This window comes from Notamacropus eugenii, chromosome 3 (genome assembly GCF_028372415.1).
Source record: "Notamacropus eugenii isolate mMacEug1 chromosome 3, mMacEug1.pri_v2, whole genome shotgun sequence".
Classification (NCBI taxonomy): Eukaryota; Metazoa; Chordata; class Mammalia; order Diprotodontia; family Macropodidae; genus Notamacropus; species Notamacropus eugenii.
Genome location: NC_092874.1, coordinates 261,057,926 through 261,130,014, shown reverse-complemented (window position 1 = coordinate 261,130,014; position 72,089 = coordinate 261,057,926). Strand labels below are relative to the sequence as shown.

General features: G+C 37.7%; 2 pseudogenes; one reads left to right on the top strand and one right to left on the bottom strand.

Moving 5' to 3' along the window:
• Positions 1 to 46,905: 46,905 nt before the first annotated feature.
• On the bottom strand, positions 46,906 to 48,647 carry LOC140531517 (kxDL motif-containing protein 1-like; annotated as a pseudogene).
• A 15,223-nt stretch (positions 48,648 to 63,870) lies between these two features.
• On the top strand, positions 63,871 to 71,489 carry LOC140532035 (large ribosomal subunit protein eL6-like; annotated as a pseudogene).
• Positions 71,490 to 72,089: the final 600 nt, after the last annotated feature.

Here is a 72,089-nt window from a genome sequence, read left to right as displayed (position 1 = left end):
GGATACAGATACATCTCCCCGCTCCCCCCAGCATTAAAATGTAAGCTCCTAACTGGAGGGGTCGTTTTTCTTTTTCATTGTATCCATAGTACTTGGAGCAATAGTATATAAGGTAAGTATATAATAAACACTGGACTGATTGATTTCTACTTGTTAATATCCTTTTCTTCTTTCAATCATCCTATCAGATAGTTTCCCATCCTGAAGTCATTCCTGATCACAGCAATTTAGGCACTCTATTCAGGTATGAGGGCTTTTTTTAAAGCTTTTTGTCTCTACCTTTCCACTTCCCACAATGAAACTTGTTTTTGCACTAAATCATAAAATCAGGAGTATAAAGAAAAGGAGCTTGACAAGGATGTATAGTGTCACCTTATTTATTTAATTTATATGCAGACTACATCATATGAAATGCTAGGCAGGATGAATCAAAAGCTGAAATTAAGTTTGCCAGGAGAAATATCAAGAATCTCAGATATGCAGATGCTACCACTCTGCTGACAGAAATTGAAGAATTAAGAAGTCTCTTGATGAGGATGAAAGGAGAGAGTGTAAAATCTGACTTGAAGCTTAAAAAGAAAAAAAAAAAAGAAAACTAAGCATGGCAACTGGTCTCATCACTTCCTTGCAAATGGGGTGAGAAGTGGAAGCAGAGACAGATTTTATATTCTTGGGCTCAAAGATACTGCAGATGGTGATTGCAGTCATGAAATTGATCCTTGATCCTTGCTATGGCAAAGCTGGACAGCATACTAAAAAGCAGAGGCATCACCTTATCAAACAAAGGTCTACATAGTCAAAGCTATGGTTTTGCTGGTAGCACTATATGGCTGTGAGAGCCAAACTCTCCCAGCTGAGCACTGTGAAAAAAAAAGCTGAGTGCTGAAAAATTGATGCTTTGGAATTGTGGTGCTGAAGACTTCTGAGAGTCCTTTGGACAGCAAGGAGATCAAACCAGTCAATACTTAAAGAAATTAATTCAGACAATTCATTGGAAGGTGAAATACTGAATCTGAAGTTTAACTACTTTGACCACATAATGAGAAGATAGAACTCAGTGGAAAAGGCCCGGATGTTGGGAAAGACTGGAGAAAGGAAAAGGAAAGAGCAGCATATGAGATGGATAGAAAGTGTTATGGAAGCAATGATCATGAACTTAAGACAGCCTTTGGGAGATAGTGGAAGATGTGCTATGATTTGTTATGGTCCAGGGAGGCACAAAGAGTTAAATATGACTGAACAACAGCATGCAACATCATTAGGCATAGAATGTGAATTTCAATCAGTTCAGCATATCCCATGCAACTCAGTAGCACAGTGGATAGAGAGCTAGACCTGAAGTCAGAAAGACCTGAATTCAAATTCTGCCTTAGACTCTTACTAGCTACATGATGCTGGACTATGCATTTAATATCTCTCAGCCTCAGTGTTCTCATCTGTAAACAGCTGAACTCAATGGTCTCTAAAATCCCTTCCAATTCTTCACCCTCTGATCTCTATTTTACCTTCTATTGGCTTTCAGGGATCATGTGTCCATGGCTAGACTATATCACCACAAGGTGGCAAGCTTGCATCTTCTCATTAGCTAAGACACATAGTCTAAAACTTGGAGAACTGAGTGAACAAATGTTATTTTTAAAAGAAAATTACTTTTAAAAAATTACCTAGATATAAATGCATAAGTTGTACAAATAATTCTAACTGATAAAAGAAACAGATGAATCTCCTGGAAGAAGGATTTAAAATACATTTGAGTCTAAACAGGAGTAACTCACCTTCTGCAGATTTCATCATATCCTCTTAGAATTTGGGAAAACCTGGCAGTGACTAAAGGTAAAGAGTGGGAGTGAGAAGACTTGCATTTGAATTCTGCCTCAGAAATGTCCTAGCCATGGGACCAGAGGCAAGTAACTCAGTCACTAAGTGAGTTTCTTCATCTGTGAAAGGGAGCTATTAATAGAACCCTAAGATTTTACATTGCAGAACAAAAAGCATTTCCTTATTAGAAATTTCTAATACCAGTGATATCAAAGGGTAAATGCTACTGATAGGTCCCCATCTCCCAGGGCTGTTGTAAGGAAGGTGCTTTGCAACCCTTAAAGTACATATAGAAATGAATTACTATAATCATCATTCTGCTCAGAAACATTAGATGTCATCCTGGTATCTCTCCTGGTGCCTGGTGCCATAGATGCAGTAGAGACAAAGCTTTCACCAAAGTTGGCTGCATCACCAATCACAGTCCTGCTTTCAAAGAACTAAACTACATTTTTGGTACATAAATGGCCTGCCCTTCCAGCCAAAGACAGGGGAAGCAATTTAGAAGATTTCATTCCTATACCTTTCTCACCCTGCCATTCTAAATGAAGTGAAAAGATATTTTAAATAAAGAGATGGCAAGATAGCAGATTGCTCTTCTCTCTCCCTCTCATCCCCTTCTTCCTTTCTCTCCCTGTCTCCCTCCTTCCCTCCCCCAGGCCCGGATCTCCTATGACTCCATTTTTTTAGGGAAAGGAAATTTGGTCAGGAGATGGAAATCTGTCCCTTCCCTTTTAAACTCGTGATTCCTCCTTTCATTTAGTCATTAATTTCACTTGTGTAGTCTGTCTGGTAGAATAGGTGCCCCAAAAGGTAGCCTAATTCCTACATAAAGAGCATGGTAAGTCACCCCATCTTGCATGAGATACCATACTGTAGGTGGTTTAGAAAATTGTCCTAACTGTAACAAGTACATTACCTCTTGCCCTACCTCCAACTTTGTGTACATTCATCTAGACTGGTTGAATTATTCTTTCCCCCCTACTTCAACTCAATTCAGCAAACATTTAAGTGCCCACTACATACAATGAAAAGAATACTGGATTTGAAATCAGAGGACTTTGATTCCAGTACCAGCTATGTTATTATCTGTGTAACTTTGGGATCACATCAAAACAGGAATAGGGAGTCTGCTTTGAAGCCTGGAAAACGTGAGTTCAAATCCTCTGACACTCTGCATAGTCATTCAGCCTTTCATTGAAGCAGATATCTCAAAGACCCTTAAGTTGCAGTGAATGCATAGATCTTTATTGACAGAGGGAATTTCTTTATCCAAGAGATCCTTATACTAATGAAATCATAGGATGAGTCACTACCATTTTATTATTTATTTTTGTACTTTGATGGATTTAGAATTTAATCAGTGTGTTTGAACCCTTTGTCAAAGCAAATCACAACCCTTCCATGCCTTTTTAATCTACAGAAATCTTATTCATGTCTTTCAAAAAAAAGTCTCCAAAGAGGATCCAATCAATGTTGAGCCCTGTCTGTGTGTTTTTGTTTTTGTTTTTTGCATATTCCACTGTTACCAATGATGTTCTAGCATTGCTGCCAATCTGGTGTCTCTCTTGTAACTTAGGATCATAGACTTAGATCTACAATCAATAAGCTCTTATTACATTTCTGTGAGGCACTGTGAAAGTGCATTCACTTCCTTTTCTCGACATACATACCCTGTATAGTGCAATACTTCATAAGCTGTTTCCTTTTTTATGCCATCCTTCACATGCAAATCATCATTGATAAGATGTTGAGCATACCCAGTGTGCTCCCCCCAACCCTCCCCATTTCATTCTCCTCTGGGTTGCTTTATAATTATGAGTCTTCCATAATCCTTACCTTGATTCATGGCCATGTGGCATCATCAGGATAAGATTGGTATAAAAGATATGGGGTTTTTATGGTAGCAATAAGCTTAGGACCTTTCAAAGTGATTTGCAAATGTCATCTAGACTGATTTCAGTGTTCTAAATTCTGGACCCAGCTCAATATTTTTTTTTGTAGTGACTTTAAGCCAAGTAAGATCATCCCAAGATCACATATATATGAAGCTAAAAGGAAGCCACCAAGTAGGCAGGAAATGAAATTTACAAATACTGCATATTTACTGACAAAATAACCTAATGGGATGTCCATTAGCCCATGTTCATCTAGAATGGTTTAATTATTCTTTTCCCCCTACTTCAATTCTCTTCTTTGGTGCTCTCTACAATACTTTTCTAGTACAGTAATCATGATATATAGATGATAAAAATTAATGAGGAAAATGTGACACTCTCTCTCTTTTTACAATGAAAGCACATACCAGGTATCTGTGAAGCCCTGTCTTATGATGCTATATAGAGACTGCGGGAAACGAAGGAAGGAGTTCTTTTTCCACAGGGTTAAAATTCCTCCCAGCTTTAAGTGACAGCAGTTAATCAGAGTTGTGACCTAGCATGGTCAGGTAAAAGGTCAGAAACTTGTGTGCAGGCTTGAGTTGCTGTTTGAGGGGAAGCTTATCAGAGAGGAGAACATGAAGTGAGGTGTTCAGGAGGTTCCTTCTAGCCAATAGATGGTGAGGTGGGAAATTTGAATTTTGGAATAATATAAAAGAACTCGCATTAATCTGAACAAACTGTAGTCTCCCTGTGGCCTTACTTGGGAGCTAACGAACGTAGAAATTAATAAAAGCTTTTTCACAACAAGTATTGTCCTGTGTTTAAGGTGAGCATTTCTCTCATAGTAGGGAATGTGCCCTCCTCTTGTAAGCACCATAATTAAAGATTCTTCTTTCACTTTGCACTTTACATTTGTTTCCCGGCCAGCTATGAGCCTTACTCTAGATGAGGAGGGGACTCAAGGGGGCCCTATTTATAACACAGACAAAGCCTATTGTATAAATAAGCTCCATCTTTTATCCTACCTTTTCTTTTTCTCTGTAGTTTTTTTTTAACCTCCAACTTATTCTTCATAATTATTTTTTCACAGAAATGTCAGAGTTCCAGACCTGTAAATTTCCCCTTCCTACCTCAGAATACTAATACATTCTAACAACATCAAACAAGTCTTAGCTGGTAGCAGAGGGCAGTGAGGAATCTAATTTAGTTTCTTAAGATTGAACAGTGTAATCTTTTGGTAACTTCTCAAAGCTTGGTTTGGTTATTGACTAAGAATCTGCAGAGGACTTCAAGTCCATGGTTGTAAGCAACTAATGATATTTTGTAGCGTTTCTCCCAAATGGCAGTGTAACAAACTGAAGGAAGAGTCTATTTGTTACTTTCTCCGTCTTGGAATTTCTTGTCTCTCTCTCTCTGCTTCTCTGCCTTAATCCCATTACCCCTATCTGCAGACAGTTAACATCCCTTCTACTCACTACCTTCTTTACTTTTTTCTCCCTTTCTCCTGCCTTCTCCTTTCTCTTTCATTCCTTTATGGATGTACATACACAAACATACAAATACACCAGCAGAGACATAAACTTTCTTCCTCGATTTTCCTACAATATTTAGGGTACTAAAAAATGACCAGATTTCCCAAGGACAATGCAAATCATTTTCCTGATCACAGCCTGGACTGCTTGCCCCTCAACAGGATGTCTAAACTTTGTCTATTAAAATAAGAAAAAAAACATATTTTAAAGTAAAATCATCATAATAGATATAGTGTACAACATATCCCCTGTTTTTCTCTTCAAAAGCAGTAGTGCCTAACAATTATCGCCATCTTTAGGTTGGTGTAAGTCTGCTTGTATGGGGGTGAACTTCCCCCCAAATGGACTTTGGATCTGCTTTGTATTCATGACTTTCTCCCATCATTAACTGCCTATTCAAAGTATTTTAAACCAACCTTACCTAAAGCTTAGCTATTCAAAATCCATTCTGCTAAGGAGATGAATGTTTTATTCAAATCAAGTAAAAAGAAATGCAGATTTAATTAAGCTCATTACTTTTCAATTGCATGACAGAAAGATGGGCAGATAAAAAAAATTATTGATTAATTAGATTTCTATAGCTCTCTGCAAGACTTATCTTCACCCATTTAATATTTATTGGTATCATATAATTTGTTCCCAATATACCTTTGCAAAGTACAAATTCAGGTCTAGTCATATAAGTTCAAAAATGACTTGAGAAGCACTGGGTGCATTTGTTTGTTCAAAAACATCTCCCATACCCCATGATCTAGTGTAGGGATTGCAATATTAGAGAGGCATTCCTTTCTGGTCTTCAAAATTCCTCCAAGTACACAAACCTCAGAGAAGTCTAAAACCTTAAACTGTTGTCCGATCTCTAAAATTCGATGGTGCTGCCAAAGCTAACAGAAAGTAAGGGATTAGTTTAACGGGCAGCAAAGCTTTATGGTGATGGGACATAAAGGGGATATTTGGAGGCAAAAGGATTCTGGGATTGGGGTGGGGTGATCAAAAGAAGAACTAAGAGAACGTGGGGACATGGAAGAAAGAGTATAATGTAAATTTTGCCTTAGCACCCTAGCTCCAAAGTTAGAGGATCTGGGTCCAAATCCAGTCAAATGCATCTTCTCTGTATAATCCTGAGCAAGCCACCTAACCTTGGTCCTCACTTTCCTCATCTATAAAATAGGAGGTTAGAAATACATAGCCTTTACCTTCTCTTCCAGCTCTAAATCTTGGATACTGAGATCTTTTCCTGATTTTGCCTAAGGCTGGACTTGTGTGACTGGAAATTACTGTTTAACTGCATCAATTGAGCCACAGAATTGTTGGCTAAAGAACTGTCCAAAGACAGAGTCTCTGAAAAACAGAATCAGTTTCAGGGTTTGTTCCATGTGTTTCCTCTAAATATTGGGAGAAGATATAGTTCAAACATGCTGTGGTTTGAAAACTTCAGTTCTTCCTTTTCCAAAATGGCAAACCTTTCTTCTCTACGTGATCCCTATTAAGTCCATTTGCTCTTTTCTATTCTCTTTTACTTTTTGGAAAACCGGCTGTGTTTGACAATGTTTCTGTGGGAAAGGAAAATCATTTCCTCTCTTCTCTGTTTTCTTTCTGTCACTATTACATAACATAAAATAAGGGTACACTGATTTAACTTTAAATATAGCTGTTTCATTTTCCTCATATAACACCAGCTTCAATATTCCTTCTCACAAACCCTATGGATACTGTTACTGTATCTGTAAGAGGGAAGGGAATCTTGAACTGTCAGTTAACTAGGATGTTAAAAAAAAGTCAATGAGAGGAAGTAGAAAAGAATTACATTTAAACTGCATTTCCTAGTAAAACAGACCGAGAGTTTAAGAAGAGTCTGTGAGAGGATTAAGAGACAGTTTCGCTGATATTCCTGGGAGAGAATAGGACTGAGGAAGTTAAATGTCATCTGTTAATAGATTGTGAGAGTCCTCTGTCATCTGTGAGAGAACTACATTTAACCCTTATTTTGTGAAGAGACATTTTGAAGAAAATCCCCTTGAATTAGCATCCTGAGAAAATATATATTTCCAGAGTAAGAAAGAGAAACTGTCAGCCTTGGTTGGAAATATTTCATCAGGTCCCTGCCCATAGTAGCATATACCTGTAATCTCAAATACCAGGAAGTATGGTGCTGGCAGATCTTTTGAGCTCAATTCTGGGCTATAGTATGTTCAGCAGACCAGGTTTCTGTGCTAAATGTGGCACCAGTAGAGGGATGCCTTGGGAGTGAGAGGAGGAGAGGACCACTTTGCCAAAGAAAGGGTGAACCAGACCAAGTTGAAAAAGGGGCAGGCAAGCTCTGGAGTGAGATGAGGAGATTGTGAAGACTTTTCATAATAAAAATATGAGGAATATTGTATTTTCTAAATGAAATTTCTTTTCCATAAGGCCTCTCTTCCTGGATACCTGAATTTCAGGTATCTAGGGCCTGTGGATGGTCAGTTCCCCACACCCTACCCTCTCTCCCCCTTACCAGCTACCAGCTACCAGTTACCAGCTTTCATTGTGCAAGTGCTGTCAGCTGTAGCCAAAACTTGGAATTTACTCAAACCTCCCCTTTGTTTGTTGTACTGTAGCCACATCAACATTACCAGTTCCGTCTTCTTCCCCCCCTCCCCCCCCCCTCCTTTCTAAAGCCATATCAGCAGTTAAGTTAGGTATTAAATGAAGTAATTGTGCTGGGATAGGTGAAAATGTCCTAGGGTTTGTCTAGTTTTTCATGCTCAGATTGTAAGCCTGCCTCCTAGCCAATGGAGAGGTGGGATAGTGGGGAGGTGGGATTCTCTGCCTTAGGGTATAAGAATTGTAATCTGATTTCTGTAAGTTGCCTCCATCCTGGTGGAGGGACACCTCTTTCTCGGGAGAATCGTAATAAATCATTTTCTGTTCTTATCGAGAAGGCTCTTCATTTATTTAAAATTTTGAGTAAGGGTCTTTTTATCCCATACACTCCCATGCTGATATGTAGGATAGAGCTAATGCCCGGGGGATGGCAAAGAGAAGGGAAGAAAAGGTAGGACAAGAGAGATTTCATTTGGGTGTCTTTTTCTCCTAGTTTTGAAGAAAAGAGGTATCACTGAAATATCTCCACTGCCAATATATTATAAAAACTTATTTATTTGTCTGAATTATTATTTGCCATTGTAATAAATTATAAAATAAATTGCAAAAATAAAAATAAAATTATAAAATAAATGACATGGGAAGTAATACTGATATTATTTGAAATTGTGAGACCAGGGGTTTAAAGTTAGAAAGAGAGGAACAAAAACTCTTGGAAAAATAGGTTTCTCTGGTTACAAATTAACCCTGGGTTGTGTCTGAGAGCAATGAGTTAATGAATGAACTCTGGTTAAGTGAAGACCCCTCAGGCATGAATTCCCCAAAACCCCCACCCTCCTGCCAAAGCTAAAATAACTAAATATCCTCCTTAGGCATTCCTCCCTTAAGTTCCTATTTGGTAACAAAAGCCCTCATTGATGAGCAATGATCCTTTATTCCCATGCTTAGACTGTATGTTTGAATTCCCAGTCTATGGGAAGAGAGGCTAGTGGGCTTCCAAGTTACGGACTATGTAATACTGTACTCCACTCAGGTGCATTCCCTTGCTGACATTACCCATGGTCTCATGGGAAGTGCCCCTTCTCTTGAGATTGCAATAAATTCCTTTTTGCCTTCTACCTTGGGAAGCCTCTGAGTTTAATTTGAGTAAGGGTCGCTGTATGGCACGCGGTTTGGGGGGTTCGTCCTGGGATTTCCCCTTCATAAGAGGTCTTCCAGATCACTAACAGGTACCAGGCACCAAATGAGGTTTTCTAAGAGGTCCTTGAAATTGGTTTGTGAGATCTGACTCTTATTGGGTAACCACCTGAAGAGAGGATCTCCGAGGAGGCAAAAACGAAAATAAAAAGGAAAATAAAGAGACTCCAGAGCTAAGACGGGGCTAATTAACTTGGCCAGGAAGACCAGCCAGAATATGGGTCACGTGAGTTGTGAGCACAACCCAGGCAAGTGAGATCTTGTGAGCTTGAGCTGATAACTCAGACAAGATCAAGGGACCACCCCTGGGTGACTGGCGGAGAAGGGGTTGGTTGTAGATTCTACCATCCCCTCCGGACTTCTCATAGCAAGCTCGGGTGAGCTTTTTTGGAATCAAGATCTCGTGAGCCATGGTAAGGGGTCTATTAAAAGTGGCTGGTCCCAAAAATTCATTTCCCCACCTTCTGGAGGATAGCCCCTTGGGGAATAGACTTGGAAATTGTGATGAAACACCCAAATATAAAGAGAAAGGTAAGAAGAAAATGATTAAGTATTGTTGTTTTGCTCCGGCAGGCATCCCACTGGGAGGAAATCTTTCTGTATTCTTAAAATCTGGCCACGTTTTTGAATGTGAAAAAAAGAAAGATAAGGGAAAATGAACCTCAGGCAGTCTGCAGTGAAAAGTTGAGTTTTGATTTGATGAGATCTCAAAGCTAAAATTTGTACTTTAGGTTTGAATTGGGTCAATGTATCTGGTACCAGACAGTGTGTTTAAAATTTCAAGTTCACTTTGGAATTTCAGTGGTTTCTTTTGGAGGTTTTAACTCTCTCCAGATTCTGAAGGATGAAGACAAGGAGAGTAAGTATGGAAGTTCCTCAGTGGACCTGCCTGGATTTTGTGCTAACCCAAGGAAAGAAGGTGGGATTTCAACTCTTTCTAGAGCCTGAAATTCCCAAGGCAGAAGGATATGGATGAGGCAGCAGTATCTATGTGCGTGCCTGGACCACGTGCTCAAGGGAGGTTATCACTTCCCTCTCCCAGTCTGAGTTAATTGGGAAAGCTGGTCTGCTGGCCCTGGGAGGGGAGAGGGGAGCTGGAAGATGGATTTTCAGCTCTTTAAGGAAGTAGAGAAAAAAAAAAAAGGAGGGCTAAAATGTTTATCATTAGTGATTACAAATCCAGGTTTGATATGATTTCAATTAAAATCTGTCTTGAAGGAATAACAAGCAGCATATGAGAATGCTTTTTATCAGGATGAAGCAGAAAAAATGTTATTTGGCATTTATGATTGTAAAGTGCTAACATAAGGATGGGTATATGTTAGATGCAACATTAATCTAATGTAACTGTTACACAACTTTTAAATTTGGAGTTTGTTATATATATGTATATATTGGGGTTTTAAAAAGTGATAGGTTTGATAATTTGAAATTTATATTTGGTTATAAATAAGCAGTGAAAATGTTGATGTTTGCTATATAGAGTTAACTTTGCTTTAAGCTAGAAGGGGATTCTAGTGCAGACAATTATAGTTAAGTTGTGGAAGAACTGGATAATCTGAGTAATGGGATTGAGAGACTTGAAAAGACGGATAAGGGTTTTGACTGCAAATACGAAAGGCAGATAAGAAGGTTTGAATAGTTCTGGATGGGTCAGGTTCCGATGGTTTCAGTAAGTAGTGAGGGTGTGAGGAAGTATTTTAAGAAGAGAGAAAGAAAAATCATTTAACTTGATTTAATATAACTAATAGCTCAATCAAATTGGAACTGACTATCTGATCAGGTGACAGTGTGCCCACCTTTACTGTGCAAAGTGATGTGGAGATGCATTCAGCTGAATGGGTAATGGTTTATTTGAAGTTTTAAGTAAACTTAAATGTTTAAAATTTTTAAGTAAATCTAAATGTTGTTATATTAGAAATTGCATTGTTAAATTAATGATAAATTGGTTAAAAAGAAAATACTATTATGAATTCTGTGTAAGAGTTTCTGTGTTGTAGAATTCCTATTGAGAGATAGAAGGCCAAGATGGCGGAGTAGAAAGACGCAAATACACATAGCTCCGAACCCACAACCCATACAACATCGGTATAAAGTAACTCACGGCGAATTCTGGAGCAGTGAGGCCACAGAACAGTGAAGAGAAGGAGATTTCTGTTCCAGAGGGACCTGCAAACCTCTTGCAAAAGGTCCGTCGTGCTGCAGACGCGGAGCCCAGCCCAGCCCAGACCTCCTGCGGCTGCGGCACCAAGAGAAACAGACCCGAGCAGGCTTCAGGGATGGGATCTCCAGTGGCCGCACTAGTCCCTCCACCCACAGGTGACGGTGGTCGGTGAGAGAGTCTCTTTGGCGGGTCGAGAGGGGAGTGGGGTGCCCCCATAACTCAGCCCCCCCCCCGGGAGGTAGAGGCTGGGAGGTGGCTGCAGACCGGGGCTCCCCAAGTGGGCAGGAGCCTGGATCCATTGTTGAAGGTCTGTGCATAAACCCCTGAGGGAACTGAGCCCGAGAGGCGGCCCTGCCCCTACCTCAGCACCTGAACTTAATCTCACACTGAATAGCAGCCCTGCCCCCGCCAAAAGCCCTAAGGCTGGAAGCAGCATTTGAATCTCAGACCCCAAACGCTGGCTGGGAGGATCAGGAGGCGAGGTGGGTGTGAGGAGAATATTCAGAGGTCCAGTCACTGGCTGGGAAAATGCCCAGAAAAGGGAAAAGAAATAAGACTATAGAAGGTTACTTTCTAGGTGAACAGGCATTTCCTCGCTGCCTTTCTGATGAGGAAGAACAATGCTTACCATCAGGCAAAGACACAGAAGGCAAAGCTTCTGTGTCCCAGCCCACCCAATGGGCTCAGGCCATGGAAGAGCTCAAAAAGAATTTTGAAAATCAAGTTAGAGAGGTGGAGGAAAAGCTGGGAAGAGAAATGAGAGACATGAAGTCAAAGTATGAACAACAAATCAGCACCCTACTAAAGGAGACCCAAAAAAATGTTGAAGAAAATAACACCTTGAAAAATAGGCTAACTCAATTGGCAAAAGAGGTTCAAGAGGCCAATGAGGAGAAGAATGCTTTCAAAAGCAGAATTAGCCAGATGGAAAAGGAGATTCAAAAGCTCACTGAAGAAAATAGTTCTTTCAAAATTAGAATGGCACAGATGGAGGCTAAGGACTTTGTGAGAAAGCAAGTTATCACAATACAAGCCCAAAAGAATGGAAAAATGGAAGATAATGTGAAATATCTCATGGGAAAAACAACTGACCTGGAAAATAGATCCAGGAGAGACAATTTAAAAATTATGGGACTACCTGAAAGCCATGATCAAAAAAAGAGCCTAGGCATCATCTTTCATGAAATTATCAAGGAAAACTGCCCTGAGATTCTAGAACCAGAGGGCAAAATAAATATTCAAGGAATCCACAGAACACCACCTGAAAGAGATCAGAAAAGAGAAACTCCTAGGAACATTGTGGCCAAGTTCCAGAATTCCCAGGTGAAGGAGAAAATATTGCAAGCAGCTAGAAAGAAACAATTCAAGTATTGTGGAATTACAATCAGCATAACACAAGATCTAGCAGCCTCTACATTAAGGGATCGAAGGGCATGGAATAGGATATTCCAGAAGTCAAAGGAACTAGGACTAAAACCAAGAATCACCTACCCAGCAAAACTGAGTATAATACTTCAGGGGAAAAATTGGTCTTTCAATGAAATAGAGGATTTTCAAGCATTCTTGATGAAAAGACCAGAGCTGAAAAGAAAATTTGACTTCCAAACACAAGAATGAAGAGAACCGTGAAAAGGTGAACAGCAAAGAGAAGTCATAAGGGACTTTACTAAAGTTGAACTGTTTACATTCCTACATAGAAAGACAGTATTTGTAACTCTTGAAACTTTTCAGTATCTGGGTACTGGGTGGGATTACACACGCACACATGCACACACACACACACACACACATAGAGACAGAGTGCATAGAGTGAATTGAAGAGGATGGGATCATATCTTAAAAAAAATGAAATCAAGCAGTGAGAGAGAAATATATTGGGAGGAGAAAGGGAGAAATTGAATGGGGCAAATTATCTCTCATAAAAGAGGCAAGCAAAAGACTCATTAGTGGAGGGATAAAGAGGGGAGGTGAGAGAAAAACATGAAGTCTACTCTCATCACATTCCACTAAAGGAAAGAATAAAATGCACACTCATTTTGGTATGAAAACCTATCTTACAATACAGGAAAGTGGGGATAAGGGGATAAGCAGGGTGGGGGGGATGATAGAAGGGAGGGCATGGGGAGGAGGGTGCAATTCGAGGTCGACACTCATGGGGAGGGATAGGATCAAAAGAGAATAGAAGTAATGGGGGACAGGATAGGATGGAGGGAAATATAGTTAGTCCTATACAACACAACTATTATGGAAGTCATTTGCAAAACTACACAGATTTGGCCTATATTGAATTGCTGGCCTTCCAAAGGGAAGGGGTGGAGAGGGAGGAAGGTAAATAAGTTGGAACTCAAAGTGTTAGGATCAACTGTCGAGTAATGTTCTTGCCACTAGGAAATAAGAAATACAGGTAAAGGGGTATAGAAAGCTATCTGGCCCTACAGAACAAAAGAGAAGACGGAGACAAGGGCAGAGAGGGATGATAGAAGAGAGAGCAGATTGGTCACAGGGGCAATTAGAATGCTTTGTGTTTGAGGGGGGAGGGGAGAAAAGGGGAGAAAATTTGTAACCCAAAATTTTGTGAAAATGAATGTTAAAAGTTAAATAAATAAATTTAATAAAAAAAAAAAAAAGAATTCCTATTGAGAAAACGAGAATCCTTGGGAAAAATACATATACACTTTTATATGTGGGTATGATTTTCAAGTCTGTTACATCTAAAGATGTATTAAGTATGTTAAAAGTTTATTTCTGCTGTTAATAAGGAAGTTTTAACTAAAATTGATTTTTGCTATGAATCAAACATATTTACAAAGAATATTTGTAAAAAGAAGCTTATGGCCAAATGTGAAAAGACCTTGATTTTAGATCTTGTAATATTTGCCAATTAGGTTTATGAGGGTTTTGTGATAAATTATAAACTGTTCTTAAAAGAGGAAGATATTTGTTGTATGAAGAAATGTTTTGTAAAATCTTTTGTATGATTTTTGAAAGGCCTACCTGCCAAACTTATATTTGTAAGCTAATTTGTTATAATAATTTCAGATTTTATGGGGAGGGGGTTTGAAAGATAAGGGTCAAGATAAGGGAGACCAGGAATTTTATGGCTCCAGGTAGCTCTGTGGTAAATTTTTAAAAAGCCTCCTGGCCCCATCCCCCTTACCTTTGGAAGTTCTGTCATTACAGAAGGACTTCTTAAGATCTAATTGAGATGCTCACAGGAGAGATGTTAACTCTTACTACTGTGGAAGGAGAGGAGTGGCCCCATCCCCATCCAGGGCAGCTAAGATTTGGAGAGTTTAAAATGATCACCCAAATGGTGTGGCCCTTCACTTTGTTAAAGTTGTAATCTCTATGTAAAGTGTAAGCTGTATATGGAGTTCCTAAACCAGGAATTTGTTTAGTGATAAATAATCTCTAGTAATTGATTTTTAGGACAAATTTAAGATTTAAGATGTAACTCCTGGTGAAATTTTTGATTAAGCGAAGCCTGCCATTTGGTAAAAGTATCTGGGACCATTACTAGTTGTGGCCTACTACTCTGAGAGGAATGTGACAGGGAGAAGTTGGCCTCAGGGGACAATACTGTCCTCAGTCTGGGATGGAATCCCTCTGGTTCAGTTTCCCCATTGTGTTCTTTTGAAAAGGAATGTTTTCCCCTTTGACTATTTCTGAGTCTGGCTATAAGGTGGAGATGAAACCAAAGTATAAATGTGATGCTGTTTAAAGTTAACTGTAATTGTATCTTATCTACAGAGGGACTGAGGAAGTTGTTAAGTGGCCCCAGGTGGTCTAGGGAGTTCCAGGCACGGTCTTGATGGGAGTGGCCAGTAACCTGGAGAATTGGATTGATAGGGCATAGTGATATGCCTCTGTGGGCCTCTAGAGAGCCAGTTCCTGTGGGACAAGGAGAGGTTTTCCAGGGTCCTTTTAGACAAATATGACTAAAACTCTTTGGGGGTAATGGACAAAGGTCCCAACTTGGAATAAAGTCTACCTGTTACAAAGACCAATTGGGTAAATACTATTGACTGAATCAAGTTACTGAGACTAAATCAGAGACATCTTTAGTTTAGAGAAAAGAATTTCAGTCTAAGTTTCTTAGAGGCAGGTAACCTCTGGTAATGTTTTACATTAATGGAAAAGTTCAATGTTTCTGTTTTGATGCGAATTCATTTCATGAACATAAGTTGAAGTTAGTGTTTGAACTTATCGTATGTGTAGCTCATTCTTTTAGATTGAGAAGGGTTAGGAAGGGTCAGAGTAGTTTGGGAAACAGATGTAAATCTATTAGAGCAATAACAAGGTTTTAATGGTAAATTTAATTTTATGATTGTTATTTAGGTATGTAAGCTACTTAAGACTTGCTTCAAAAGATGTTCCTTAACCAATGTGAAATTATAGTCATATCTGAAGCTGATTATCGGAGCTTGCTATTTTAAGATTTTATGGGACTATTAACTGACTGTTCTGAGTCTAACTCCAGGTATGGATAGCAAGAAAGGTGATCTGAGTCACTGATCCATGATGCCAGTAAGTCTGAGATGCTGGTATGAACTGCAAAAAGGTGATCTCACAGGCAGGTTGGGAGAGTGGCTGTTCAGCCTAGACTGAGGCAGGATTTTCCTGACTCAATTTTCCCATTGACACCTGGCAGACTTGAAGCCTGACTGAACGCCAGTTGACAATCTACTCCTGCCTGGAACTGACATGAAGTTGGGGACATATTGTTTCCCTGCAATGTCTCTACTTTTAGTAGCAATTTCCTGTAATCAAAGGTTTTGTAAGCTTAACACCAGATCTATTAAATAATAGATTGCTGGTAGGGGAACATCTGAGATTAAGTCTAAAATTAAGCTATTAGGCTTGAGATTTCAGACTTAGCAGTAAGGTGGGGTGCTTTAACTCTTAGTAACAGTATGGAGACAATCAGGTCAAGGACTTCGGAAGTTAGCATACATAGTTATTATTTTGTCTCAGCTGGTTAATATTAAAAAAAATCCATTTGTGGTCTATATTGTAAATGCTTTAAAAGAAGCATCACATGACCAGAAGTTGGAACTGTTTTATGATGTGATATGTACTGTGTTAAAAGTGATTATTTAATGAATTTATGTAAGTACTGGAGCCCGTTATTGACTCCTTAGTGAAATTTCATCTTCCTGATGGGGGAATGTAACATGTGAAAACTGGGTTCTAATATAAATTTCTTAAACATGACAGTTGGCCAAAGTTCCAATTTTGATTTTTGTAAAAGTGGTAAGTGTATAAAGCTTAGGAAAGGTCATCTAAAATGGTATTAAGGTCAGTTTTGTAGGGGAGTGGACAGCTGGATTTCTACAAGAAGATAAAGGGAAGAAGATGCAGAGATGCTGTGCTGAAGATGGCCTGAAGGAGCATCTAGACTAGAAAACTGCATCAGATGATGTTCCTTCCCAGACTGCTGTATGAGATGAAACCTCTGAATGGATAATTCATTGCTCTACTTTTGTATTTTGAATCTTTGTATCTGTACTTTTAACAAGTCCCCCTTGTAATTTGTCAATGAGTCAGTCAACTTTGCTCCCTTCCCATATTCATAAAAAGGGGGATAGATGAACGGAAGAATTCATAGGGGGAAGAATGTGAGGAGGTATTTATTAATTGGATTTAGGTGTGGAAATGGGAATTTTAATAAAGAAAAAAAGGGAGTTTGTGAGAAGCTAAATCTCTCTACTCGTTGTATAAAAATAGATTACAATGGAAAGGCAGTAAAAGAAATCACTAGGAATATTAGAAAATTGGCTCACATTCCAGTTCAGACTTGGACATCAATGACCATTTAACACTTCCTGGTGGTCTTGGTTCAGAGACAGCTGGTGGAAACAGCTATTATGGTTTGGGCTCATCACCATCAGTGGGGTTACATTCCTCCCAATTTATTTCCCTTGCATTATACAACTAATAACCAGACTAGTACAAGATTCCCTTTCAAAGATGATTTGGCCAGAAACTAAAGGTGAAGGTTCAGTTAGACTTATGGTCTCAAAGAGTCAAGGCTGAACTCCAATCAAAGATAGTGGAGAAAAAGATAGGGAGCATGATTTAGCAGAGGTAGCCTTCTAAGAGTGGTGTGAGGGGTCTTCAGAGGGACAAAAATAAGAGGAGGGATTGAGTGAAATCAGGTTAAGTGAAGACCCCTCAGGAATGAATTCCCCAAAACCCCCACCCTTCCTGCCAAAGCTAAAATAACTAAGTATCCACCTTAGGCAAATAAAATGCTCCAGGATGGAGGAGAACCACCAAAGTTCTGGTCACATCACATAGCATTCTTCCCTTAAATTCAATATTTGGTAACAAAAGCCTTCAGTGGTGAGCAATGATCCTTTCCATATTCTTTGTCTCTGGGGTAGATTTCCATGCTTAGATTGTATGTCTGGATTCCAGCCAATGGGAAGAGAGGCTAGTGGGCTTCTGCATCTGCTCTGCTCAGGTGCACTCCCTTGCTGACACCACCCATAGTCTCAAGGAAAGTGCCCCTTCTCATGAGATTGCAATAAATTCCTTTTTGCCTTCTACCCTGAGAAGCCTCTGAGTTTAATTTGAGTAAGGGTCCCTGTATCCCACACAGTTAATCAATTAGAGAGACTTTATATTCATTTTATGACTACATATCATACCTTATTCCTTGATTTCTTTAGAATCCAGTTGCTGAATTAATAAGGAAATGAGCCAATAACTTGTCATCTGGTTCATGCACAGTATACCATACCAAGACCTCACTTAGATCAGGGCTTCTTAAACTGTGGGTCAAGAAAAATTTGGCGATAGTAAAAGGTTTCTGAATGTGCAAGGACTAAAAGTTTATTCAAAATCAAATATATAATGAATCCAAGGTGTTTCTGGCAGAGCTTATCTATGCTGTATCAGCACCTGGGTTCTTAACACAAAGCATGTATACTTTGCAATGCTCATGCTCTCAGGCCACAAAACACCAACTAACCACTGACCAAATGCAAAAAGGGATTCGGAGTGGAAAAAAGATGAATAAGCCCAGACCTAGGCTCAATCTGGAGAGCTCAGTCATAAAATTGTTATATCCACTTGGATTATTAGGTTGAATTATTTTAAATAATCATAGATTCCATTGAAGAAGCCCTGTAATTTTATGGGGCTTAGCATAATTAGCACAATATTATCTACAAAGGGGAGCCCCTTTAAGCCAATCCCTCTGTAGTTTGGTCCTTTTGCCTGACATTCTCCACAATGATGAACATTCTCCACGAGTGTGTGTGTGTGTATAATATATGTATGTATACACACATATGTGAATATGTATATAGATGCATACACATGTATGCATTATAGATTTAGAGTACAAGAAACATTAAAGATGCTTCAAAAACTTATGATCCTAGGTCTACAGATTGAAGGAACCTCAGAGGCCATCTAGTATAATCCCTTCATTTTACAAATGAGAAAACTAAGGCCCATGAAGGATAAATGACTTGCTCAAAGTTACAAAGGAAATCAGTAGCAGAGCTAGAATCTGAGTTGTCTTTATAGCAACCAATCCGTAAACATTTATTCAGTGTCTGTTATGTGCCAGGTACTAAGGATATGATAAAAAGAGAACAGGCAGTCTTGCCCTCAAGGACCTCACAATCTAATGGAAAAATAAGATGTAAACAATTATATATAAACATGCTAATACAGAATAATTAGAAAATGGCAAACAGAGGGAAGTAATAAGAGGGAATGGGAGAGGCTTCCTGCAACAGATGGGGTTTTAATTGGAACTTAGAAGCTCAGGAAGTTGGTAGGCCGAGTGGAGAAGGAGAGCATTTCAGGGATGAAAGACAATCAGAGAAATTGGATGGAGCCACCAAAGGGCTGCCATGTCCTATGTCTCACTTGATGGTTTTTTTACATTAAATTTTTTTTAATTTATGTAATAACACAAGCATTTCTATAACAGTAAAATAAAATTAAAAGAAGATGATTGCACATGAAACTTCACCCTTTTAAATATATAATAAAGTTATCAGGTAACTTTTTTTCTTTTTTGTTTCCCTCCCTCAGATGACTACCATTAGATACAAATATGTATGTATATAAAATCATTCTATGCATGGTTCTATACATCAGTTCTTTCGCTGGATGCAGACATCTTCCTTCATATGTACTTTGTAGTTAATAATAGTGAAAATAATTTAGTTGCCCAAATTGTTTTGAAAACAATATTGCTGCTGCAAACTTTCTCTTGGTTCTACACATTTTGCCCTTTGTTGTTTTGTGCAAGTCTATTCAGGTTTTCTATAATCACCAAGCTCATCATTTCTTATAGGTCAGTAGGATTCTGTCACAATCACATACCACAACTTGTTCAGCCATTCCCCAATGATGGACACCCTTGCAATTTCCAGTTCTTTGCCACCACGAAGAGAGCTGCTATAAATATTTTAGAACATATAGGTTCTTTTTCTTTTTTCCCTAATCATCTTTGGATCACTTGATATTAATAAGCAGAGGACAGTTAACTCTGTGGTTCAGTTTCAGATCATGTTAGTTTATGCCTCAGAGGATCATTGTTAGAGAACATATTCAAGACTCTTTGGCATTCTCTAGCCAAATGTTCAGTATCTAGATCATGACATTCAGTCACACATCTATTCCACCTTATGTTAATATATCATTATGTATGTGTAATGGACCAGGTACTGGAGATGTAAACATGAATTTAGACCTAGAATTTGCATAGAAGAAAGGTAACATTGTACTTAGGAAATTAAATAGGTTTTTTTATAATCCAAAGGTGGACCCCAGTTCAAAGACTCCTCTTTTCTACACATTCTTCTTGTGATGCTCTATGGCTGTGAATCATGGAATATCTCTTTCTCCAGGAAATCCAAGCTATGACTGCCCAAATGGGCCATGGAGAAACACATGGTATATACTAGTAAACTGCAGCATATTTTCAATGAAAACTAAGTGAAGACATATCACTGGGGAAATATATGACAGGAATAGAAAAAGTCCAATCATTTGGTACCATTCCACTACTCGTATGATTCAGTGACTCCCTATTGATGCTAGGAGAGGGGCTCCTAACTGTAAAAGCAAGCACTCTGACACATCCAGGATGGCCTGCTATATAGGTTCTTTGTTCTGCTTTTCTAAAAGGAAAGGCAACTTTTGATGGATCAACAATCACTTTAATCAAGCACACACACACACATATACATATCATTAACCTAGTTCAGAGGGGAAAAGTCAGTACCCTGAACTTCAGAGAAAATACAAAGACAGAAACAAAGATCAACCAACAGACAAGGCTTCCAGCTGCCTGATCAAAGGTAATACATACATCACAGAACAACATACAGATCCAACTGTCTGACCATACATACATAGTTACTAGAGAGAGAAGCACCAACTCTTGGGTTTTCAAAGCAGGCATGGGGAGGGGGCTCCTTAGTGGCTGCCTAGAGTCTCCTCTGACCAAACAAACATTTCCAATAAGTAATCCCTAAAGTAAAACCTCACCTCAGAATATTGCTACACTTTTCAGAGTGAGACAGCATCACAACCCTTGAGAAACAGTGCCTCGTTAACAAAACAGGTCTTCCTTCCTACTAATCTCCCCTAATCAAACCCCTCTTACTGGGCAGACCCATTAATGGGTGAGGAAGATCTTTAATCTCATTAGCATTACACTAACCTGGGGTCCACAGACCCTCCAACCACAGGATCCATAGATAGAGCTCAGGAAGCTTGTGAACTTGGATGATAAAAATACATCTTTTAAAAGTATAAATAGAGGGTGGACAGGGAGTCACTAGAGGTTTTTGAGCAAGTTAGTGACTTAAGTAAAATTATTTTAGCAACTGTGTAAACCATGGGTTGAATTCAGAGAGGTGAAAGGATCAGATTTCTAATAAGTGGTAGAACAAGGTGTCAAACCCAAGCTCTCCTATGTTTGCTTTTTTAGGCCCATGGCATGAAGTTGTGCAAATTCAAGACTTTCCTTCCTACTAGTCATTAGGCATCATTAGGCAAACACTGAACACTCTTTCTCTTGGTGCCAGCGTAGTCTGAAGGATGGAAGGAAATGGGGACAATGTAAAATATTGTATCCCAAACAGTTAAGCGTTAGGAATTGGGCTTAGCAATTAAGTTATCCTCTGTCAGAAGGGAGTCTTTGTGAATTTGTGGACCTACTTCTACATTCTCCCCAATAAAGACTAGTGATGTTTCCCACATAGCATAACTCAGAGCTTTTGGCTTGGTGTGTAACTACTTCAGATAAAGCAATGGAGACATTTTAGGGTTTCAAAGAACATTTAGTTTCAGAAAAAAGAAGTTAAAAAACATAACAGGAGGAAAAGAAAGGGAAAGACCCAAGTTTAGAATTCATGAGAAGATCATATAGCATTAGTGTTTCAAGGGCTGGTGAGAGGCTACTGCATTATTGAAAGAAGCTGCCTCTATGCTCAGCTTTTGCCAAAATAGGTGAGGTGGTTAGTTCTTCCCTCCTCCCACCCCAGGAATCTAGGTTTATATGACCCAAGTACAATTCTGCCGATATAGAGGCTGTCATCAAGGAGGTATATTCCCAGAAGAGGAGAGAGGTAAGTCTTACAGCCAGAGAAATAGATAACTGGTGAGCAGAGTATGAGTTTTAACAGTAATAAGGCACTGTCAAGAAATCTAGGTGGAAACCTACAGTACTTTTGGTAGAGTCCTTCCTTCCTTCCTTCCTTCCTTCCTTCCTTCCTTCCTTCCTTCCTTCCTTCCTTCCTTCCTTCCTTCCTTCCTTCCTTCCTTCCTTCCTTCCTTCCTTCCTTCCTTCCTTCCTTTCTTCCTTCCTTCAACAAGCATTCATTACTTACTTGTATCAAGTTCTATGCTAGATACTGTGACAAAGACAAAAATGGTGCTGTCCCCTCCTTCAAGGAGCTTAACTTCCAGTGAATTTACAAGAGGATGTGATCATGTCATAAGATAAAGCAAAATAATCCATCATTTCAAACACCAGTTGATCTGCTGTATGTCTACAGAAGCCTCACATTTAGATATTCTGTACTTCCTCCAATGGCAGCTAGGTGGCACAGTGAGTAAAGCACTGGACTTGGAGTCAGGAGGACTCATCTTCCCTAGTGCAAATCTGACCTCAGACACTTACTTGCTGTGTGACCCTGGGTAAGTCACTTCACCTTGTTTGCCTCAGTTCCTCATCTGTAAAATGAGCTGGAAAAGAAAATGGCAAATGGCTCCTAGTGTCTTTGCCAAGAAAATCCCAAAGGGGATTGAGACAAGTCAGACAACATTCAATAACCACAAGTCACTTAAACATAATAACAGTGAATACTATGTACCACTTTAAGATTTAGAGAGTACCTTATATATATATATATATATATATATATATATATATATATCTCACATGATTTGTTTATTACAAGAATAATATGAAGGAGTTACCATTACTACCCCCATAATTTATAGATGAAGAATTTGAAGGTGAGAGAGGTTAAGTGACTTATCCAGAGTCATACAGCTAGTGTCTGAGGCAGGATTTAAATTCAGATTTTCCTGACTCCAAGCTGAACATTCCATCCACTGTGCAATCTAGTTGTCTATCTGTCTACATGCTCCTCTCTACTTCTCCTAGTCAACTAGACTTAAAACATTACAAGCATGCTTATATATAGGGAATCTTTCACATCCTAAAATATAAAATTGTTTTTTTACTGTCAGGCTATGTGACCTTGGGCAAGTCATTTAGCCTGAATTTTAGTTTCTACATAACTGTGGAGTGAGGGAGTTGAATTAAAGTTTTTCTAGGTCTACCCTGTGATTCCTAATAGTAGTTTGTTTCTTAAGACAGTTGCATAACAATGAAGGTCATTAAAAAAAAGAAATACTCTCAATGGTATTACCAAGTCATTTTCTAATTATTATTCTTCATTAAGACAGAAAAGAGTGGAGTCTGCTTTTTTTTTTTTTTTAATCCTAACTCCTAAGCACGGTGCTTGGCACATGGCACACAGGCTCTGTGTTAAAAATTCTTGATTGGGCAATTATTCCTTTTTTAATGCCGTACTGAGTTACTTGAACATTATAACAATATTATGGTTTTAAAATGCATCCATACTGAAATGGAATTTAATCAAAATACCTCACACCATCAAATGAAGACGTACTGCAAACAACAGGCTTCCTGTTTGAAGTTTCCTTTTTAAAAGCCTGAGCAGCAATCTTCAAGTGAAAATAAAATGAAGAAATAGTCTGTCTTTAATTAGAGTTCAATTTATTTGTACTCTAAAAGCATCAAAGGTTAGTGAAATCGAGGCTTTTTCATTTCTCTAGTGCTTTAAAATTCATAGTGTCTTGTCTTTAAATTCATACAATGTTTTAAAGATTGAGTGTCCTGCTGCTTACTCCTATTCATTAAAAGAATTATCTTGAACAAAGAGCTGACTCCTTGAGATGCATATGTTGTTGTGTTTGCCTAAATAGATGTCTAATTATATCAGTGAAGGAAATTTGAATTTTCCTGACTTAGCAGAAGATTCTTTGGTATTATACAATAGAAAATTCAGAAAATGGCAGACACTTGGCTACTTGGACACCAGATGTACCATACCTGCTTCAGGGGAAATTACCTGGAAGGTTTATCAATACATGCATACATGCATATGTACATGCATACATACAAATATAACAACAGGTAGAGAGAGAGATAGGTTTATCTCTATCTATCTATATCTATATACCTACTTGTGCCTAATGGTAACCACCTATAAGGCAGGGTGGGTGGAGAATGAAAAAAGGAAAAAAAAATTTACATGATAATTTTCCCATGTATTTAAAAGGAAAAAACAAGTTTTATGTAATATATTTACAGTTTCATGTGCAATCATCTTTTTTGATTATACTGTGTCATGGAAATGCTTGTTTTATAAATTAAAAATGAAATAATTTTTAAAAGAAAAGCACTTTAGATTCTTTGAAACTTAAAGTTGCTTTAGATGTTTGGAGCTACTTCCGAAAAATGTCAGGCTTAGCTAATAATATTCAAAATGCTCTGCATTTTGTGATTTGGAGGCAATTGGCCTTTTCATTGTTTCAGACTGAATTGCATGCTAATGATCAGACCCTTTCTTTTGCAACCATGGGAATTACTGCCAAGAATCATGAACTGTACCCTCAAATTCATATCAGCTTTATGAGTTATGGTAAACTGAAAAGAGTACAGGCTCTGAAGTGAGAGAATATCCAGGTTTAAATCTCAAATTCCTACATGAAAGTAGCTTCCGTTCTGAGGGGGAGATAACAAGATATGCTTATCTAGTAATAGAAATATATACATTATAAAGAGAAAATGGAAAAAAGTACAAAGTAATAAAATACAAGATATTTTAGGAAGAGAGGGTATTAGCACTTGGGGGAACCAGGAAAGGCTTCACACCAACAATAGTTCTTGAGCAGGGCAAATGGCAAGGTCCATGAGTCCTTAGATTATATCGGTAGACTATATAACAGAGCCAGGGTCTTCAGAGTCTACAGTCAGGGCATATGGTAAAGCCTGAAGAACCTTTTGACACAGTGGCAGGATAGATGGTAAGGTCTAGTGATCCTCTCTTTCATCAGAAGGAAGACAATTCCTGACTCCTGTTTCATCCAAGCCATGTAAGGAGACAAGTGGCCAATGTCAAAGTCAAAACTGAAACAGTTTCTGCCTTCAAGGAGCTTAAATTCTGTAGGTTCACAACCAGGAAGGATGAGAAGTAACTTTTTACCTGACTGACTCCAAGTCTATCATATCCATTGCACCATTCTACCAAGCCAGAAAACAGGCTTTGGAGTTGGGGGGGAGGAAGAAAAAGTGTGGTCAAAACTTAACTCTTGATACATACTTGCTATGCCATAATAACAGAAAAGTCACTTGAACTTTCAGAGCCCCAGGTAATTTTTTAAGATTATAGATTACTTAAAGAAATCTTTTGCTGTTGTGTTGTTATTCAGTCCTTTGGTTCTGTCCAACTCTTTGTGACCTCATGGACTATGCTGTCCATAGGGTTTTCTTGGTAAAATTACTGGAGCAGTTTGCTATTCCATTCTTCAGCTCATTGTACAGATGAGGAAACTGAGGTAAACAGAGGTTAAGTGAGTTACCCAGTGTCACACAGCTAGTAAATGTGTGGGGCCAGATTTGAACCCAGGTCCTCCTGACTCCAGACTCTGTTCTATCCATGGAGACACCTAGCTGTAAACATACATACATATATACATATACCTACCTACATATATATGTAGATATATATATAACACTTACACATGCATACATGCATACATACACATATGTATACACACATACACACACACACATATATGTATATAGTAAGTATATAGTAGTTTCCATACTGTCTTCCCAATTGGAACATAAGTTCCTTGAGGTTAGGGACTGTTTTGAGCCTCTGTGCTCCCAGCACTTAGAAAAGTGCCTGGTATAAAGTAAGTACTTTCAAAGCATTTATTTACTTGACTCATTGACTTTTTGACTTGCCTAATTAAAATTTAATTACAAAGTAGAGATGCATACCTCATGTAATCTAAAATATAAGAAACCTAAAATAGACTGTCCGTTTTTTGAAGTCAGGCACAGGTTTTTTGCTGTTTGAGGTGTTGTTTTATTTTGTCTTTCTAGCCCCCTAGTCCAGCACAATGCCTTGGGTACAGTAAGGCAAACTTTTTTTGAACTGGATTAGGTTTTTATATCCATTGTGGAATATTGTGAAAACTTAAGAGGGAGGATCTTGGTCTCATTTGGGAAACATTTCCCATTGCAGTGAGATAAGATAATGAGTGGGCAGCTAGACACAGTGGATAGAGCACCAGAATTGGAGTAAGGAAGAATTGAATTTAAATCTGGACTCGGTTTCTAACTGTGTGACCCTGGGCAAGTCACTTAACCCTGTTTACCTCAGTTTTCTCATCTGTAAAATGAGCTGGAGAAAGAAATGGCAAACCACTCCAGTATCTTTGCCAAGAGAACTCCAAATGGGGTCACAAAGAGTTGGCTATGACAGAAAAATGACTAAAAAACAAAACATTAAGATACAGAACATTGTTCATTTCCACCTTAACAGACTGAACCTGCCAAACTATAGAGGAAATTTTAGAGGATAATATTTGAGGGCAGTGTGGTAATGAGGAAAGACTTGGAGTCAGAGGACTGAGGTCTTGAAGAGTCAGACGTGACCAGTAGGTCTTAACAACAAGATAATGAGCAAGGATTGAATGAGGTAACTAAGTGTCTTGATCCAATTAGGTTCCAAAGACACTTTACATGGCAACAAAGAGCTATGGCTGCTGAATAGGATAGGCAAGATTTAAATAGCTTTAGCAAAAAAGAGCATCCTCTGACACCTTATGAGTCATGAACTCTTCTGGGGAATTCTTAGGAGGGGGATAGCTGCTAACACTCATGACTGGGCTTCCAAGGAGACAAGATAGCCAGTGAACTTGACTTCAATTCCTGAAAAAAGAATTCTGAAACCATTTATAAAAGGACAGTTCATGAATGTTTAGAAAAGGGCATCCTGATCACAATGTCAGCACAGCTTCGTCAAGGACAAGGAGAAGAGGTCATGGCCACCTTGGTCTTGTTTCCTTTCGTTTTCTTTTTTTTTTTTTAATAAGATTACTAACACCATAGATAGGGAAATTTGAGAAATAGAATTCATATATATTTTGTCAAAGCCTTTCATAACATTTCTCATGCTACTCAGGTTGAAAAGATAGAGAGTTAGATGCTATTCAATAGTATAATTAGGCAGATTTGGAATTGGAATGTGAAACCCAAAGATTAGTCGTTAATGTCTACTCAGAAGGATGTCAGTTTAAAGGTAGATTTCCAATGGAAATGGATCCAGCGGTTCTGATTCGGTTCTGTATCCCCTATATCATTTTTGTTAAGGATTTGGATAAAAGCATCAATATCACCCTTATCAAATATGTAGAAGACACAAATCTGGGAGAGATATCTAAGAACTGGAAAAGATCTCAAAGCTCATAGATTTAGAACTGGAAAGCACCTTAATGGTAATTTGGTTTTACATTCTAATTTAACAAAAGAAAAACTGAGAACCACTGAAAGTAAATGGCTTACCCAAAGTCATGCAGGTAAAAAATGGCAAATCTGGAATGTGAACCTCAGTCCTCTGACACCAAATCCATTACTCTTTTGTCATTACCACACTTCACTCAAATATTATCCTCTAAAATTTCCTCTAAAGTTTGTCAGTCCCCATTGGTTAAGTTGAAAATGAGCAATGTTCTGTACCTTAACACTTTGTTTTTTAGTCGTTTTTCTGTCATGTCCAACTCTTTGTGACATTCTTTGGGGTTTTCTTATCAAATGTGTTGAAGTAGTTTGCCATTTCTTTGCCCAGCTCACTTTACAGAAGAGGAAACTGAGGCAAAGGAGTTTAAGTAACTTGCCTAGGGCCACAACCCAGTAACTGTCTAAGGATTTGAATTCAGGAAGAGGAGTATTTCTGACTCCAGGCCTAGCTGGAGCCACCCAACTGCTCTATATCTTAACATATAGACATTCTAATGATGAAGATGGTGGTGATGATGATGATTGGTACAGACCTGTAAATTTATCAGCATGTGGAGTTGGCTGGTGAAGAAACTCTTTTTTTTGTTTTTTTTTTACAATTTCTAATCTTTGTGATTTTTCTGGGGAAATGCAATATTAAATGGTTTGCACAGAGCCCATAGGCCACTCTTGGTAGAGGCAGGATTTGAACTCAGAGGATCATGACTCAGGAGGCAACTCACTATCCACCATAAGACCACACTCCTTATTTTCTATGATTAATAAATAGTGATTTTAAGCTTTCCACTTTGCCACTTAGATGAAGCTCATTGGATACAATTATCCTATGCTATGGCATGAAAAATGTAAGGTGACTTATGCCCGACTTGAGAAGCCAATTCATTTGGTCATCTTAATGAGGAACAGAATGAATTTATATTTGAAGTCTGGGGTCATAAAATATTACTACAGCCAATGTCCTTTCAATAAATCAATTCAATAACATAGAGTTTCAGAGGTGAAAGTGACCTTAATATCATCTCATCCAAACTATACCTGAACAGAAATCTCTTCTATAATCCCCTAATAAGGAGGCATTCAATTTTTTGACTGAAACTTCCTTCCTAGGGATGAGAGAATCATCACCTCCATAGGAAATCCAATTCAGTAAGCATTTATTGAATAAAGAATGAAAAAGCATTTAACTTAATGTCAAACATTATGTGCTAACCACTGGTTCCACACCTACGATAATCTCTTTCTCCCAAGGAACTCACATTCTAATTGGGGGAGACAAAACATATAGGAGGATTATTATTAAGAGCCAGGTATGGTTCTGGGTCAACCAATCAGTCAATGTGCATTTAGTAAGCACTTTCTATTTACTAAGTTCTATCCTAAGGGCTCAGGATACAAAGAAAGGCAAATACGCAGTCTCTGTTCTCAGAGGTGGAAATGAGAGTCTATATTTTAATGATATGTATTATATAAACAATATCACATATCAAAATATAATATTTATAAAAGCTATAGGGGGAGAGGCAATATATAAAGAACTATTTGCATACAAGTCATGCAGAAGGCTAAATGAAGATAAACTTAGAGGGAAGACACAAGTATTGGAGAAGACTAGAAAAAAGTCCTCTTAGCATAGGTGGATGATGAGCTGAGTCTCAAAAGAAGCCACTAGTCAGAATAAGAAAGGAAAATATTCCAGGCATGGGAGGTAATCACTGAAAAGGCAGAGAGTTGGAAGATGAGGTGAGAACAGCAAGAAAGCCGGTGTCACTAGATCATAGAAGAGAAAGAAGGAAAGAAAGTATAAGAAGAGTGGAAAAGTAGTGCGGAGCCAGGATATGAAGAGTTTTAAATGCCAAATTCTCTTCCATCTGATCCTGGCTTCAACAGGGAGCCAATGTAGACTATTGAGTGCAGACTGTGTGTGTTTGTGACATGTTAGATGCAGGCTTTAGGAAAATCACTTTAGCAGCTTTGTGGAAGATGCATTGAAGCAGGAAGAGACTTGGGAAATGGACATTAATAAGACTATTTCCTTTTTTAAGTTTTAGGTAATATTTTCTCTTTCCCCAATTACATGTAAAACCATTTTTCAACATTTTTTCAAGTTTTGAGTAGCAAAATCTATTTCTCCATCCCTGTACCTCTGCCTAAGATGGTAAATAATCTGATATAGGCTATACATGTGCAATCATATAAAACATTTCCATATTAATCATTTTGTGCAAGGAGGTTGTTGTTGTATTTGTTCTTCATTGCCAAAGAAGACCATGCCATCAGAAAAATGATGCCATGACTTGCACTTGACTTTGTTTTGAGTGAGGGAGGGCTGTGCAGGTCACCAGGCTCACTTCTCCTCCAGAGCCATCTGAATCCAGTGACCAGATATTCATCAGGATGACTAGAGATGGCCCAGGATGCACTTAGAGACCTTGGACCCTTTAGCCCAAGGTCTATTTGGGTACTCACTTGGGGTGATGTAATGTCCATTCATTGAATAGGCCTGTTTAGAAGGGCATGGCCCCTTTAATGAAGCAAAGAAAAATAAACACATCAGGCTAGAAGGGAAACAGCAACAGTTACTACTGATAATCACTCTGAAGCCAGGAGGATCCAGAAGAGAGCCCTTAGGCAGGGACCAAGCATTATCCATTGTATGACCTTCAGAATGCAGTAGGATTAAGGTGGAAAGGAAAAGGAAAAGGAAAGGGAAGGGAAGGGAAGGAAAGGCAAGGAAAGGGAAGGGATGGAAAGGCAAGGCAAGGCAAGGCAAGGCAAGGCAAGGCAAGGCAAGGCAAGGCAAGGCAAGGCAAGGAAAGGCAAGGAAAGGAAAGGAAAGGAAAGGAAAGGAAAGGAAAGGAAAGGAAAGGAAAGGAAAGGAAAGGAAAGGAAAGGAAAGGAAAGGAAAAGGAAGGAATCTAGTCAGTAAAACCCAAGTTAACTGGGCATCTTCTGGGCTTCCAAATTTACCTTCCTTTAGTGAGGAGGTAGGGAGGAAGGAAGGAAAGAAGAAAGGAAGGAAGAAAGGAGGGAAGGAAAGACAAAGAAAATGTTAACCAGATCTCTACTTTATGAACCTCAATTTGTCAGCTATATTGAAGATGGATTGGAGAGAACTGCTGAGGACACCAAAGAAGACAGTACAGAGAAAGACAAAGATTTAGGAGAGTGCCTTTGTTAATCCATCTGTGGCAATTAAAGAAAGGAAATTGAGAAGGAAGTCAGATGTATAAGAGAAAAGCCAGTGAAAGAGCAATGTCATAGAAATTGAGGAGATATAATCCAACAGTGTAGCATTCACCAGAGAGGTCACAAAGCATGTGGACTGAATAAAAGCCATACAATTTAATAATTAAGAAATTTTTTGTAATTTTGGAGATAATGGCTTCAGTAGAATGATAAATTGGGATTGCAAATTGCATTTCAAGGGATTAGCAAGTGAGTAGGTTTTGAGGAAGGGGAAACAATAAATATAGATAGCTTTCTTTAGGAATTTAGTTGTGAAAGGGAATTAATATATAAAATAATAGCTTGATGAATTGGCGGGGTTAAGGGAAAGTTTGTAAGGATGGGAGGGATCTGGGGATGTTTGTTGGCATCAGGGAAGGGACCCATGATTACAGGGACAGTAGAGATAAGAAAGAATGGACACAATCTAAGAGACAAGGTTGTGGAGTAGATGGAAATGGATCAAAATATAAGACTTTAAGTGTATCCTCAATTTGTGTGATTTTATTAACTTCAATCCATTCTTCTAGGTTTTCCTGAACATTTTTGATCATCTGTCATACCACATGTAAACTAGCCTTGGCTGGTTTCCATAATCCAAAAATTTACTGAGGAGGTCATGTATACTTCCACCCAAATTGTCAACAGAAACAGCAAACATAGTAGGGCAAGGACAAAGTCTCATAGCATTCTGATAGAGTCTTCTCTCCAAGTAACACCAACCTATTTAACATCATACACTGGGTCCAACTTTCTACTATTTCTCAATCTTCATATCAATATAGTCGGATCTAATTCATATCTTTCTATTCCATTCATAAGAAAGATGAAAAACCAATGTATAATACTAGAATCCATCAATATTATCCATGACAGTTTCCTGTTACTAGTCTAGTAAAACTGTCAGCTAAGAAATGGGATTAATCTGATAAGATTTGTTCTTGGTGAATCCAAGTTATTTCTTTTATCCCCTTTTCAAATATTCACAATCCATCGTTTTAATACTGCACCTGAGAATTTTGTTGGGAATTAAAGTGTAGCTCACCAGTCTATAGCTTGAACAGTCCCTTTTTTCCTTTGTTTGAAAACTGAGACATGTGATGCAATTTTATAGGTAAAATGGTTTCTTGAAAAGGGACTGTGTTAAAAAAAATGTAACAGAAATCATCAGATTTCATTAAAGTAAAAACACTTCAATAATAGATTTGAGACTTCATGAATATGAGTATGTTTTGAATAATGCACAATGCAATCCATTAATACCTTCTCATTTGATATGATTTCTGCCTATTCAAGTACAATGCTAGTTCCTTGAGGTCAAGTCTTGCCCAGTATCTTGCATCTTGCACACAGTAGGCACATATTAAATAAGACTGGTGAGGTAATATAGAGAGAAAAGAGAAAAGACCAGAGTACTGGGAAAAGGGGAACACACACACACATACACACACACACGTATAAACACAGCCAGAGAGAAAGACACAGAGAGTGCCACACAGTGTCCTGTCCTTTATTCTAAATTCTCTAAAATTTGGACTCTGATCTCATCATTTAACAAAACTATTCTTTCTTTATTTATTTATTTAACTTTTCAACATTCATTTCCACAAAATTTTGGGTTCCAAATTTTCTCCCCGTTTCTCCCCTTCCCCCACCCCAAAACACCAAGCATTCTAATTGCCCCTATCACCAATCTGCCCTCTTTTCTAACATCCCTCCCTTCCCTTATCCCCATCTTCTCTTTTGTCCTGTAGGGCAAGATAACTTTCTATACCCCATTATGTGTATTTCTACTTCCTAGTTGGAAGAACAATACTCAACAGTTGTTCCTAAAACTTTGAGTTCTGACTTCTCCCCATCCCTCCTTCCCCACCCATTCCCTTTGGGAAGGCACGCAATTCAATATAGGCCATGTCTGTGTAGTTTTGCAAATGATTTCCATAATAGTCATGTTGTATAAGACCAACTATAATTCCCTCCATCCTATCCTGGCCCCCATTGCTTCTATTCTCTCTTTTGATCCTGTCCCTCCCCAAGAGTGTTGACTTCTAATTGCTCCCTCCTCCCCATGCCCTCCCTTCCATCATCCCCCCCGCCCTGCTTATCCCCTTCTCCCCCACTTTCCTGTATTGTAAGAAAGATTTTCATACTAAAATGACTGTGCATTTTATTCCTTCCTTTAGTTGAATGTGATAAGAGTAAGCTTCATGTTTTTCTCCCACCTCCCCTCTTTATTCCTCCATTGAGAAGTCTTTTATTTGCCTCTTTTATGAGAGATAACCTGCCCATACCATTTCTCCCTTTCTCCTTCCAATATATTTCTCTCTCGCCACTTAATTTCATTTTTTTAAGATATGATCCCATCCTATTCAATTCACCCTGTGCTCTGTCTGTCTGTCTGTCTGTCTCTCTCTCTCTGTGTAATCCCACCAACTACCCAGATACTGAAAAAAGTTTCAAGAGTACAAATATTGTCTTTACCTGTAGGAATGTAAACAGTTCAACTTTTGTAAGTCCCTTATGATTTCTCTTTGCTGTTTATGTTTTCATGCTTCTCTTGATTCTTGTGTTTGAAGGTCAAATTTTCTTTTCAGCTCTGGTCAAGAATGCTTGAAAGTCTTCAATTTCATTGAAAGACCATTTTTTCACCTGAAGTATTATACTCAGTTTTGTTGGGTAGGTGATTCTTGGTTTTAGTCCTAGTTCCTTTGACTTCTGGAATATCCTATTCCATGCCCTTCGATCCTTTAATGTAGAAGCTGCTAGATCTTGTGTTATCCTGATTGTATGTCCACAATACTTGAATTGTTTCTTTCTAGCTGCTTGCAATATTTTCTCCTTGACCTGGGAACTCTGGAATTTGGCCACAATGTTCCTAGGAGTTTCTCTTTTTGGATCTCTTTCAGGCGGTGGTCTGTGGATTCCTTGAATACTTATTTTGCTCTCTGGTTCTAGAATCTCAGGGCAGTTTTCCTTGATAATTTCATGAAAGATGATGTCTGGGCTCTTTTTTTGATCATGGCTTTCAGGTGGTCCCATAATTTTTAAATTGTCTCTCCTGGATCTATTTTCTAGGTCAGTTGTTTTTCCAATGAGATATTTCACATTATCTTCCATTTTTTCATTCTTTTGGTTTTGTTTTGCGATTTCTTGGTTTCTTATAAAGTCATTAGCCTCCGTCTGCTCCATTCTAATTTTGAAAGAACTATTTTCTTCAGTGAGCTTTTGGACCTCCTTTTCCATTTGGTTAATTCTGCTTTTCAAAGCATTCTTCTTCTCATTGGCTTTTTGAACCTCTTTTGCCAATTGAGTTAGCCTATTTTTCAATGTGTTATTTTCTTCAGCTTTTTTTGGGGGGGGGGTCTCCTTTAGCAAGGTGTTGACCTGCTTTTTGTGCTTTACTTGCATCTCTCTCATTTCTCTTTCCAGTTTTTCCTCCACCTCTCTGACTTGATTTTCAAAATTCTTTTTGAGCTCTTCCATGGCCTGAGCCCATTGAATATTTATTTTGGATGTTTGGGATACAGAAGCCTTGACTTTTATGTCTTTGCCTGATGGTAAGCATTGTTCTTCCTCATCCAAAAGGATGGGAGGAGATATCTGTTCACCAAGAAAGTAACCTTCTATGGTCTTATTTTTTTCCCTTCTTAGGCATTTTCCCAACCAGTTACTTGACTTTTGGGTCCTTTGTCAAGAGTAGGATATACTCTGGGGACCTGTAAGATCTCAGTTCCTCCAAGGTGGCACAATCCAGCATGTACTGGTCTGGGTGCATGGAAGGATTTTTGTGCCCAGAATCTTAGCAGAGTATCCTCTCCACAGGCCCCTGACCTCCAGTTCTGCCAAGCTAGCACTGAGGGGGTGGGATTCAGTCAAACTGTGGGGACAGGACCACCGTTCAGTGTGAGACAAAGACCAGCTCCCTCAGTGACCCCAGGGGTTTTTATGATCCAGGTCTCTGGCTGCTGTAGGTGTTGCTGTGAGAGCTCCTGCCACTTGCCCAATGTGGCCTCTGTGGGCCACTGCCTGAGGCCGGAGCTATGGGAATGCCCTTCTCCCTTCCTGGCTAACTGAAAAACCCCCATCACTGACCTTTGGCACCTGTGGGATGAGGGATCTGAGGACCCCCTGCTGTGACTGGAGATTCCTACCCCCAGGTGTCCTCTTCCCTGAGTGTCCTCACGCCGCAGTGTGCAGCCAAGGCTGGATTGGGCTCCGCCCTCTGCTCCACATCTGGTGCAACCAACATTTCTCATGGGCATTTCAGGTCACCCTGGGCTGGAAATCTCCACTCTGTTGTTCTCCACTTCTGCTGCTCCAAAATTTGTTGAGAGTCCCTCTCAACAGGTATTTTATGGGCTGTGTGGGGAGACCCTGGGTATGTGTGTCTTTCTACTCTTCCATCATGGTTTCGCACCCCTAAGGAAGCTATTCTTTTATAAGTCACCAGAGATCTCTTAATTGTGAAATCTAATGGTTTTTCTTAATCTACATATTTCCTGACTTCTCTTCACTGTGTTCTTCTGGTCCCTTCCTTTGATCTGTCAGTTCCCCCCAAATCTCCATTTTAAAGAAAGTTTTCAGACCAGCCACATCTGCCTTTGTCTCTGGGCTGCACTCCTGACTCTACCAACCTTCTCCACCACACACCAATATGGTGCCTTCCCAATCCCCTGCACACCACTGCTTTTGGCTTCCTTTTATGTGCTGTTTTCTCTTTTTAGAAGGTAAACTCCTTGAGACCAAGAGCTATTTCTTACTTTTTGTGTTTGTATTTCCATTACCTAGCACAGGATGCAATAATTTCTTAATAAGCAACTTCTTACTAAGTACTTGCTGACTCAACTGCAATATTGCACACTGGTGACCCCTTCTTCTTTCTGGTTATTCTCTCCTCTATGGGTTTTTATGACAATAATTTCTCTTGGTTCCCCTATGACTCTTCTGGCCATTCTTTCTCACTCTTTTTTGCTGGGTTATCATCCATGCCATACGCTGTGGGTGTATCCCAATACTCTCTCATATTTCTTCTCTTTTCTATCTATACTCTGTCACTTGGTGGCCTCATTAGCTCCTATAGGTTCAATGTTCATCTCTATTTAGATGACATGTCCAATTTTAGTATCTCTCCCAGTCTTTAATCCCACATCACCAACTGCCTATTGGACATTTCAACTGGATGTCCTGTAAGTATCTCAAACTCAACATGTCCAACAGAACTCATTATCTTCCCCGTCCCCCTTAACAACTCACTCCTTTCTCAAACTCTCCAATTAGTTCCAGGGATAACACTAACTTCCAGTTACTGAGTTTTGTCTTAGTTTCATCCCGGATTCAATTTAATCTCAAATTTCTGATCAGTTGTTGAATCTTGTCTTTTCTACTGCCTCTCCACAACATCTTTCACATTTATCCCTTTTACTCATGCAAAATAAGCACCCAATTGCTTATCATCATTATTTACTGATCATCTTTTCTCTTGACAATTTCAGTGGTCTCCTAATTGGTGCTACTGACTCAAATTTCTCTTCATTTCAGTTCATCTTTTGCATAGCTGTCCAAAGGATTTTCTTAGAGCATAAGTTTGTTCATGTCACTCCTTAGCCCCACTCAATAAATTCCAGTGATTCCCCAGTACCTTTAATTCATATGTCAACTTCTCTTGGATTCTTTCACAACATATTTCCATCCCACCTTTCCAATCTTCTTTACATGCTTTCTGATCCAGTCAAATTGAATTCTTGTATAAGAAATTCAATGTACTGGCAAATGCTAAGCTCTTTATAAATGCTTGTTGATTGATTTCATAAATCCTTCTTAGATTTGAATCACATTGCTTTCCCTTAGAAACTTCATAGATGATCTAGCAAATAAGCTGGGCATCTTCTTCTTCATACATTTTATGAATACTAATGTCACACTCATGGTGAACATATTATCCTCTTCCACTTCCTTTGCAAATCTAATACTTCCTTCATCATATCCCTTATTTCACTTCTACTTCCTCATATTACATGTGTACATGGAACTGTCATTTCTCCTTCATTCTGGAAGCAAACCATACATCAGGAAGATGATGTCATAACTTGCAGATGAATTGGATTTAAGTGAGGGAGAGCTGTGAAAAGTCCCCAATTCCACCTTCTCCTCTGAAGCCATCTGGGTCCAGTGGCCAGATATAGATCAGGATACTAGGAGATGGTCCACAATGCAGGAGGAGATCTTGGCCTTTTTAAGCTAAGGTCTTTTAAGCTACATTATCACTTTGACTGAGGCAATATACATTCAGTAATTAGGGCTGTTTTAGAAGTGAGAATACCTGGAATGTTGGATGTGGACTTAGGTAGACCTGAGTTTCAATTCTGCCTTAGATTCTTATCAGTTATGTCCCTGGATAAGTCATTTGATTGTTAGGTACCTCAGTTTCCTCATCTGTAATATACAATATGTACCTCACTCCCATATGTAAAATGGGGATAACAATACCACCTACTTCCTAGGATTGTTGTTATAAGGATAAAAAGTGATGCTAGAAGCAAAGCATTTTGTAAAGTGCAATATAATGCTATGATGATGATTATGGTTATTAAAAATATCTCTGATGATTACAAAAGTTCATATGAGAACAGAAATGAACCTGAGGATTATTCTGTCTATTTGTTGTCCCCTGATAAACTCATCTATGAATGCTTTGAGGAAGATATAACTTAGTTGGGTGTCTGGTCAAGTTTTCTATAGATTTGTCCTATCTCTATCTCTTGCTGTTTTATAAGGTGATACTGCTCATAGTCTTTTGCTATCCTTTTCTGTATCATTTTATAAATGAGCTTCTAAAATATGATACATCTTAAATAAGATACATGAAAATTTATGGGATACAGCCAAAGTAGTACTTAAAGGCAAAATTGTATCACTGAATGCTAATTAACATGAGGAAAATAATGAGTTGAGTTTAACATACATTAATTTGTTCATTTTCTCATTTCTTTAACTGTAAGCACAAAGCTAGAAATCATTAAGTAAAAGGAAAAATCAATAAAAGAAAAAAAATATTGATTTGAGAAATATCACTAAAAGTTTTTTTTAAGACCAATAAGATAGAAAATCATCAGCAAATGTAATCAAAAAGAAGAGATGAAAATCAAATTACCAAAATCAGAAAAGAGAGAGGGAGCTCATAACAAATACAAATGATTCAAAAAAAACTAAGACTAATTACTTACAAGTCTATGACAACCAAATGAGAATATAAAAGAAATGATTGAATAACTAACTCACCCATTCCCAATGCCCAAATAATCAAAGAGGAAATAAATAACCTAGATCAACCCAATCTCAGGAGGAAAAACTGAAAATAAAAATTAAAAGGCAGTGTCATTAACAAGCTTTCATATAAAAGCAGAAAGAACCAAATGCCTTGACAAGTAAATTATATCAAACATTTAAAGAAGAAAAAATTCCTATAATTTATGATGCCTTTTTAAATTAAAAAAATCTAATTAATTTTTCCTACAAGGTAAATATAATCCTGGTTCTCAAGCATGGCAAAGATAGGGCATAGAAAGATAATTATAGGTCAATATAATTAATCTAAGAGATAGCTTGGTTCATTGTAAAGAATGCTGGAATTGGAGTCAGAGGAACATACATAAGTCATATCCTGCTTAATTACCTGTATGACCTTGGACAAGTCACTTAAAATTTCTGGGTCTCAATTACCTCCACTTTGAAATGAAGGAACAGGATTTTATAACATCATGGGTTACTTCATTTTCTAAGTCTATGATCCAAATAAAAGATAATGAAAATGTTAAACTAAATACTAACAAACAGAATAGAATGTAAGTAAAAAGAAAACAAAGCACAAATACCGTTATTAAGGAGAATATACACCAAGAATACAAGTAAGACTCAATATTAGGGATATCATCAATATGATAAATCATTATCAATGTCAGTGAAAATTATATATCAAATCTGTAAATATAAGAAATCAGTAGACATAAGATTTCTGATAAAATACAGAAATACTTTATATTTAAGCAGCATAAAATATTCTAGAAATGAAAGAATCTTTCCTTAACATGATAAAAAAAAAAAAGTTATGTGCAATAGAGTAGTTTTATGAGCTTTTCTGGAAAGAAAAAAAGAATGGCTGTCTGTTTTAACATTAAAATTTGGCACAATTTTGGAAATACTAACTATGTGAGCAAAGCAAGAAAGACAAATTAATGTAATAACTAGAGCTAATAAAGAGAGTAAATATCTTTATTTACAGGAGCTATTTGGGTATATCTAGAAAATCCAAGTGACAGTAAAACATAAAAGCAATGAGTGAAGATTAATTGATTCAGCAAAGTAGCAGGATATAAAATAAACATGCAAAAATTCTAAAGATTAAAATTTCAATGTGTCATAAGGACAGAACAAATTAATGAAAAGTAAGAATCTGTAATAAGAAGATGCATCAAATTATTAAAAATGAACCAACACAAAAATAGGAAACCTAAATATGTGTGTATGATAACCATAATTAAATTTAAATAAAAATAAAAGAATTAGAGAGATATTCCATATTATGCTTAGGTCATGTCAATATAGTTGATAGTAATTTTTAAATTAAATTTTTATTTTCATTTTCTTGTTGTTTACATTGCCTGAATTTCCTTGTATCCATTCTTCCTGTCTTTATCCATACTTTATCAAAAAGATTTTTTAAAATTCACCTTGTTTTTCATATCATATTAGTTATCCCCAGTACCTCTCTTCTCTTCATCCTAGAAAGCTATTCCATTTAACAAATAGTATTTTTTAAAGATTGAAAAGAAGAGGGAAGCACAGCTTATCAATACATTGAAAGAGTCTGAAAACATGTGTAATATGCCACAGTTGTGACCTCCAATGTACACAAGTGAGTGGGTTTGGGGGGTGCTCTCCTCTCTCATCATTTGGGTCCTGCTCGATTTTTACACTTTTGATACATTCACTTGATCTTTTTTTTATGTGGTTACTGTGTAGATTGTTTTCTTGGCTCTGCTTACTTCTCTCTGTATCAGGTCATGTGGATATTTCCATGTTTCTCTGTATTTTTCAGATACATAATTTCCTACAGCACAGTGATACTCCATTACATTCACTTAATTCAGTTTCTTTAGCTGTTCCCCACTCGATGGACATCTATTTTGTTTACAATTCTTTGCTATCACAAAAAAGGGCTGCTATAAATATTTTGGTATCTATGAAGACTTTCTTCTTTTTATTATTATTATTTTATTTTTTAAAAATTGAATTATTTTATTTGTTTTCAACATTGGACAATCACTTCCATATATCTTAAAATTTTTTCCACTCCCTCCTCCTTATTCCTCCTTCTCTCCCCACTCCTTCCCTGAAACAGTGTACAATATTATATAGGTTCAACATGTACATTCCTATTAAATGCATGTTGCATAGAAGAATTAAAATGAATGGGGGAAACCATAAAACAAAACAAAACACAAAATAATACAAAAGAAAATGGTCTATTTCTGTCTGTGATCCTTTCCCAGTTTTCTGCTTCTCTCCTAATCTTGGTTGCATTGGGTTTGTTTGTGCAAAATCTTTTCAATTTAATGTAATCAAAATTATCCATTTTGGGTTTCATAATGTTCTCTATCTCTTGTAGGGTCATAAATTTCTCCATTCTCCATAAATCTGACAAATACACTATTCCTTGCTCCCCTAATTTGTTTATAGTATCAATATTTATACCTAGATCATTATACCTATCCATTTGGACTTTATTTTTGTGTATGATATCAGGCATTGGTCTATGCCCAGTTTCCGCCACACTGTTATACAGTTTTCCCAGCAATTTTTGTCAGTGAGTTCTTATCCCAGAAGCTGGAGTCATTGGGTTTATCAAACAGTAGATTGCTATATTCATTAACTACTGTGTCTTGAGTACCTAAATCATTCCACTGGTCTACCCCTCTGTTTCTTGGCAAGTACCAAATGGTTTTGATGATTGCTGCTTTATAACACAATTTGAGATCTGGTAGAGCTAGCTCACCTTCTCTAGCATTTCTTTTCATTACTTTCCTTGATATTCTGGACCTTTTGTTCTTCCAGATGAATTTTGATATTTTCTTTTCTAGTTCTAGAAGATAATTATCTGGTAGTTTGATTGGTATGGCACTGAACAAGTAAGTTAATTTAGGTAGAATTGTCATTTTTATTATATTGGCTCAGCTCACCCAGGAACAACTGATGTTTTTCCACTTACTTAGATCTGACTTTATTTGTGCAAATAGTATTTTGTAATTGTGTTCACATAGGCCCTGGATTTGTTTTGGCAGGTAGGCGCCCAGATATTGCATAGTGTCTACAGTATCTTTAAACAGGATTTCTCTTTCTATCTCTTGCTGTTGGATTTTGTTAATAATATATAGAAATGCAGATGATTTATGTGGGTTTATTTTGTAACCTGCAACTTTGCCAAAGGTGTTTATTATTTCAAGTAGATTTTTACTTGATTCTCTCAGATTCTCTAAGTATATCATCATATCATCTGCAAAGAGTGATAACTTAGGTTCTTCTTTGTCTATTCTAATTCCTTCAATTTCTTTTTCTTCTCTTATTGCTATAGCTAGCATTTCTAATACCATATTGAATAACAGTGGTGATAGTGGACATCCTTTCTTCACCCCTGATCTTATTTGAAATGCATTGAGCTTGTCCCCATTGCATATAATGCTTGCTGGTGGTTTTAGGTAGATACTGCTCATTATTTTATGGAAAGTTCCATTTATTCTTATGCTTTCCAGTGTTTTCAATAGGAATGGATGTTGTATTTTGTCAAAAGTTTTTTTTCTGCATCTATTGAGATAATCATGTGGTTTCTGTGAGTTTTGTTGTTGATATGATCAATAATTCTAATAGTTTTTCTAATACTGAAACATCTGTGCATTCCTGGTATAAATCCTACCTGATCATAATGTATTATTTTCATGATAAGTTGCTGTATTCTTTTTGCTAACATCTTACTTAAAATTTTTACATCTATATACATTAGAGAAATTGGTCTATAATTTTCTTTCTCTGTTTTGGCTCTTCCTGGTTTAATATCAGAACTATATTTGTATCTTAAAAAGAATTTGGTAGTACTCCTTCTTCAGCAATTTTCCCAAATAGTCTATGTAGTATTGAATTTAACTGTTCTCTGAAAGTTTGATAGAATTCACTTGTAAATTCATCTGGCCCTAGAGATTTTTTCCTAGGGAGTTCATTTATGGCTTGTTCAATTTCCTTTTCTGAGATGGGATTACTTAAGTTCTCAACTTCCTCTTCTGTTAATCTGGGCAATTTATATTTTTTAAAATACTCATCATCTCATTTAGATTGTTGAATTTATGGGCATACAGTTGGGTAAAGTAATTTCTAATTATTGTTTCAATTTTCTCCTCATTGGAGGTGAGTTCACCCTTTCCATTTTTGATATTGGTAATTTGGTTTTCTTCTTTCTTTTTTTTAATCAAATTGACCAAAGAATTATCAATCTTATTGGTTTTTTCATAAAACTAATTCTTATTTTTATTTATTAGTTCAATAGTTTTCTTAATTTCGATTTTATTAATCTCTCCTTTGGTTTTCAGTATTTCTCATTTGGTATTTACTTGGGGATTTTCAATTTGTCCTTTTTTGAGAACTGCTTTTGCCGTATTCCATAAGATTTGATAGGTTGTCTCATTGTTGTCATTCTCTTGAATGAAGCTGTTGATTGTTTCTATAATTTGTTGTCTAACTCACTCTTACTTTAGGATTAGACTGTTTAGTTTCCAATTAACTTTTGGTTTATTTTGCCATGGTCTTTGATTACATATAAATTTTATTGCATTATGATCTGAGAAGGATGCATTGACTGTCTCTGCCTTTTTGTACTGGATTGTGAGGTTTTTATACCCTACTATATGGTCAGTTTTTGTATATGTGCCATGTACTGCTGAGAAAAAGGTATATTCCTTTCTATTCCCCTTCAATTTTCTCAAGACATCTATCATATCTACCTTATCCAGAGTTCTATTCACCTCTTTAACTTCTTTCTTGTAGGGGAAGGCTGAGGTCCCCCCCTAATATAGTTTTGCTGTCTATTTCTTCCTGTAACTCCATTAACTTCTCTTCTAAGAATTTAGCTGCTATACAACTTAGAGAATATATGTTTAGTAATGAAATTGCTTCATTGTCTATGGTGCCTTTTAGCAGGATATAGTTTCCTTCCTTATCTCTTTTGATTAGATCTATTTCTGATTTTGCTTTGTCTGAGATTAGGATTGCTACCCTTGCTTTTTTTACATCAGCTGAAGCACAAAATATTCTGCTCCAACCTTTTACCTTAATCCTGTGTGTATGCCCCCATTTCAGATGTGTTTCTTGTAAACAGCATATTGTTGGATAATGGTTTTTAATCTATTCTGCTATCCACCTCCATTTTATGAGAGAGTTCATCCCATTCACATTCATAGTTATGATTACTATCTGTGTCTTTCCCTCCATCTCCTTTCCCCTTGTTTATACTTTTAGTTCTCCCTTCTCCCTTCCCCTCCATAATAGTTTTAATTTTTGACCACCTCCTCCCTTAGTCTTTCCTCCCTTTTCAGCCTCCCCCTTTAATCCCTTTTTCCCTTACTACTTCTTCCCTCCCTTTTAGCCTCCCCTCCCTTTTCTTTCCCCCTTCCCTTCCTACTGCCTATAGAGGTAATTGTATTTCTGTACTTAACTGAGTTTGTTATACCCTCCTTGAATCCAATCAGATAAGAGTGACTCTCAAACAATACTCATCTCCCTCCCCTCTTTCCCTCTACTGTAATATATTTTTGTGCCTCTTCCTGTGATGGCATTTATCTTTTTCTGCCTCCTCCTTTTCACATCTCCCATTACAATCCCCTCCCACTCTTAAATCACATTTGTTATCATCACATCATTTGATTTATACCCACACCTTCTGTCTATGTATATCCCTTTTACATTTCATAATAAATATACAATTCTCAAGATTGGCAAGTATCATCTTCCCTTATAGGGATGTAAATAGTTTGCCCATGTTCTGTAACAAGTTTTTTTCCCCCTGTTTACCATTTTATGTCTCTCTTGAGACCTGCATTTGAAGATCAAATTTTCTATTGAGTTCTGGCCTTTTTATCAGGAAGGTCTGGAAATCCCTTATTTCAATGAATGTCCATCTCCTTGCCTGAAATATCATGCTCAACTTTGCTGGGTAATTGATCCTTTGTTGTAGTCCCAGCTCCTTTGCCTTATATAATATCATATTCCAATTACTTTGATTTTTTTAATGTAGAAGCTGCAATGTCCCATGTGATCCAAACTTTAGTTCCTTAATATTTGAATCATTTCTTTTTAGCTGTCTGTAGTATTTTCTCCTTCAATTGATAGTTCTGGAATTTGACAATGATATTTCTTGGTGTTTTTAGTTTGGTGTGCCTTTCAGGAGATGAACAGTGGATTCTTTCAATGACTAATTTGCTTCTGGATCTAGGACTTCTAGGCCATTTTCCTTGATGATTTCTTGGGTGATATTGTCCAGGCTCTTTTTTCATCATAGCTTTCTGGTAGACCAATAATCCTTAGATTTTTCTCTCCTGGATCTATTTTCCAGGTCAGTTGTTATTCCAATTAGATATTTTACATTTTGTTATATCTTTTCATTCTTTAGATTCTGTTTGACTGATTCTTGACATCGCATAAATTCATTAGCTTCTACTTGCCAGATTCTATTTTTTATCGCACTGTTTTCTTCGCTTAACTTTTGCATCTCCTTTCCCATCTGTCCAATTGTTCCTTTTAAGGAGCTATTTTCTCTAGTTAGGTTTTGTACTTCCTTTTCCATTTGTACAATTGACCTTTTAAATTCTTCTGTGATTTCTCTTTTTCATATTTTTAAAGTCATTGGTCAGTTTTCCTTCTATTTCTCTAATTTGGGTTTTAAAATACTTCCTGAGCTCTTCCTAGAAGGCCCTTTGTGCTTCAGACCCGTTCATATTCCCTTCTGAAGTTTCAGATGGGATTACAGACTCAATGCTGACCTCTTTGGTATTTATGTTTTGGTCCCTATCCCCATAGAAAGATTCTATGGTCTTTTCTTTTCTGCTTTGCTTCTTATTCATGATAATAACCCTCTTCCTGACTTTTAAAGTGGACCTCTGCATCTTGTGCTCAGGGAGCTATGTCCCACAGCTCTTGTGCCTAAAACTTGAGGCTTTATGCGTTGTGGCCTCTGGTTCTTTTAGCTAGAAGTTAAAATACTGCAGCTTACCTGATACTGAGCTGGTTGGTGTTGGAAAGCAGAGGCCAGGTGAAGTCTTTTTGGATTTCCTCACAGTTACCCTGGAGTTAGCTCGTTAAGTGTGGGGGAGGGGTGGTCTGGACACAGGAGGTCTCCTCTGCTTAGCTAGAGCATAGACAAGCTCAGTGGTTGGTGATCCCATCTGCACCAGTGTTTTCCCGATTCCCCTGGGGTGTTGAGGCATGCCTGGGGTCTTGGTGTTAGCAGTTGCTGGCTTTGTCCCTCTGGGGCTCACAATCTTCTCCTGGTTTGTTGAGATGGGGCTGTCTGGGACAGCTCTGATCCTGCACTGGTCCCCTTCAGTCACAGCAGGAGGAACCCTCTTTAGCAGTCTTTCTAGCCTCATGGGTTAAGAGTCTGTTTACCCCTTCTGCTGCTTTCACTGTTCCAGGGTTTTTTCCCAGGGAGATATTCTCTGGGCTCATCACAGTCAACAAGGGGAGGGAGAGAGCAACTATCAATTACTCCACCATCTTGGCTCCTAGAACTGGAAAATCCCAAAACATTTTTTTAGAGAAAAAGAGAAAAAAGAGAAACAGAAGTCCACAAAACTAACCAGTGTGTTCGTTCATATGTTTGTTAATTGTTTGCAATTCTTTTTAGAGCAATGCATATCCTTAGGGCAACTATGTGGCACAGTAAATAGAGTGCTGAGCTTGGAGTCAGGAAGATTAATCTTCCTGAGTTCAAATCTAGCTTAGCTATGTGACCATGTTTGCCTCAGTTTCTGCATCTGTAAAATGAGTTGGAAAAGGAAATGGCAAACCAAATTTGCCAAGAAAATCACACATAAAAAAGATACAACAGAAAAAAATAACTGAACAACATGCATACCCTTTATCTACTTCTCCATTAGAAAATGACTTTTGGTCTCATATATTTCTGTGAGTTGCCTATACTGGCTACCTGAAAAAAATGGGTGATTTTTTTTTTCTCTTTGCAACTGCTTTTCTTTTTATCCTAGATACATTCATTGTGTTTGTCCTCCCCCTGCCTCAAAAAAACAAAAACAAACCTGACACCATGTGGAATGTTCTACCCCCATGGAAACTATGAAAAGGAAGTGTTTTATATTTCGTTGAGGCTCTTAATAATTTTGTTGTAGTCATTGTGTGTATTATTTTATTAGATCTTGCTTACTTCAGTTGGCATCAGCTTATGTAAGTCTTTCTATGCTTCTTTGTATTCATTATGTTCATTATTTCTTCTAGGCAAGCAGTGCTATTACATTGATGTACCACAATTTGTTTAGCTATTTTCCAGCTGATAGACATTTACTTGGTTTCTAGTTCTTTGCTACCACAAAAATTGCTGGCTATGAATATTTTGGTGTATGTGGATCATTCCTGTTTATAAATGATAGCCTTGGATTATATGTCTAGCAGTGAAATTTTGGGTCAAAGTGTTTAGACACTTTAGCCACTTTATTTGTATATCTCCAAATCACTATTCAGAATGGCTGCACTAATTCAGAGCCTCACCAATGATATCCTAGCATGCTGATCCTTTCACAACTCTTTCACCAGTGACTGATACCATGTTTTATTGTCTTTGTCAATTTGCTAGGTGTGACATGAAATCAAAGAGTAGCTCTGATTTGCATTTTCTTATTAGGCATTTGAAGAATTTTTTCACATATTTGGTAATAGTTTGCCATTCTTTTTAAAACTTTTTGTTAATATCCTTTGTCTCCTTTTTTATTGGAGAATGGTTTTTGACCCCTTATGTTTCTGCTAGTTATCAGCTTGGTCTACCTGAAAAATTAGATACAGATTATTTTTCCCGTTCAGTGGCTTCCTTTCTTATCCTAGAAGGCATTAGTTTTGTTCATGCAAAAGCCTTTTGATTTCATGTATCACAAATATTAATTAGTAACATTATTCAAAATAATTTATAGATTTTATTAAAATCCAATGGGCTATTCCATATAGTTAAAGTGGTAATAAGATGTATATAGGTAAGGAAACAAACAAAAATATTGAAGATAATTATGAGGAAAAGAGGGAAGGGAGGACTCACACTAACTGGTGTAAAATTATAAAATGAAATAGTAATTATTTTTTTTTTTCAGACTGACTCTCGTAGCAAGAGAATTTTATTTATTTCTCCCATAGTATGTGAAAACTTAGGGTACAAACATAGTCAATTCAACTTTTATTTCCAAAGATGTCCCTACCCACTGGGCTCAGGGCCCTGAAGAGGGGTGGAGGAGGAGGAGACTGCGGCTTGGTGGTACCTTCTCCTCTCTTGACAGGAAAATCTATGGTCGCTGCACTCTGCTCAAACACTGTCCATGAGAGTAAACAATTTCCTTTGAATTTCCATCTCAGAAATGTTACTTGTTTCAAAAAATCCCTGTGGGTACCAACAGAAGAAAATACTTGATGCTTAATCTATGTTAAATGTTTGTGCCTGTGTTAGCATGAATACACATATAGGCATCTGGGTATATGTCCAATAACGTGTTCTGTGTGCCTAGAGGTGACTATGGGTATGGATGGATGAATGTGTGCACATATGTGTAGATGTGTGTGTGGATGTACTTGGAAGGGAGAGGAGGTTTAGTGTAAGCACAGTTACTGGGCCTCTCAGAGTCAGGCCTGGCTCTGGGTTTCCTAACTGGAACTACTTCACAGAATTATTGAGAACCAGCCTGTGAGCCAGGGCTGGAAAGGAGCACAGGACATTGCCCAGTCAAGTCCATAAGCCTCCTTCCTCACACAGGGCTGGGAACAAACCTATAGGATGCCAAAACCCCGAGAAACAGGTCTGGAAAAACCCAGGCTCGGCTTCATATGTGCAGAAACACTAGGAACTGGGGGTGGGGGTCAGGGAGGAAAGGAATTTGGCGAGAAACATACCAGCAGAAAAGCATTAGCAAAAAAAAACCAACAACAACAAAAAAAAAAACCTGGTGAAATCCACAGTGTGACCCCAATGAGTCTGGCCTGCCCCCCCCCCATCCCTGGCTTTGTGCCAGGACTGTGACTCCATGGCCCCCAAAGGCCTGATAGAATCCTTCCTGGAGCTGTCTCCCCCAGGTTTGTTGTACTAAACTGAGGGGGTGACTAGCTGGAACACATTTCCAGAACACTGGAAAGTGGGAAGGCCCTCCTATGCACTCCATGGTGCACTGATTCCTTGGGACCCGAGGTAGAGGGTAGTCCCTCCTACTCCCGGGCCCTCTCACCACCACCACCACCATCATCATCATCATCATCATCACCTGTCAGGCTCTCTCCATTCATAGCTGGGGAATCCAGCCGTCCTTGGGATAAATCTTCAAAATCAGGGCTCAGGACTGGAGAGATGATGTCTGGGCTCGTGTCACATGACCCAGTACTCTGCTCTGAGGTAGCAATGGTGGTAGCTGAGCTGGCCATGATGGGGTCCACGTCATCATCTTCCTCCTCCAGAATGGGAGACTCATGGATATAACTAAAAGCATCTGGGTACTGCTTTGATAGCTACGTTTTCAGAGTCCTAAGCCTTCGGAAGATACTGTCCAGATCCTTCTTCATCTCCATCAGTGTCCTGGTGTGGTGTATGGAGCGTTCGCTCATCTGCTGCATGCGGACGTTGGAGAGGTTATTAAAGTTCAAGAGCATTTCATTGGTTTTCTCAAATCGGTCCAGCATGTTCTTCTGGGCCTGAATGATGGCATTTACATCCTCTGAATTCACCATGCTGAGAATCCGGTTGCAGAACACCTCTGGGGCAGAATTGAGAGATTCCATCTCCCCCTCCTCCTCTGCAGCTGCAAAGGCGGTGGCGGCGGCGGAGGTGGAGGTGGTGGTGGTGCTGGTGCTGGTGGCGGCAGCAGCGGCACCTGCACATCTGGGGCTGAAATAGTAATTATTAAAAAAAACTAGTATATTTTTAAAATGCACTAGTGAACATAATAGTTAAACCAGAATTAAAAACTTAACTAGGTAACAAATTAATATTTTATAAATCCAAAATAACAAAACATTGGGAGAATGAATCACTATTTAATAAACCATATGTGGAAAATGATAGAGCATTATGTTTTTTAAAAATATGATTATGTTCTCATCCCCACCATATGATAGAATAAATTCTCAATGGATCAATGCTTTAAGTATTTTTAAATTATTAAAACATTAAAAACCAGACACGATAGCTATGTCACTTGTGCAGAAGAAGAAAATCCTCCTCTACTCAGCAAAGAGAAGAAATCATAGGAACCAAAATATATAGAGTGATATTTTTTCTAAATCTTTTATTTTAAAGGTGTGAAAAGTTCCCAATGTGGAAAAGCGCTCATATTAGAAACTATCTGTCATTTATTGCCTTACAGAATTGCCTAGTGGCACTGAGCCATAAGAAATGACATATATGAGAAGTATCAAAGAGAGAAGACTTATGAAGCATTGCAGAAGGAAGATAGCTGAGGTGGCTTAACAATATACACCTAGGATGTAGCTCTGTAAAAATGATCATCAGAGTGATGAAATCTGTGTAAAAATACAGAGAAGAATTTAAAAGTATATGTAGAAGCCAAGACATTTCCATGTCTATCTTCTTAAAATTGGTAGACTTCTTAGAAATAACCTATAAGTAAAGCAATTTGCATGTTTATTTATGACCATTTTATTCTATTTATTGTTGTAATGTTTGTTTCACTTTATAGATATTGTTTATAATAAATAAAACTTGGTACATTTGCTTTCTTTAGTGTGGTAGTACTGTTAATGTTGTTCATGATTTTTTGATGGACTGCGGCTCAGCAATTACATCTACAAATTCTGTTTGTAGTTCACCGAGGGCTAATGATTTGAATTCATTGAAGACATCTGGATATAATCTTATCAATTCTCTACTCATATCTGATTCTGATCCCATTTTAAACATTCTCTGGCTCATGGCTTCCCTGGTTCTGCCAAATTTTCCATAGGAAGCCTCTTCTGATCCTCTTACTTCTCATGCCTTCCCTTGGTTGACTGTTTCCAATTTATCCTCCACAGAGCTTACTTGTTTGCATGCAACCTCCTTGAGAGCACAGATTGTCTTCTACTTTGCATCCCCCACACTCTGAAGAGTACTTGGTATATAGCAGGTGCTCACTAAATGCCAGTGTTTATTGACCGACTCTAAAGACATAAACAGGAATAATTGATTAGTTCCTTCTCTGTCAGCCATTAACATTGTTTCTTATACTTAAAATGATCATCTTATCCCTTTTTTATTATCCTCTCATACTCACCATAAAATTTAAAGACCCTTTTTTGTCCTTTGTTAGCCTTTATTCCAAGCCTTAGCTTATTCTAGGTTTTACTACCCTGGACATTTTTTTTGGTAGGAATGTACTATTCATTGTTATTAATCTTCAATTACTTGCCCTTGCAACCATTTTATTCACATATTCTTTAAAAATCTAAATTAGCTGATCAGTTTCTGGCCCAGTCATATCAGTTCCTAAACAGACTAAGTCCAATTAAGTCAATGAGCAATTATTAAGTGTTTACTGTGTACACACTGCACTGAAAATACAACTTCTGCCTTCAAGGAACTTCATTCTACAGTAAGCATTCTTCTTTTCTTTCTCTTCAGAATCATGCGTTTGTGTTGTCAGAATGTCATTCCTGAGAATATCTCAGGAGGTGATTTCCCTTATGGTAGTTTAAGTCATGGGGCCTTACCCTTCTTTTCCCTGAACCCTTTAAATACACTTCTGAAAAATATATCTGGTGTACATGAGACTGTGTCCAGCTTTTCCTTCCTATTTTATCACAAATTCACACATAAATCCAATAGGATCCAATGCTACAAGAAATTATTAAATACCAACTACATACTAACTATGGTGATAAGTGCTGAGTCTATAAACCCCAAATGAAAGAATCCCTACTCTCATGGAGCATGCCTAGGTTTGTAAATTTGTCATAGGCAATTTCTTTCAAGGTGTCATTGATCCAGTGGGAGAAGAGAAGTGGAGAGAAATGCTCTCCTTTACCTTGCTGGAACTCCAAAGGGGAGAAGTCTGAAAAAGAGTCCCAAAGAAGGTTTAGCTATTTCTTTTCAATTTTACTAAAAGCTCAGGGGTTCCTTGGGATATCCCAGCAAAGCACATCCCTCATTAAGGAGTCAGAGCACATGCCCAGTCAAACTAATAAGAAATCGCTCCAATTACTGTTGCTGCGAATTGGATGGGGAGAAACTGAAAACCAGTTAAAATTATTATAGTATTATTACTGAAAAGGAACTTCAGTTACATATATCTAAATGTAATGATCATATACCATCATAATATTAATATGTATATTTAGTATTAATATTAAATTATAATAAATATCAATTTATTATATGATTATCAATAATCATTGATACTAATAAGCTGTTCACTTCTTTCTGTTCACTTCTTGAAAAGATGTTTCCATCTTTCTCTTTTAGAGATCTTCCCTAAAGAATAAGCAGCAGTGAGATATTACCTGTTCCTGTTTCATTTTCTCATGTAAGATTCACAGTACAATGTAAAGAGTGTTGAAATTAGACCCAGAGGATATATGTTCAAGTCCCAGATCTTCTGCTTATTACCAGTGTAATTTTGTGACAGATTTATCTATGTCTAAGTTTCCTCTCCTATAAATTAGAAGAAGTTGTTTTAGATGAATTCAAAAGTCCTTTCTACTTCTAAATGTGTGATTCCATGAACTCTATGATGTGTAGAGTTTTCAGGGAGAAGACTTCTTCACATACATCATCAGAATTGGTTATTGGTCATCAAGTTTGACAAGTCTCCATATATTCCATATTAGGTCCTAGATACATGCCAAAGATAATTTCTAACTGTTCACATTGGATTGCTATATGGCTCCATGGTCATTGGGATGCTACCAATCATCAATGGCTTCCACAGCTGGCTTGGAGTTTTTTTCCTCACTCTACAATAGTTTCTTATGCTTCAAATGTTCACAGTGATGACTTTAGTAGCATTCTGGTCTAACAGTTTTTCCAACCACCAAAACTCTCATTTCCTCCATTTCCAGTCTACTTTAGCTACCCAGTGAGGTGATCACAACATCACCATCCCCAAACTACTCCATCATTAACACCCAGAAATCTCAGATTCCTCCATCATGATCACAATCATCTATCTGTTCCTTCTCTCACTACCTGAACCTATTTTTCACCCTCATTAAGACAGTTTGTCCCTTGAGTTTTCCTGGTGTTCATCATGGCCTATTTTTCCTCCCTTCATTCTTGACTCTATAATTTATAAGACATTTCAACAAAGAAACTTCATCTACATCTTTTTTAAAACACTGTTATTCCACTTATTCCCGATGGCTAAGGGTAAAACTTTGGCCTTTCATATGACCTTTTCCAAAACTCTACTAATGGTTTGCCATAAATATGTGCTATCTAACCTCAACATTCTCCACTACTTATTATTCATTTTCTTCATCTCTTAATGTGCCCTTATTTTGCTGGTATCAAGAAGCAAAAGAAGAGCTATTTGTTATTTGGCACAGAGTAGGCACTTCATGAATGTTTGATTTATTTTACATATATGTGTATATATAAATACATACACATGACTATATATGTTCATATGTCTGTACATGCACATACATGTGTGTACGTATCTTTCATCATATCTTATTGATTCTGCTGTGCCCTAAATATGTTGTGAATCAATACTAATAGATCTAGATGCTATCCATTAGAGTACTGGGAAGAAGATCCTTACTAGCTTAATAAATACTTTTAAAGGGAACATTTAATTAAGAGTATCAGGCATAAGGACTATAGAAGACATTTACAAATGGTCTTAGGTCCAGGAGGACATTCTATTAGAAGAGTGAAAGAGGAGAGCAGACAGGAGAGAGGAGGAATGACAGGGAGAGAGAGGGAGGTGGAGAGAAGAGGTCCTTCCAAATAACTAGAAGATACTACCAAGGAAACTGTGCAGGAAGGCTTATGATAACATTTCTCACAGTGTGTTTAACAAGCCTCCTTTCTTCTTATTTCCACTTCAACTGCACATTTCTACTTTACTGAGAAGACTGAATATATCCATAATGAGTTCCCTCATCCCAAATCGGCCAACCATTCAAAACCTCTCTATACTTTGATCTAGGAGGGGGGAACCTGCAGCCTTGACGCTACATATGGCCTTCTGGGTCCTTGGATATGGTCTTTTGATGGAGTTCAAGTTTTATGGAAAAAATCCTTTTATTAAGGGGATTTGTTTTGTGAAATTTGGATTCAGTCAAAGGGCCACACTTGAGGACCTAGAGAGCCACATGTGGCCTTAAGGCCAAAGATCCCCCACCCCTACATCTATCATCTCCATCTTTGCTCCAATTTCACAAAATGAAGTAGATGTACATCCTTGACAAAATTAAATCATCTGTTTCCAATGTGCCTTTGATCTTAAATACCCCCCTCCATTTCTACTGAGACATTGCTTCAACAATTATTCCTATTGGTTCTTTCTCATCTTCAATTTCTCATTGTCTACTGGCACCTTTTTTACATGCATAGATCTTACTCAACTTTAAAACAAACAAACATATGAGTAAAGCCAAGATGAAAGAGAAGCAGGAAAAAGTACAGCCTAGGTCCCCATCACAACTCCTCCACAAAGATTTGGAGAAGGCATCAGGTGTAAAATGATATCTCAAGGTTGTTTTAATGCGCATTTCTCTGATAATCAACAATGATTGTGAGAATAGGAAGACAAATATATTGGGAATGAGGCTAGCCAAGAACATGCCTCATTGAACATTTCAAAGAAGGAACTGAAAGAAAACACAGCCCGGACACTAGGGTCAGAAGAGATCACAGAATTACTCAGAGAGGTGAAATCTAATGCAGAATTGTGGAACCAGTACCAAGTATCATTACAGAGTTCAAAGTCACACATCCAAGATGGACTAAGGGTAAATGACCTGAGATTGGGAATGGCACTGTAGAATGAGGAAGGGTCCCAACAGATAAACTGGTTACTAAGCAAGGAACAAGTTTAGAAGTAAGCAGCAGCTATGTGGTACAATACCCAGGAGCAAAAAGGGGCTTCAACTTCAGCCTAGTCTAAATTTTGCTATTTCAAGGGCAGGAATCTAAGATTAAAGAGGATCCTGAAGCTCTGTCACCTTAAACTTGCAGAGCTTTCCAGATGGTTGACAATGGCTGTGTCCAACATCGGTCTTTTGGGTTTCTCAAATGGGGCAAGAACATATATGTATTCCTCAGACCCAAAAGCAGCTTGGGAACTTGTAGAACTCAGAACAGGAGAGCAGTGTTCAGATTTTGCTTTTAATCAGAACCCTTTGGGAATATTAGAAGCTTGCTGGTCACTAGCTTGAGTTGTTTCTGAGTTCATGAATAATACAGTATCCAATATGCAAGAAAGCTGCAGAAGACATGTATGCATGCACACACACACACACTCATCATAAAGAGTCATTATAGTTATAGATGTGCTCAAGACACAAATGCAGAAGAGAATAAGTCCAAAATAAAGTATAAACAAAAAGTTAAGCTAATTCTGATTACTGTAAAGGAGTTTTTAAAAGACTTGATACTATGTTAAAAATCAAATGAGAATGTTTGAAGAAAAAGTAGGAAAAGAAATGAGAGCTATGGAAGAAAAACTGGAAAGATAGTTAACAACTTGGAACAAGAGGTATAAAACTTTATCCTAGGAAAAAAATCCCTGAAAATTAAAATACACCAAATATAAGTTAATGAATCCATGAGACAATGAGAAATATTAAAATTAAATGAAAAGATGGAGGAAATGTAAGAAATTATATGGTATTCCATAGGAAAAAAACTAACCTGGAAAACAGATTGAGAAGATATAATTAAAGAAGCATTAGACAACCTGAAAAACATGAATAAAAAGAGCTCAGATATAATATTTCAAGAAATCATAAAATAAAACTACCTTGATCTCTTAGAACCAGAAGGAAATTTGGAAATACAATCAACCAATCACCACCTAGAGAAATCCCAAGATGAAAATCCCCAGAAACCCTATAGCCAAAATCCAGAGCTTCCAATCCAAAGAAAAAAATACTGCATACAGTCAGAAAGAACTAAGGAGCCACAGTCAGGATCACACAAGATTAATCAGCTAACATTTTAAAGAAGCATAGAGCATGGAATTGATGTTTCAGAAGACAAAGAATATAGTCTTATAACTTCCAATAATATATCCATAAATACTGAGTGTAATCCTACAGGTTGAAAAATATACTTAATAAAGCAGGAGACTTTTAAACATTCCTGATGAAATGATCAGAGTTATGCAGAAACTTTGAAGTGCAAACACAGAAGTCAAAAGAAACATAGAAAACAACAGACAAGGTTGAACTATTTACATTCTAATATGAGAAGATGATATATGAGTATTCTTAAAATCCTATTGTCATCAGTGGTGACTGAGAGAGTCTAATAAGAAAGAGGACCTCAGAGTAGTTCTATTTGGTTTAGATAATTGTAAAAGAAGAATAGAAAGGGGGAGGGAAGAGAAAGGAAATGTGGAAAATTACTGCATACAATCAGAGTGCACAAGTATATTGTTAATGTATTTTTTGCATAATAGGAACATCTTTCCCATCCATGAATAGGCCCATGTGAACTGTTTGAGTCACATGGAAGCCTGAATCACTTGAGTCTATGGTGGGAGGAGCTTGCCAAACAGGTGGAGCAGGAAGGGATGGAGCAGGAAAGGTGGAGCAGAGCTGAGAGGAAGTTGGACTCAATAGTTAGAGCTGAGGGAGAGAGAGGAAACAGGCAGTGAGCTGTGAGTGTTCATTTGTGGGAAGGCCCTAGCAGAGCAAAGACTTGGGTATTAATGGTACCTCCTGCATTGTTATTATGTATAGATATCTTTGTTGCTATGATGGATTTGGCTTTCTGGTGTTGGGTTTCAGTTTTCGGGTGTTTAAATAAATGTTTTAATTCTATCTTCCATGTGGACAGTCTGTTATATTTTACAATTCTGAATTATGCCAGCATATTCATAGTCACTGTAGGTGCCCTGAATATCATGTTGGTGCTACAAGTAGAAGACTAAATAAATGAAGAGGAAGGGTGTAGGAGAAGCAGGCAATACTTGATTCTGACACTTATCTAAACTGGTTCAAGTTTAAAGAATACACAAAGTTTGGTACAAAAATATGTTTTACTCAACAAGAGGAAAAGGGGAGAAGACACAGGAGAGAATAAGAGAGAAGGCCGATTAAGGAGGAATTAGACCTAAGCACAACAAACTCAAAGAGGGATTGAAAAGAAAAAAAGATAATAACCTATAGATAATAATCTGTAATTAGGAGTGAGTTGAGGGAAAGAAAAGAGGTTTAGTGGTTCAGAAACAAATTGTACCAAACTTGAACATACTCCTCTTCTTTTTCCACCCTCATTTTTTTTCAGCCTCATTTTCTTTATAAAGACAGTATAGGCAACAACTAGAAGGAAAAAATATATATAAGGGAATAGGGTGTTAGGAAACAAAAACTAACAATAATTACTGGGTGTCAACTTAACCCATAAAACAGAAAAGGATAGCAGAATGGATTAGAAGCCTGAATCCAACAATGTATTGCAAAAATGCACTTCCTTTTTGATATCGGTTATTTAAGTCTTATTTACAAGAAATGCACTTCCTTTTTCACACTGAATTATTTACATCCTGTATTTCCTGTTCTATTAATCTGGGTATGATTTTGTAAGTATTCATCCATTTTTATTGCCAGTTTTATTGACATAAAATAAGGTGAGATAGCTTTTAATAATTTCTTTCATTACTTCATTGGTTATACATTAACCTTTTCTATTTTTGATATCGATCATTTGGTTTTTCCCAATCAAATCACATAACAGTTATTTATTTTTTAAAATATCACCTAATTTCATTTATTAAATCAATGGGTTTTTTGCTTTCCTTGTTGTTAGGCCCTTCTTTGATTTTCAGCATATGTATTTTGATATCTAATTGTGGGTTTTTAATTTGTTGGTTTTCTAGGGTATTTTTTTTCTAAATTACATGACCAATAAGTTGATAAGCTCTTTCTATCTTTTGTCGCTGAAAGCGTTTAAAGATACAAATTTTGCTCTAATTACTACTTTGCCTGCTTCCCTCAAAATTTTCTTATGTTGTCTCACTGTTGCCATTAACTTTAATGGAATTATTGACTGTCTCTTTGATTGTCCTTTGAATAATCCATTATAGAGGATTAAGTTATTTAGTCTCCAATTAAATTTTAGGTGCCATTAATGAGCTCCCAAACAAAAGAGCAAACAAACAAGTGAACTGCAGGACCAGACAGATTTACAAGTGAATTTTATTATTATTATTCACCAGTGATGTTTTTAATAACTACTTTCATGCCAAAGCATTTGACTTTACTGGCTGACTGTTAATGGGAAGCATATCAATGGGACCTCATCAGCTATAGAGTAGCCACCAACAAAGTTATCCCTAGAAAGGGAAAGAAAGGAAGGGAATAAGCATTTTATAGTGTCCACTACATTCCAAGCACTGTAATAAGTGCTTTTTACAAATATTATTTCATTAGATCCTCACAACAATCATGTGACATAGGTGCTATTATTTTTCCCATTTTGTAGCTGAAATAACTGAGGCAAACAGAGGTTAAGTAACTTTCCCGGGTTGTATAACTAAAAACTGTGTAAGGCCAGATTTCAACTCACATATTGCTGATTCCAGGTGCAGCACTCTATCCACTGTGCCATTAACTGCCTCTGGGAAATAAAAGTCATAGCCTTTTTTGGGGGGGAGAGGGTTAACTACCAATTTTAGTGTAAGGAAGGCAAGTATTCCAGAGAGGTTATTCAACTACCATCATATTACCATAATCATTTGTTCAACCACTTCCAATTCAATGAATCCCCTCTCTCTTCATTTCCAAGTCTTTGCTACTACACACATACACACACACACATTGCTATGAATATTCTGATAAATATTATACCTTTTAGTCTTTAATCTCCATTGAATATATGCCCAGTAGTGCAATCACTAGGTAAAAAAGTATGGAGTTAAAACAATTTTCTTGCACAATTCTAAATTCTTTTTTCAAAATATTTGAAACAAGTCACAGTTTCACTAAAAGCATATTTGTTTACATCTATTCCTATCCAACACAGACCATTTCCATTTGTCATCTTTGCCAGTTTCATGAGACATGAAACCTCAAAAAAATTCTACCATTCTTTGCTCTTACTATTACTGCATTGGAGCATGTTTTCATTTAGTCATTGATGGTCTGTACTTCTTTTGGAAACTGCTTTCATGCTTTCTATAACTGATAGGAAATGACTCAGTCTCCTTTTCTGGTTCAACGTCATCCTCTTACTCTCAACATATGGGCATCCCTCAAAGGTTCTGCCCTTAGGTTTCCTCTTTTATTTTTCTAATATCTTTCCCTTTATGGTCTCATATACTCAACTGCCTTAAATTATTACCTTTATACAAATGACACCATAATTTATATCCAACCTCACTTTCTCCCTTTAGTTCCAATCTTGCATGTTTTATTGCTTTTTTGACATCTCCCCTTGGACCCAGTCATACCTCACACCTGTCAAAAAAGGAAATTCCCCTAAACCATCCCTTTCTCACCCAACATCATTATTTTTGTTCATGACATCATCTTCTTCCTAGCCACTTAGGTTCAAAACCTATTATGATTGACTCTTTATTATTCCTCATTGACCTCCTTCATATTGAATCAGTTGCCAAGTCTCATTGAATAAGCCTTCACAATAACTTTCTATTCATCCTGAGCTTTCCACTTGAAATGACACCTCCTCCACCTCCTTTACATTCTCCTAGACTAATTTTTTCATCTCTTAACCGATTCTCCTCCCTCTAGTCTCTTATGTCTTACAGTGGTCCTTCACACAAGTTGCAATTATCTTCCTAATGTATAGCTCTGAATATATCATTCCCTTCATTAAAAATATTCAGTGGCTTTCAATTGCCTCTAGGGCTAGTATTAACTAGATAGCATTCATAAAGTACTTTAAAGGTGTAAAGCTTTTATACATGCTTCCTTTGAACCTCAACAACCATCCTGAGAGGTAAATCCTGTCCTTATCACTTTGTCACAGCTGAGACTGAAGCTGACAGAGGTAAAGTGACTTGACCCAGATCACACAGCAAGTCATGTCTGAGGCAGGACTTGAATTCAAGTCTTTCTAATTCTAAGGTCAATATTCTTTCTATAATGCCACTTAGCAGTAAACTAATAGAACCTGAATGCCTCCACTGTGTTTCCCACTTCCCCTCACTGTCTTATTTCCCTCTAGTCCCTTTCTTGGATTCTATATTCCAACCATACTGTGTTCCAGTCTTTTTTTTTTTCTCTTCTATTTTTTTAAAATTTATTTATTTAACTTTTAACATTCATTTTCACAAAATTTTGGGTTCCAAATTTTCTCCCCATTTTCCCCTCCCCCCACCCCAAAACACCAAGCATTCTAATTGCCCCTATCACCAATCTGCCCTCTCTTCTATCATCCCTCCCTTCCCTTGTCTCCATCTTCTCTTTTGTCCTGTAGGGCCCAATGACTTTCTATACCCTATTACCTGTATTTCTTATTTCCTAGTAGCAAGAACAGTATTTGACAGTTGTTCCTATAACTTCGAGTTCCAACTTCTCTTCATCCCTCCCTCCCCCCTCCCATTCCCTTTGGGAAGGCAAGCAATTTAATATAAGCAATACCTGTGTAGTTTTGCAAATGACCTCCATAATAGTCATGTTGTGTAAAACTAACTATATTTCCCTCCATCCTATCCTGCCCCCTATTGCTTCTATTCTCTCTTTTGATCGTGTCCCTCCCCAAGAGTGTTGACTTCAAATTGCTCCCTTGTCCCATTGCCCTCCCTTCCATCATTCCCCCCACCCTGCTTATCCCCTTCTCCCCCACTTTCCTGTATTGTAAGATAGGTTTTCATACCAAAATGAGTGTGCATTTTATTCCTTCCTTTAGTCGAATGTGATGAGAGTAAACTTCATATTTTTCTCTCACCTCCCCTCTTTTTCCCTCCACTAAAAAGTCTTTTGCTTGCTTCTTTTATGAGAGATAATTTGCCCCATTCCATTTCTCCCTTTCTCCTCCCAATATATTTCTCTCTCACTGCTTAATTTCATTTTTTTAAGATATGATCCCATCCTATTCAATTCACTCTGTGCTCTCTATCTCTCTGTGTGTGTGTGTGTGTGTGTGTGTGTGTGCTCCTGCCAACTACCCAGATACTGAAAAGTTTCAAGAATTACAAATATTGTCTTTCCATGTAGGAATGTAAACAGTTCAACTTTAGTAAGTCCCTTATGACGTCTCTTTGCTGTTTACCTTTTCATGCTTTTCTTCATTCTTGTGTTTGAAAGTCAAATTTTCTTTTCAGCTCTGGTCTTTCCATCAAGAATGCTTGAAAGTCCCCAATTTCATTGAAAGACCATTTTTTCCCCTGAAGTATTATACTCAGTTTTGCTGGGTAGGTGATTCTTGGTTTTAGTCCTAGTTCCTTTGACTTCTGGAATATCCTATTCCATGCCCTTCGATCCCTTAGTGTAGAAGCTGCTAGATCTTGTGTTATCTTGATTGCAGTTCCACAATACTTGAATTGTTTCTTTCTAGCTGCTTGCAATATTTTCTCCTTGACCTGGGAACTCTGGAATTTGGCCACAATGTTCCTAGGAGTTTCTCTTTTTGGATCTGTTTCAGGAGGTGATCTGTAAAGTCCTTGAATATTTATTTTGCCCTCTGGTTCTAGAATCTCAGGGCAGTTTTCCCTGATAATTTCATGAAAGATGATGTCTGGGCTCTTTTTTTGATCATGGCTTTCAGGTAGTCCCATAATTTTTAAATTGTCTCTCCTGGACCTATTTTCCAGGTCAGTTGTTTTTCCAACAAGATATTTCACGTTATCTTCGATTTTGTCATTCTTTTGGTTTTGTTTTGTGATTTCTTGGTTTCTTATAAAGTCATTAGCTTCCATCTGTTCCATTCTAATTTTGAAAGAACTATTTTCTTCAGTGAGCTTTTGGACCTCCTTTTCCATTTGGCTAATTCTGCTTTTCAAAGCATTCTTCTCCTCATTGGCTTTTTGAACCTCTTTTGCCAATTGAGTTAGCCTATTTTTCAATGTGTTATTTTCTTCAGCATTTTTTTGGGTCTCCTTTAGCAAGGTGTTGACCTGCTTTTCACGCTTTGCTTGCATCTCTCTCATTTCTCTTCCTAGTTTTTCCTCCACCTCTCTAACTTGATTTTCAAAATCCTTTTTGAGCTCTTCCATGGCCTGAGCCCATTGAATATTTATTTTGGATGTTTGAGATACAGAAGCCTTGACTTTTATGTCTTTCCCTAATGGTAAGCATTGTTCTTCCTCATCTGAAAAGAAGGGAGGAGATATCTGTTCACCAAGAAAGTAACCTTCTATGGTCTTATTTTTTTCCCCCCTTTTCTGGGCATTTTCCCAGCCAGTGACTTGACTTCTGAGTCTCCTCTCCACACTCACCTTGCCTCCAGATCTGCCCAGCCAGTCCTTGGGGTCTGAGATTCAAATGCTGCTTCGTAGCCTTAGGGCTTTGGCGAGGTGGGGCTGCTATTCAGTGTGAGATTAAGTTCAGCTGTTCGGGTGGAGATAGGGTCACCACACGGGTCTCAGTTCCCTCAGGGGGTTTTTTGCAGAGACCTTCAACAATGGATCCGAGTTCCTCCCTGCTTTGGGAGCCCTTGTCTGCTGCTGCCTCTGCTGCTGCCTCCTGAGGGGGCCTGAGTTATGGGAACACCCCACTACCCTCTTGGCAAGCCAAAAAGAACCTCCCACTGACCTTTGGCACCTGTGGGTGGAGAGACCTGACCACAGCCGCTGGAGATTCTGTCCCTGAAGATTCTGTCCCTGAAGCCTGCTCAGATCTGCTCCTCTTGGTGCCACGCAGCCAAGGCAGGGCTGGGTTCTGCTCTGGGTCTGGTGTGTGACAGACCTTTGGTGTCGATTTTTCAGGTCTCTCTGGAACAGAAATCTCCTCCACTTCATTGTTCTGTAGCTTCTGCTGCTCCAGAATTTGTTGGGAGTTCTTCTTTACAGGTATTTTATGGGCTGTGGGTTAGGAGCTAGCATATGTGTATCTTTCTACTCCGCCATCTTGACTCCTCCCCTCTGTGTTCCAGTCTTTTCCAAAAATCACATTCCCATTGTATTTAGAATGCGTCATCCACTATTGACTGGAACACATTCCCTATAATCCTTTAAATTTTAAATTCCTTTTCTTCCTCAAGGGTCTAACTTACGACCACTCTTTTCAGGGAGCCTTCTCTTGCATCATATTTATTAGTTTATATTATATTATAAGCTTCTTGAGGATAAGAACAATGTCATTTTAACACACACATATATAAACACCAACACAAATATGTATATATAGACAGGTATATATACATATATGCATGTGAATATGCATGTACATGCTGAAATATACATTTGTATACACATCTATACCATATGTGTCTATATAGAAATGTATGTATATATATTTGTATGTGTGTATACACACATATTCATCTAGGTATATACATACATGCATACACACATGCATACAAGCATGAACACACACATTTTTGTGTCTGTGTGCACACACAAACATACATGCATGTGTGCATATGTACCCACATTCATGTGTGCACATGTATACATATATTTACATGCATGCACATATGCATACACACATGAACACACATTTTGTGTATGTGTGCCTACACAAACATACATGTATGCATGTATATACATATTTGTGTGTGCACACATGTATACATGTCTACTTGCATACATGCATGCACATATGTAGTGGATAAAGTGTTGGGTCAAGATTCACGAAAAACTGAACTGAAATCTGGACTCAGACACTTATTACCTGTGTGACCCTAGGGAAGTCATTTAATCTTGTTTGCCTCAGTTTCCACATCTGCAAAATAAGCAGGAGAAGAAAATGGCAAACTGCTCCAGTGTCTTTGTCCCAAAAACCCCAAATGGGGTCATGGAGAATTATACACAACTAAACAACAACAACAGTGTTCACTGCAGAGCTCCTGGGAGGAGGTCAGGAACTGCAGACCTCTTTTTCTCTCTCCCCTGGCTGTGAAAAGGCAAAATGTCTCTAATGGCTTATTAAATTGAAAAACTGGGTTGCTTTGCTTTCATGTCCTGCTGGTTTATCTTCCTTCAGTACTTTAGAATTATAAAAACCTGAATTCAAATCCTCCCTCAGACACTTTTAGCTGTGTGATCCTCTCCAAGTCTATTGACTTCAGTCTCCTTATCTGTGATAGTAACAGTGTCTGCCTTTCAGGGGTCACCATGAGGTTCAAATGAGACATCATATATAAGAGCTTTACAAACTCAGAAATGAGTATAAATAAATGCTTGAGGCAGGCAGACCCCCTACTGGGCTATTGCAATAGTCCAGGTATGAGTGATGAAGGCCTGCATCAGAGTGATGGCAGGGTCAGACAAGAGAAGGGGGTGAATGGGAGAGATACCAGCAAAACTGATTTACTTAGTTCTGCTTTCCTGTTGTTTTTGACCTTTGATCTTCATTTATATTTCTATCACTCAGTTCTTCTACTGAGTCCTTGACCCTCACTTTATAGATTGAGAGGTAGAAGGCACTTTAGAGAACTTTTAATTCAACCCTTTCATTTTACAGATTAAGTAACTTAGACCCACAGAGTTTAAGTGACTTGCCCAATGCTACATGGAGTAAATGGTAGAGATGGCTCACCAGATACTCATTCATCTGTTCTATACTGACCTTCAGCTTCTCCGGGCTTCTAGCTAGGATTTCTCATCCTTTTTTACATGAATTCTGGAATATGAACTGGATTACTATATGATACTGTCTTGTCCCTTCATCTTATTGCATTTTTCTGAATTTTTTCCCTGGCCCAAATCCTTTTAATATGGTACCTACTATGTCCTCCTTCCTGTTGCACCAAAGTTCTGCTCCTGCCGTCTAACCAAAGACATGACTGCTTCCCAGGTCTCTTTGCAGCTCTCAGCCACAAAAGGTATTCAAGATAAACCAGCAGGATAGGAAAGCAAAGCAACCTAGGTTTGTTTTTTGTTTTTTTCCAGTTAAATAAGGCAGCAAAGAGATTTTGCCTTTTCACAGGCAGGGGAGAGAGAGAGAGAGATAGAGGTTTGCAGCCTGTGACCTCCTCACAGGAGGTGCTGCCAGACAACTTGGCAGTGAACATAAACACAAAGAATCAACAAACAAGGGGGGAAAACTGCAGTCAGAAATATAAGCTCAGTACAAGGATCCTAGATGAAAGAAGAGTGATCTTCTCAGATCTCCTGGATAGAAAAAAAATAAAAAGGAAAATCCAAGGACTCTTCTGCTCACTGTGCTCTCTCTGTTGACCAAAGTCTTAAGATGAATCAGCTATAATGGTGCTTGGGGTTTTCCCTCAAAAGTACATTTTTCTCCCCTTTAGCTATGTATACATATATATATATATATATATATATATATATATATATATATATATATATATATATATATATGTGTGTGTGTGTGTGTGTGTGTGTGTGTGTGTGTGTGTGTGTGTGTGTGTGTGTGTGTGTTATATGTGTGTGCTATATATATGTGTGTGCTATGTGTGTGTGTGTGTGTCCTATATATGTGTGTGTGCGTGGTGTGTGTGTGTGTGTGTGTGTGTGTGTGTGTGTGTGTGCTGCCCAATACTTAGTAATCCTGCTACCTGTCTCAACAATGACTTTCTTAATGAGGGAAGAAACACATTTGGCGGTGGTGGTGGTGATGGTTGGGAAATATTGGCATAAACCTTCCTTCTATTAAATATCAAGCAATTAAATATTAACCTTAGTGATAGAGAAGAAAGAAATGCAGATTAATAACTGTAACTGATTGAAACCACGGCCAAGGGTTGGGGTCCTGAGTCCACCCTGGGGAAAGGACAAGGGATACTCAGCTGAGTGACTTGTCCAGAAGAGACATTCCCAGCCAGAAATAGGACATTCTGTTAGGATAAGAGAGGTACCACAGTATCAATGTTATAAGTGGTTCTTTATTTAGGAAACTGAGAAAACCATCCTAATTTCAGTTATTTTAATTATGAAAATGACTGACCCAATGAAAATATGTGTGTACAAATATATACATGCATATGTATATGTGCATACACATTTACATTCATACTTATGTACCTTTGCATATATGAGATATATAAAAATAGTATATGCAGTATGTGCACATATATCCATGCACACACATGCATATATGTAGATGTGCATATATATGCACACATGTATGATTTATGTGTATATATACACACAAATTATACATGTATGTGCACGCACACATACATTCTCACACACATATAGGGTTGGCTTACTGGTTTGGTAAGGATGTAACTGTTGAACACAAAGCAAGGATAAATAATGTCAGACTAGACCCACTAACAGTTGCCATGATCGGACAGACTCCCCTTTCCTCTCTCAGTTCATCCACATGAAGTCTCACCCCAAGTTCTCGTCTCAGAGAAGCTAGGGCAATGTCACAGTCTCAACTGTCCAGAGGAGCAATGATCCCTCTCCCTGGGACTCTTTTTATCTCCTGGATGCTGAGTCAGCTAGGAGGCTGTTTGGACAATAGTCATGACAGGCTCTGTAGTGATCTGAGGCATGTCTTTACATTTTACAATTGTGTTTTTTTTTTTCTGTTCCCATTTTCCCTTTCTATTTTAAAACCTTGTCTATTTTTAATTTTGCTTTTTTCTGTCCCCATCTCGTTAAAATCTTACTATGTCCACTATCCTTAGAACACATATATCCATGGAGGTTACAACAGGGCTTGGTAAAAAGCAAAAACTAAATTAAAAAACTACCTTACCTGCCTTGCATGTATTTTTCATTGTTATATGTGTATCTTATAAGTGTTCTAATACTTGTGAATTATATTGTGTCCACTCTCCTTGGTGACACTAAATATTTTGTTTTTAGCTCTGCAATTTCACTAAATGCCTTTGCTTAGACTTAATTGCCTCTTCTGACTAACTCTGAAATGAGAGTACAGCAATGGAGGCTCAAGATCCATAGTTTTAGGAGTGCAGACCTACTGAGTACCTTGAACCTCATGCAACTGCCCCCTGAGATATTAAACCTAAAAGTAAAAATTGGGAAGTTGACCATGAAAGAAAAACTACACTATAGGTGAATGAAGTGAAAGATCAAGTTTACAAAGTATTAAGACAAAAATTGAAAATGAACAAGATAGCTTTCTTGGAGATGATAGTTGTGGCATGTAGGTAGCTCAGTGGATACAGTGCTGGGCTGTTCAATTATGAGTTCAATTATGCTCTCAGACACTGGTTATATGAATGATTAACTTCTGTTTGCTTCAGTTTCCTCAACTGTCAAATGAAAATGATGATGATGATAGCAATTATCTTGCAGAGTTGTTGTAAAGTTAACATGAGATCTTTCTAAAGCACTTGGCATAGCACCTGGCACATAGTAAATGCTATATAAAAGCTTATTTCCTTCCCTTTCCCCTTATGGAGTAAGAAGAAAAAATTCATAGAAAAGAGCCATCTGAGTCTGGCCTTGAAGCAAAGGAGGAAGAAAAGGTTTCCAATGGATCTAAGTGGAGTGTCTTCCAGGAAAAGAGAAATAGGAGAAGGCAGTATTAATAAAGGGAAAGAAATCCACTTGGCTACAATGCAAACTACATTCATGGGATTAATATAAGATGAGGCCAATTAAGTAGGTTGGAGCTAGAGAGTGGAAGGCTTTGAAAGCCAGGCATGGGAGTCTGTTCTTGACTAAGTAAATAACCATGCGTTGCTGAAGGCTTTTAAGTGTATGGGTGACATGATCAGAAAAGTACAATAATAATAGCTAACATTTATCTAGCACTTACTACGTGGACTTCATACTTACTATGAAGCACTTCACAATCATCATCTCATTTGATCCTCACAACAACCCTAGGAGGTAGAAACTATTATTATCGCCAGTTTATAGATGAGAAAAGTGAGGAAAGCAGAGGTTAAGTGACTTGCTCAGACATATCTAGTAAGTGTCTGAGGATGGAATTATGCAGTACACAGGGGATAGATTGGAGAAGGGAAATTGTGGTTGGATTTCTGCTTCACATGTTACTGAATGTCACTGGAGAAAGCATAACAACCTTGCTCCCTGGGTCCACTACAAATATACATAATCTAATCTCAATTAGGGACATTCTGCTGCATGGAGATTATTTTATTCTTCCCTGATTGATTTTTTTTAGGATATTTTCTTTAATTTTTTTTTATTATGATCTTGATAAATATCAACAGACTCAAATATTGCTATATGCAAAGAGGAACTGAGAAATTACTGAAGCTGGGTAGTGTGGCTATTGCCAATAATCTTTGATTCTGGGAATGCAGAATAGAGTCCCTTGAATTTAGGGGTTCTGAGTTGCATGAGAACTAAAGCTCCTTGGGTGCCTGCAGGAATTCCAGACTGACAAGGTAAGCCCTGGAAGTAGAAAGCCACTAGACCAAGGAGAATAAACCAGCTGAAGCCAAAAAAAAAAAAAAAACCAAAAATTAAAGCTTCATTCAATTCTATATGTTTATTTTTTTTAAATCTTTGTTAGTTTTGTCCAAGTTTGAATTTTCTCCCTAAGCCATTTCTGTCATTACCTTTGCAGATGTTTCCCTTTTTATTGTCACCACTCTTAGAACCGCACCTCACTCTTAGAATCATCAATTTACATTAGAAGAAATGAGGAGAGAAACATCGCCACAAGGCAGGAATTTTCACATATCCTAAATTGTGTTTAGTTCAATTTTTTAAAAAATTTATTTTATTCTGAATTTAAGAAATAAAAACAAGCATTTGTTTAATACAGTAGAATAGAAAAAAAAGATGATTGCTTGTGAAACTGCAAATCTATTATGTACATCTTGTTATTCCTTTTAGATATATAGTAAAGCTATCATAAATTGTTTTCTTTTTTCTTCTCTCCTACCCTAGAGATGGTTATCATGAGATACAAATATGTGTGTATACATACATATGTATAAATATATGTATATATGTATGTGTGCATATATATCTGTAATATCATGCTATATTTCTATTTTTCAATTCTTTCTCTGGATGCAAATAGTATCTTTCTTCAAATGTCTTCTATAGTTAGTTGGGGTTTTTACAATAATCAAAATGACTTATTCACTCAGAGTCATTCTTAAAACAATATTGCTCTTACTGTGTACAACATTATCTTCATTCTGTTCATTTCAGTCTTCATCATTTTGGGCAAAACTATCCATATTTTTTCTAAAACCATGGAGCTCCTCATTTCTGATAGCATAGTAGTAAAATCTAAACCATGCCATCTCTACAATCATTCTCTTTACCAATTGCCATTCCATTTCCTCTCATCTCTGGATATGTGGATTACCACCAGGAGATCTGATTTCATGAGATGTTGCCCATAAAAACACACCACCTTCTCAGAAGGGGTCTCTGTACATTGACTCCTTCAGATTGGACCCATTTTTAAAGGTCTCATCTCCCATAATAGTGAAGTACACGTTTTCTCTTCACCATGCCAACATATACATAAATACACATACACAGAGAATGTAAATAGCCATGGTTTCTGTTCTGTCCAGAAACTTTGAGAGTCTCCCCCTCCCAGATTGATTTTTTTTTGTGAAGGCAAAGGAGGTCATCATTTGCCTCTACTCTTACCTAGCCTTCATTTACTGAATGGGTGTTGCCTCAGACAAACTGAGACCTAGGAAAGACCTAGTTTAAAAAGGTCCAGGTCTCCCACTGCATTCAAGGTTATCACCAGTCATGTCGACCTATGTCTTGCCACTGGACTCTGATGACTCTGGACGAGAGAATAAGGCTTGAGACTTTGCACAGCTCTATCTCACTTAAATTCAATTCACTTGCAAGTCAAGACATCAACCTCCTGATATCATTGGTCCTCTTTGAAAGCAAAGAAAGCACAAAAACACACATGCATACATACAAGCAAACACATACACATACACTCCTCACATCTCCCCCTACTCCTCACTTAGTTGGGCATAGTCAAGGTCCAATGCTTATCCCAAAGGGACACTGGGAGAAAAGCAGTGTGTGGTATGAATCAGAATCTCTCCAGGAAAATTCTGGAATGAGACACAAACCACAAGACTATAGATTTGTTCTTTTTGTCAGAAAATGAAGGATGGGGAGGGGGTGTTAGCAGTAGAGATTACGTTCTGAGTGAGTGTCTAAGCAATTGATTTTCTCCACTGGTAACTCACATGACAATTATCTTGTTGGGTTTCTTGCTGTCTTTTTCTTTAGATTTCACTGCAATTGTTCTACTTTTGGCATAGAATTACCTTTTTTTCTTTTAGAAAGTTAATGAAAACTGAAAAATTTAGATACACACACACATATATATTACATGTATTATCTACCTCAAATTACTAACCAACTTAGGGAGAAGGGAGGGGAGGGAGGGAGAAAAATTTGGAACTCAAAATCTTATTTTAAAAATGAGTATTAAAGAAACACTGCAAAACATTATAAGTGATGGCCCTCTGGGAGGGATTTGGATAGACTTTGGATAGGGAAATATAATATAATGTAAGTTAATATAAAAAAGAATGTTAAACGAAAGAAAAATTACAGGTGATACCTCTGAGAGTGAATAAGGTAGATTATAGGGGGAAATGTAAGTACTATAAAAAGAAATCAATAAAATACATATTTCTAAATGTTTTCCCAAAGAAACTGCTCTTACTTGGAAAAAAGTGCACTGAAAAAAACTATTATCCAATTATAGTTTATAACTAAAGAGGAAAAGTGGTAAGACAAAAAAAACCAAGTCTCTACTATTACATTTGTTTATTTCAATTATTTAACTTTTCTGTCTAGTGATAAAGAAACCTGAGGTCTTCAGAAAAAAAATAAATTAGGTTCTCATCCTGATTTATTAAGGAATCTCATTAAATTGCAAGTCTTTTAGGGGCAAGGATAGTTCCTTTCTTTCTGTCTGTCTTTCTTTGCTTTTTATATCCCTGTAACATGGCACAGTGCCTGGAACAGAGTAATAGGTTAAGAAGACTGGAAAGACAGGAAGGAGCCAAGGTGTGAAGAGTTTCAAATCTCAACCAGAGGAGTTTCTGTTTGATCATAGAGGTACCAAGGGAGTTTAGAGAGAGAGGAAGCAACATGATCAGAACTGTGCTTTTGGAAAATGATTTTGGCAGCAGTATAGAGTACGTATTGGAGCAGAGCGAGATCGTGCCAAGGAGCCAATTAGACAGCTATTATAATCGTTCAGACTGGATGTGATGAAGGCAGAATTAGAGTGGTGTCTGGGTAAATGGAGAGAGTGGGGCACATGTGAGAGATGTTGTGGAAAAATAAAATCATTTGGCAGCTGACAGAGAGTAAGGAGCTGGGGATGATACCAAGATTGCAAGCCAGGTGACTGGAAGTATTTGGTCCTAAAAGTCCAAGAGTCAGCTGGAAGCTCCAGAGAGAGAGATAAGGGCTGGATAAATGGATCTGGGAATCATCTACGTAGAAACTTTGCTTAAGCCCATGCAGGCTTACTTCACCAAGTAGAGATGATCTTTGTGTTGGGAAAGATAGAAAAATAATAAGTAGTTAAGATCAAATAAAAAGACACAAAACCTGGAAAAAATACATTCCAAGATACTGAAAGGTTTAGAAGGTGTGACTGCTAAAAAGTTTGTCATTTTCTTTAAAGAATCTAGGAGGGCTATATAGCTTCTCTCAAGATAGCAGATAAAAAGCCCCCAAAGGAACCAAAGGAAAAGAAGGCAAACAAAAGGAAGATGTGGCTGAAAAGGTGGTGAAAAAGCCTTGAAAGTATTGCAGTTGGAATCCAGTCCTGGACCGAAGGATCCGGTACATACTCCAGGTCTGCAATGTATGTCCTGGAGAGTCATGTGCAAGCTGAGATATGCTGCACCAAAAATCCAGATTGAAAGGGAAAAGAAAGAGAAGGTGCCTGCTACTATCTCAAAGTCACTTGGTGGCGATAAGAATGGAGGAGCTCATGTGGTAAAGATTCTCAGAACGCCTAGGTATGACCCTCCTGAGGATGTGCCTAGAAAGCTGCTAAGTCATGGCAAAAAGCCCTTCAGTCAGCAGGTGAGGAGACTTCGAGCTAGCATCATCCTTGCTATGGTTCTCATCTTGCTCACTGGAAGCCACAGGGCAAGTAAGTGGTTTTCCTGGCTAGTGGCTTGCTAGTCCAGTGGTGACTGGACCTCTGACCATCAACCATGTCCCTCTGAGAGGAGCCCAATCAGAAATTTGTCATTGCTTTTGGGTGTAAAAATTTCAAATCATCTTACGGGTGCTTACTTCAAGAAGAAGAGACTCTGTAAACCTAGACACCAAGAAGGAGAGATTTTTGATACAAAAAAAGGGAAATATTTGATTTCAGAGCAGCATAAGGCTGATCAGAAAACAGTGGACTCTCAGATCCTGCCCCAAATCAAGAAAATCCTTCAGTTCTATAGCTACCTGCATCCTGTATTCTCTCTCTCCAATGCAGTTTATCTTCACAAACTGGTATTTTAAATACTTTGCAGAGAACTCTTAGTAAAATATTTGGAATAGCTAAAAAAAGAAAAAAGAATCTAGGAGGAAGGGGAAAATGCCAAAGGAATAGAAATAAGGAAATGTCCGAAAATTGTTTTTAAATGGAAGCAGGTAAAGGTTTTGAACCATATGCCTATGAGCCTGACTTCAATTCTTGCAACATTAAAAAATTTACTAGAACATTTATTATACTATTATATATTAATTAACCCCTCACTTTCAGATCCCATGGTCTCATATTCCAATATTGTAATATAATGTAATATATTGTCACATCATATATTATATGATATCATATCATATATCACATATTTTGTATATGTTATGATATATGATAGGATATGATATGACAACATACACTATCATAAGATGTGATGAGATATAACATAGTATGGTATGATATGATATGGTATGGTATGGTATGGCATGGCATGGCATGGTATGGCATAGTATAGCCTAGCATAGTATATTATGAATATTTAGAAAAAGATATAGTGATAACTGGAGCAGCTAGGTGGTACCATGGATAGAATGCTGGAATTAGGAAGACCTGAATTCAAATGTAGCTTCAGATACTTA